At 39.7% G+C, this 72,089-nt stretch overlaps 1 protein-coding gene across 4 annotated transcripts; it reads left to right on the forward strand.

Moving 5' to 3' along the window:
• Positions 1-2,254: 2,254 nt before the first annotated feature.
• Positions 2,255-40,690, forward strand: tbx15 (T-box transcription factor 15). Of its 4 annotated transcripts, XM_044217157.1 has the most exons (9): positions 2,255-2,445; positions 2,577-2,981; positions 10,345-10,552; positions 14,320-14,421; positions 23,075-23,246; positions 29,791-29,958; positions 30,513-30,577; positions 35,876-35,973; positions 38,701-40,690. In XM_044217157.1, the coding sequence occupies exons 3-9, from the start codon at positions 10,461-10,463 to the stop codon at positions 39,531-39,533; spliced, it is 1,530 nt and encodes a 509-aa protein (XP_044073092.1). In that variant the 5' UTR covers positions 2,255-2,445; positions 2,577-2,981; positions 10,345-10,460; the 3' UTR covers positions 39,534-40,690. The 4 variants fall into 4 exon arrangements, with proteins under 4 accessions (XP_044073092.1, XP_044073094.1, XP_044073093.1 ...); XM_044217159.1 differs by lacking the exon at positions 2,577-2,981; XM_044217158.1 differs by lacking the exon at positions 2,255-2,445 and having other exon boundaries at positions 2,551-2,981.
• The last annotated feature ends 31,399 nt before the right edge of the window (positions 40,691-72,089 follow it).

Consider the following 72,089-nt stretch of genomic DNA (forward strand, 5'->3'; position numbering starts at 1 on the left):
ACGTGGAGCTGGTCTGGAGTGCCTAAACTTAGTCTTAATAAAAATCCCTTTCATGTTCCAAGAAAATCCAGACGGCGATTTAACCATAAGATAATTTCTTCTTGTCATTACACACAAGGATCAATAATCAGACTATTTATTTCCGGCCCTGATGTGTGTTTTTTGTCTTGGTAAAACAACGCAGCTTCTTTGTGTGTCACGCATCGTTTGAATAGTCCCATGTGATGCTTACAAGCGTTGAACTTGAACTTGTGATCATCACAGAAACACATTGTTCGTGATCTAAGATCAACCAGACTGCTGAATTTGTATTCTACTCCTGAAACTGAGCGTCAGGTATGTAAGGATCTCTGCACAGAGGCCCACCACTGCCCGGTCTCACTCCTCACATGTTCAACCTCGCGGTGTCTGCGGCTCCTGCAGTTGCTCTCCACACTATATTTAGTCCTGCGTGGGGAATCGCAGTCCTTAGCCCTGGGCGGAAGGTGCTGAAACAACCCGGGAGCTGCTGTCAGTTTGGATGCTTTACTGCTTGCTGCATGCTTCATCCCCGGGGTCACGCGGGGTCAAACGCTTTCTTTTACTAATTGAATATTAACATGACGTTTGACCGTTTCCGCCCACCTTCCACGTGTCTGTCCGGTAGGATGAGATCAGAAAACAAAGGTTTCCTCAGAGAGCGTAAAGAGCCACAGTTTGGTAAAAACGGAAAACCAAACAAAACTGGCCAGAAGCGCGTTTAGTGCGCATAATGTAAAAATGACTGCTAGATGAATTCAGAAAGTCTTTGAAAGCATTGAACCTTATGAAAATGGTTAATGAGATGCCATCGGGGCTAAAATTGGGATCTAAACAGCAAAGTTTGTTTTAGTTTTTACTGCTTGCGATGAACGAACTTTACGCACAAGCATTTACTCACACAAAACCACCCAACATTTAATAAAAGATAAATATCCACTGCTTGTATTTGTGTAAATTCGTATCAAAATGATATTAATATAATTTCAGTTGCACATTCTTTTCATTAAAGCGTCAGAAATGAACATAACAGGCGATTCTCCGTGCAGAATAATCAGTCAGTTCAGTTAAACCTGTAGAAGCTGATGAAAAGTCACTTCAGTGCTTGTGTAATGTTTCCGTAGTGCTGTAAAGTGTGTCAGTACGAAACTGAATGTATGTGATTTTTTTATACTTAATTATAGCTTTGTTAGCTATCTCTTAATTTATTGCGGGGTTCTTAACTTTATTTAACAGTTTCTACAGATTTTGTTGGATTATAATCCAGTTGCGCACTTGAATATTTATTTTACGAGGACAAACGCACGGCGTTGACCTTTGGAAAGCTTCATTTTCAGGAGCCGCAGGTTGACTTCAGGCCTGCTCGCTGCTAACCAGCAGCGATCATCCTCAGCTCTTTTTTTCCGGATCTTTTCGTTTCGCCGCGGACGGGAAACGTTTGAAACATTTTCCCCCGCGGTAGAAACCGATCAGCCTCTTCTCTCCGGTCTGTGCGCCTCTTCCTGAACATCAGGCCAGCAGACTGACCACATGCAGCCCAGAGCAAAGTCTCAGCAAAGTGCCTGATATTTGATTGGAAACCGATTATATTTGAAAAGTTTGAGTTTATTTGTATTGTAGTTATTAGCCTAATATTTATTTAATGATTATTAGCATTATTTTAGATCAATATTTAGTAGTAGTAGTCTTCTATATTGTGCTATAGCCTATATTTACTCTCATTGCTACTAGAAATAAATCTTTTTTTACTTTCCCAACACAATATTGAACGCAAGAATGTATTTTCCGATATTCAAAATAGTTTCATTGGTTATTAATTAATCGAATAATTGCCCTCGGGTTCAACGTGATAAATAATTTGAAGGTCATTTTGCTCCATTTTTGTTTTCATCAGTGGCGGTGATTTGGCTTCAATATGTCTGAGTAAAATGAACGACGTGAGTTTACAGTTAATTAATTAATAGACTAATAGACTAAATAGATGATGGAAGCCTACATTTTAAATATTTATATCCGCTCCTGAATTATCTCCCTTAAAACTCTCTAAACAAGCTATTTTCTTGTCCATAATTATTTATTTTTTTTCAGACCCGCAGATCCGCGGAAATAAGCGCCCAATCAGCCGAGCACATCCGAACCATTTCACTTGCTAATCTTGTAGTTCCTTTTTGTGTCCGAGCGTGCAGCCCTGAGATCAGCCCACCTGTCCTGCTGCAGCTCTGCTCTGGCTCTCCAGCTGTCGGGTGACACAATGAAGCTGTAATGTGACTTTTCCTACAATCCCCGCTAATGATGGAATCAGCGGCTCAAACACGCTTGGTGAACAGACAGATATTAAAGTGACTTTGGGATGTTCGCCATGAGGTGAGGGCCTCGTGAAGTGAAGCTGCAGGATCTGGGTGTCAAAGAGAGGAGCCATCAGAACTGGTGAGGTCAACAAATACATCATTTAACTCAAACTGACACTATTTTATTATTATGTTTGCAGGGAAATCTGCTGTTCGGCAGTTATGGGTATAATGAGAAAAAAAGATAATAAGCTAATGCATTTTCCATAGGCTACATTATGGAGTCAGTTCATTTGGCTGCTGCAGTCCGGATGACGGTTCCTCTTCCAGGACGCGCGTCTCCCTCCGCTGCCATTGGACGAAACACTTTGTCTCGGTGTCTTTCCTAACTTCTCATTGGATGCGCGGGTTTGACAGGGAGCAGGAAGGCCGCCCCTCTGCGCCTGGAAAAAAACTCCTCCAGAAGTGAGTATCAATCAGCGAGAAGTTAGGGGGACAGAAAGAGAAAAAGAGAGACGCGGAGTGGAAGGACGGAGAGACGCGCAAAGCGGCAGACCGCATCAAAACTATCAATCCTCCCGGACTCGATCTCATGCACAGCCAGGATGGCACAGTCTGCCTTCAAAAGTTTGACGCGGCGTTTCTAGTCACAGTTGGGATTACTTTGGACATTTGGTGAGTTTGTGTCCCGCTGTAAACACTGACGTGTGCTTAATTTTTTTTTTTAATTTTTTTTTTTTTTTTTTTTTACTGTTTTGCTTCACTGCATTGGACTGACGGAGTGGGTTCTTCGCTGCGTCCCCCCGTCGGGTGGATTTGAGAGAAATGAGTGAGCGGAGGCGATCTGCCGCAGCTCTGAGCTCTAGAGCCCACGCTTTTTCCGTGGAAGCCCTGATCGGCTCCAACAAGAAGAGGAAGCTCCGGGGCTGGGAGGAGAAGGAGCTGGAGTTGTCCATGGAGAGCCTCGCCACGGACGGGGAGGACCCGGCGCACTGTCTGGATATGGACCCGGGTCAGTGCGCAGATATGCACCACACCGCTCAAATGTCCGGATCTCCGTTATATCACTGCAGCTCAATGCAAACCGACGAGTCCCGAATCAAAACATGGCTCCACTTTCAATGACCCAACCCACGACAGGGCATGTAGCGATAAGTTCCACGGTCTCTATGTGAATGTGGAGTCTTTTTTTCTTTAAACGAAGTGAAAGATTCTGCTCAGTGATTCCGCTCTGCTGCAGCGCTGTTACACAAAGAAGAGAAAGTCTTGCTGTTGTATACGCAGCTTCTAAACCTGATGCGTGCAGGCCTGTAGAGAAAGTCAGTCATGCTGGTCTCCTGTCAGGAATATGACACAGGATATGCATTTAAAAAAAAAAAAATCCTTAAAAGGAGCAAATTTGCATCCGTAACAAATCAAACTATCAAAACAACTTTAAAAAAAGACATTTTAGGACTAAACATAAGGTTAAGTGATTATGTGTCTTTGTCATGGCGGGTTGGCTTGTCCAGGTTTTGACTCCTTACTGGCGGACTCCACTGTAAGATATAAGTGACATAAAAATATGAGGCAAAGCGTAAAGTTGTGTTGCTGTTTGGACGCCTTTTGCTTCCAGTGTGAGTTTGGCTGCAGGCCTGCAGGGAGGCCTCGGCCTTAAACTGGCATGAAGTAAATGATCTAATGTAAGGCGTTTCATTCTCAAAGGGAAACAAATTTCACACATTATGAATTATATTGTCCGCTGCTAAAAAATAACCCCCGGTCCCTGCAGAATTGCAATTCACTTTGCAATAAAAGCGTCCGTCTGGTGCCACGCGCAGAACATCACAACATAATAATATTCCAGGTATGAGAGCCTCAGAGAAGTTTTAAGGTAAAATTAAAGATTTTGATCATTCGTGGAAAATGTGTAATCACTTTAAAGATTTATTGTAAAAAAAAAAAAAAAAAAAAAAAAAAAAACAACAACCAAAATATGAAGAAATGATATATTGCATAGTGGGAATGCGCGGCATTTGATTACATAAAATAAAAAAGTAACACAATAAAATGTACAAGAGAAACAACGAGCGATTAAGATGAATTTTATTGAGCTGTAGTAAAAGAAATGACGAATTGTCAAGATAAACACAGGTAATATTTTGTTGTTTAAAGAATTCTTTTTCATTTCTTTACAACCAGCATGCAATAAGGCAGTTTTGAAAACGGGCATTTTTTTTGCAACAAGTACAATTTTTATGTAAAGCAAAGCTTGATATATTATTTTTTTGCATAAACTTAAACGTTAATTAAATTTTTAGCACATGCGCTAGAGTATTATTCCATTTTTGTGAATTAATTAACTGCAGGTGTAATGGGATTCTGGCTACTGGCTCTTTCATTTTAAACTACTTAGATTTCAGTGTTTAGAGATGAACTGAGGTAAAACTGATAAACCTGCTGCTTCAGACCTGAAGTGACTTTTCACCGCGATGCTTCGCTTTGAGCTGAGACGGCGGCGCTTATCAGCTTCATTTTAAATTGACAGCTACAGGGCTGCGCGTCCTGTTTGAGCCATAGCTAAACATGTATTCTGTTTTAAAATTCAAGGTAATTCAGTTCAAACAATGTTAAGGTTCATCGTTTTCTTGCAAAATTTTAGATTTGCTGAAACTGATCTTCGTGAGGATTATGGATCCAAATGAGGCCCGTTCTTAATTACTGAATCTTTAATTTAGCTCGACATATACAAATCATATTATGGTATCACAGCTCATTAAATCTTTGTAGGATGATAGAGACAGGCAGAAATGAAACTCACCTCTACGGGCTGCTCAGACGGTGTCAGGCCGACGCAGAGCCCCGCTGCAGTCTGACCTCCGGGGCGCAGCGCCTTTACGCACGGCTCCTCTCTGCTCGGAAACTGCTAGTGATTGAAAAGCACAACTTTAAAAAAAAAAATGGGAAAAGAGAAGTAAATCACTAGGAGGAGAATTTGAGGAGGTGAATTCGTCCTATAAACTCTCATGGGAAGATTGTTGTTGTTGCTGATATTAAAGTGTAGAACTGTCTGCAGTGTAGTTAAACGAGCGGAGTGAAACTAAACGTTGATGCCAACGGCAAACAGCTTGTTTGTGTGTGTTTTTAAAAGGGCAAAAATAATTAACAAAAATGAAAGCTTAGACGTCATTAAACAACCCTGCAGTCATTCTTCTAACGTTCTTTGGTTCCGTGGGGCAGAGGAATCTTTCTGTTCACCTTCTCTCCAGGTTTTGTCCCTGGGAGTTGAAGGATTTGTGGCAGAATGAATTACCCAGTTCCCGGTTCCTCGACCCCCCTTCTCCCACTCATTAGCAGGCGGGTTCCTGGCAGGTTCAGCGGGTCCTGCTCGGGTCCTAAAGCCTCCGCTTTGGCGCGTCGGGCGGCGGTGACCGAGAACAGCGAGTCTCTGTGGTCAGATTATGTGGTCTAGAGGAATCCTTAACGGAGTGATTTTATTTTTACTCAACTCCAGGCGAGGATGGAAGCCGGTTGGTCGTATAACACGTTTATTAGCCTCAAAGACAAGGGCAGGACTGAGAGAACGCACAGGCTCTGAACCAGGCTCGCATTTAACAGTCTGCATGTAAGAGTCGTGCCGTTCAGTAGTGTTGTTAGACCTCACAAAACTCCTACAACCACATTTCCATAGTATTTACCCTTTAAGACAATAATTAACACGATGAACTACATCTAGTATAACTTAATATTTAATGCCATTTATCAAAGGCCTGACCCAAACCATGTGATTTACAAGGTGACACTATGCTTTTACGCACAGATTACGCACAGAGCTAACTCACTACAAACACCTGACGTCTCACTAGGCCTGTGTTAATTAAAATCGATCAAGGTTACTGTAATACTAATACTTAAATGATCGAAAATGCTGCTCCTTCCATTCAGTGTTTCTCTAAAGAGTTATTTCTTAGTCTAAGCATGCAGCCTGATAAAAGTGATGTGTAATGAGCCGGACTGAGGTTTTACTGCTTTCGTGCCTGAGTGAGGAAACAGGTGATCCCACTGTGTGGATTGGGTTACTTGGTGATTTCATGGTTGACACATTGCTACTGTCCACTTCAGAAACCTGCTGCAACTTCATTAAATACATCAACTTCATAAAGGACCATTTCACTATAAATGAAATAGCAGTAGTAGTAATATAAGTGTTCTAGCACAACTTCACTCTCTAATGTGTTAACCTCTTAAACATTTGATATCCCTCTTGAATTTCCCCTTTAGAATCTGTAAGTACGCAAAAAAGTACACTGTATAACAGCATCACTACAGTATGCTGCACATTCTGTCTGCTTGTAACACTTCATTAAAGCTCTGTGGTGCTTACACATATTCAAATATTCAAATCCAAGATGGGATACATTTTTATTTTTGCACCACAACATCAAAAGGCGACTTTGCAGACGCTATGAGATAATTTTATTCAAGTTTCCCAAATTTTCAGCCCGATATATTTGATATGTTTGGAAACTTTATGCATTAAAATAAAGTTCTGTAGGTTTTCCATAGAACAACAGTGCCTGGCTGTACAAAATGTTTGGAAAGATGGAAACACTACCAGGCTTAAGAGTTTGAACCTTTTTGTTAAAGACATCTTAAAAGAAAATTAAATATTCTACAACCCTAACCCTTCTAAATCAGGTGTAGAATTTATACCTGCTACGGCAGTAAAAACAATTACAAAACTTTGCGTCAACATCATTTAACACAATCTCCATCAGAGGTGTTCCACCACAGCAGCAAACATTTCTATCTACTGTCTGATTAAAAGCCTCCTAATAACTTAATTAAAATCACTTCCTCTTTCTGTAATAGTTTCATTTAATGTATATGTTATGTTATATGTATGACGTGCATTCTTTAAGCAGACATCAGCAAACTTCAGCCCTTCTCCAGCTATCTGAAGCTGATGTGTGTGACTGCATGTGAACTGTGACACAGAGGACAGTTTGACGACTGACTTGATTAAATTCAGACGAATTAGTAGCCTACTATGGATGTTAGCTTCGTTTTAATGAGGCCTGGCATGAGCTGATTAGGAGCCCCTTAACCGCAAGATACAGGCCATGAGTCTGTGTGTGTGTGTGTGTGTGTGTGTGTGTGTGTGGGTGTGAGTGAGTGAAGCTAACCACAGCAGATGTCAGGGCAGCATTCAGCTGAATGGGCAAATTTTTGTTCATCAATAAATGTCAGTTTTTATTCATTCAGCTTAAAAAATAAATAAAGTAAAACTTCAACAAGAAAACCTTCACATAAACTCAATGCAGAGTGATACCGGACTCGAATTATTGTCCTGCGTTTCATGCTTTGCTGTTTGTTGACTATTTTATTCTCAGTCTTTGAAATTTGGAAATTAACTGACAGGCCTGATGTTTGACTGTGCACATGAACATGTACAAAAACACATGTATATAGCAGCTACCTGGTGGTGTGTTTGTCTGTCTGCCTACATCCGGCTCTTGGTTTAGACCCGTGTGTGTGTGTGTGTGTGTGTGTGTGTGTGTGTGTGTGTGTGTGTGTGTGTGTGTGCGTGCGCCTGTGTGGCTGTTGAGCGTCGACGGACAGGTCCTTTAGCCTGAGAGGCTGACAGAGCGTACAGGCGGAGTCAACAGGCTCCTGCTTTACCGCCGTTTCTCTGCATCTCAGAGGCGTTCCTGCCAAATTATCTCATTTAGTCGGGCCGCTTTTTCTCTCTGGAATGCATCTGTTTCCTCTGAACGCCTCCGTTCACACACATCCAGTTTTAGATGCCTATAGTAGATATAGAGTTGCTCAATGTGGCTTTTCAAGCTGTGTTTGTTGGACACATTCAAGCAGATTTCAGTTTTGATACCTGAAATTTCACTTTTTTTCTATAGTGCACAAAACTGTAGTTATAAGACTTAAACTCTCCAGACTTTGACATTCTTTTAGATTTATCGCCTTATTCAGGTAGAGGAGACTAATTTCAAATGATAAATTATTCACAATTACTGAACATTAAATGAGGAAAATTGATGTACTAGCACTAAGACTTTGGGAGTCAGTTTGTGCAAAGTAGCTTGAAGCTGAGATAATCTGAGCCTTGTTGCCTTGTCAGACAGCATTATTCAGACTGCCATTACAGCAATTTATATAAACACGTTTTCTGTAAAACTCGGGAATATAGAAACAAATGACCAAAACAGAGGTGTAATAATTAGTGTTGCAATAATTAGTCCAACTCTGTTTAATATATTCTGAATATACACAGTATGCATTGTCTGCATGCAGTATTTAAATGAATTGGCAAAATCCCCTGAACAATCAGACACCTTGTTCCCCCTCTAATAGAAACTCAAATTAAATGCCTTCTGTTTGTAAGCTCTAATCTTATCGGCCCCGTCTGAAGAGTGCAGGCCTGTAGTTGTTTGTTTTGTTGGGATTTGAGCCATCCGTCCTCTTCCTTTAACACTAGCAGTGTGTAATAAGTGTTTTTATAGAGAGTGAGGGGGCAGCTGAGTGGCTGATTGACTGGCCCACTGTGTTTCTGCATGTGTGTGAACAGTTAAAAGGAGAAGAAGGGGAGAGTAATCTTGTGCGACAGTCCTCACTGGCTGCAATGACACTGGAAGGATCTCCCAAGAAGATGATGGAAAGTCTGTCTCTGTCTCTCTGTGGTCATTACAGCCCTCCACCCCTTCTCTCCTCCTCCCCTCCCCCCTCTGCTCTTCCTATCTCCATCTCTCCTCTCCGTGCTCTTGTTTCCAGCGGGGTTGGCTCGGCCTGCGCTGTGGCGGTTTCGCCTGGGACGCTGTCCAGTCTCTCAGCAGCTCTGCATTTGCATAACCATATTTGTGTGCCCTCAGTCTGCCAAGTCAACCTCCTCATGTCAGGGCCCCCAATAAATAATACATTATTAGATTCTTTTTTTATTTTTTGGTTGGTGTTGGAGGGGGTGGGTGAAGAATATTCAGCTATAAACTATTTCAGAGAAAAGTGAAATATGAGATAGCATGTGGTGATCTTATGAGAGTTTTAGCCGGGTAAAGTGCAGTTTTGAGGTGTTGAACATTGAAGATTTGACATCCAAGCTGATAAAACTATTTTTAACCCCTAAAGGTTTCCATTTTATTTTTAAATAACGTCACACATGTTAAGTAACATTTAACGTAGGAGTCAGGTAAAATAACTTTGTTGAGAAATTCTGCATTTCTCTTTAGGTGGAAGTGGATTTTGATGTTTAAAAATGTTATTAATTGGCAAAAAACGGCTTGGATTTCTGGTGTAATTAGTAATTTCCTGTTTCACTTGAAAGAAATAGGCCAGTTTAGGGTTTTTGAGATTCAATAATACAATGAAGATGTATGTAGTGGACAAAATAAAAGAAAAAGCTTCTGATGCATCTTGACACTGCAAACTGAACATTATAACTCTTTCATGCAGGGTTTTGGGATTGTCAGGTGCTCCTGTTATTTTGTCCACCCTAATGTAGCCTGGGCAGTTGAACTGTTTAAAATGAAGTGAATAAGGCAAATGTTAAGGAGGCTGAGGTCATCCTTATTGGTGTCTGGGAGTTAGAGGCTCAGACTGATGGAAACCTTTCTTGTAGGTCTGGATTTGTTTCAGGATGGAGGGAACGTTTTTATCTGCTCTAACATTGAGACGGTGTTGATGACTCTGAATGGTCAGTCTGTTAAACTTGGTCCAGAAGGAGCACTTGAGGGGAAACTTCATTTGCTGAACGCTTCCCATCGGAATTTTTCATTGTGTGGCCCAATTTAAAATTTAATATTTTCTACATCACATTTCAAAGACTTTACGCAGCATTTATTCTGCTTTTGACATGAACCCAGAACTCCATGACGGGTTGAGCCAGTGAGCCAAACTCGGCCGCTTCTCTCCAAACTGCAGACGGCAGGTGATTTGGAGTCAGCGGAGAGAACTGCTGTACTTTCTCATCGAGCCAAGTTTCCTGCGCAAAGCCTATTAATTCCACTGTTTCAGAGCTGCCTTCTCATCATTTTCCTCATTTCCCCCTCAGACTCGGAGGCGAGTCCCGGCTCGGACGGAGAGGGTCTGGCCGAAAGGACGTCGTGCTCCTTCGGCTCACCTGACGACCTGGCTCCCGGCCCCTGTGAACCGTCGCCCCCGGCCTCCATGGAAGAGATCCAGGTGGAGCTGCAATGCGCAGACTTGTGGAAGCGCTTCCATGACATCGGCACGGAGATGATCATCACCAAGGCGGGCAGGTAGGCTGGACACACACACACACACACACACACACACACACACACACACACACACACACACACACACACACACACACACACACACACACACAGCTGCTGGAAGTAGCCCAGAAGGTCTACGTGCAGCTGTGCGGTGGACTCATGGCGCAGACTGTGCGCCAACTGTGCGTAAAAGGCGATTTGCAACTTTTACGCGCAAACAAAGTATTTTTTTAAATTATTTGGCGAGGACAAAAAACAAATGGAGTTCTTTATCATTTCCATTATGAGTTATTTTTTGAAAATCATTTCTTATGAGGTCAGATTATGATAACTCAGACTCAAGTCACACACAGATTTATCAAATGCGCAGACCTAAAACCTGCAGACGCACGTACCCACAAACACGCAGTAATGCGCCACTTTTAAAGAAACACACAATTCAGTTAGAGCTCAACACACACACACACACACACACACACACACACACACACACACACCTCTGAGCTCTGTTTGGAGGGTGTTAATGTGTTGCACATGCAGGCCACTCTGTTGTGTTCAGGCCTTCATAACGCGGCAGGTTATCCCCTGTGTCGGAGAATAAGGAGAGCTGGTTCTAATTAATCTCTCTAACATGTTCCTGGTTTTTCTCGCTCTCTCGGGCCAGCAGTCCAAACCCAGAGCAAGCGCGGAGGTTGACCTGCGGATCCTGCGGGAAGGACCTTTCCCCGCAGTCTGCTCCGCTCCCTGCGCCGGGAGCGCTGTACATTTCCACTAACAATCGGCATGACAGACATTAGACTTAATATTGCTTCAGCTACACTGCAAATGGCCCCCCTTAACAAGATCTTTACTATCGTGTTGAGGCTTTAAAGCTTTTGGTTCTTAAACTTTTGTTGGAAAAGGAAAGAATTATCTCACCTCACTAACAGCGTTTATTCATTTGCTTACGAAAAATGTTTATTGGATCAAAAGTTTATTGATTAAAATTCAGTTTAGGCATTTAATAAGATTTATTTTGTGTTTTGTTTCCAGTTGATTTTTCCCTCAAAATGGTTCAGTGCTACTTTGTACAGGCTACTAACGCAATTTATGCGTGGAATATTTTGTTCTTGCAAAATGGCAAAAATATGTGATCTTTATATGTGATAAAAAATGTGATCTAGTATATCAGCAAGTCGGTTTTACCAAGGAAGGGTTTTTTCATCCAAGACCATTTTCAGACTAGTGGAAAAACTCGTCTGTCAGAATAATTTATTTGTATATTCTATTTAACAGGAGAGTTGTATTTGTTTGTATTGTATAAAATAACTGTGCTAGATCTATATTTTACTCCATCTTATTAATCCTGTTATTTTGTTCTGTTGCTAAACTTTTTAAACCAGAGTTTTACTTTTCTTTTTTTCTGCGCACCATCAAAAGTTGTTTTTCACCTCTTTTTTCACCGTTTTTCACCTCTTCCACTTCAGATTGAAATAAGCTCCGCTGTCGCTCTCCTCTACTCGTTATAGACCACAGTTGGCTGTTTTTATGAATTGGGTTTAAATTGGTAATCAGCTCATAAATAGAGCAACAATCATTTTGCGCTGAAGCGGATTGAAAGCTGACACGACCGTCGCCGTGTGTATTTCACGGCCTGCTCATAATAAGCCTATAAATCCAGAAGAGAAGGGAAGCAAGAAAACAGCCCTCTTTTCTCATTAGGCAGGCCCGGATTTACGACCTTTAAATGAAATGTGGAAAATGCCGCGTTTGAAGTGCAACACGAGGAATTAAGTTGAAATGTCTCCCGCTCCACATACAGACCTTTAATATAGGTGCCGTTTAGTCTTTGATTAGACTATAATTGTCATGATGTGTGCAGTCTCAAGCTTTAGGCCACAGCTTCAAAATGGGAGGAGCTGATTGCTAAAATATTTCAAGGATAAAAATCCATTTATTTATTTATAAATAACATTTCCATTTCCCCAAATTCCTGTAGTGCAAAGGTCAGAGGTCACAGTGGCATGACACTATGGAACAAAGTATTTCCCTCCACTAACATGATGAAAATTAAAGAAACGTTCAGGGGACAAAAATGAGCTGGGTAGAGAGACTGGAAAGATTTTTCACGCTATGAAAAGAGCAAATTAACATATTATTCTATTTTTTATAAATCCAAGGAGTAATCCGAGTAATGACAGAGATCTGATAAAGGCTCGGATTCAGGATAATGATGTTCTAGAAGCTTTTGAAATAAATGTGATTTATTTGATTTTATTAAATAAATCTGAAGATATGTCCTTAAAATACTGAACTGTGATTGGCCAAAAGCAACATCTCCTCTAATTCAAAGGTGGTAAACATGCTGAGAGGAAACTTTCCACTTTATAAGCTGCAAATTGGCATGACTGAATGGATTTCAGTAAGTCTTCAGTTAAAGGTGCCAATCAGGACCAGTTAGCGTGAAACCTCCTGCAAAACAAATGTAGGAATCTTGCACCTAAAAAATAACCACTGACACAGAAGAAAATTTCCACAATCTTTTAAATATTTCTACATTATATTTTTAAATTTCCATAGTAGGGCCCCTTTTAATGAACTGTCTAAAAGTGTGTCTGCTTGCTGTTGGATGGGTTCACTCAGCGCTGCACAAACATCACTGTGTTGACATCAGCTGGGAGGTTGTTCAAATGAATGATGAGGACACCTCCTCATTTCAACGATTGAAGACTGGCAGAGCAAAGACAGATTTCTGCTGAAGTAGAATAAACTACTTTGTGCGAATGCAACTGATATTTCAAAATGTTTATAAGCTGACTGTAAAATCACACCAGATTGTCACTACTTAATAGTGTATATCCTATCTAGTGTATTCAGTGACGAAGACACAGCTACAATTTTGTCATTTACCAGTTAATTCAGTAGCTATGATGATGAAACGGTCTATTGTGTAGCTTGCATGCTCGAATTTGAAAGGAGGCGTGCTTAGTGCTTTACTGCACAAACATTTATGATAATCAATAGTATTAAATCTTAATAAAAATCAGGATCGCTCAGAGTGACGGATCTGCATGGCAGCATTTTTTATGTTGACGGTGCTCCTGCTTTTTATAAAGCTGTAACACTTTGCTCTTTGTTAGTTTGGAACTTATTTTGGGATTTCGTGCCTTTTTATAAAAAGACCTATATAGAAGTGTTAATCCTTTGCAATGTTGAATTAGTTTATATTTATCTACATTGGAATACATTGGAGTCCCGTCTTCTTTTTTCCCCTCTCAGAACAGTGAGTTGGAGAAATGATTCTTTTTGCCTCTGTGAACTGTTTGTTTTCATTGTGTTTTCCTTTATCAGGGTATTTCTCAGCATTTTTGTGGTTGTTGTTATCAAAAACCTTATTGTGACAAGAAGGGAAACGCTTGCTTAAATAAAATAATAATAATTTCAGCAAATGTCTACCTTGGTTTCCTCCTTGACCACAGCTGCAGAAAACTGACCTGAAATCAGAATTTTTACGTGATTTGAGTTGTCTGTACATGTTTTTAATTCTCCTAAATTAATCAAACGCAGTTATGTATCAGAGTTTCTTTACTTCCAACTTCCACGAAACAGCTTCTGACACTAAAGTTCATCAGTCCGGTTTCAGTGTCCTCTGATGGTCTGAATGCAGTTCTTTGGCGTTGTTGTTTCACCTGTAATGGTGATTTTTTAGCACTCTAGTTATTTTCAGAGGCCGTTTTAAAATGTTATTCATCCCTTTTCATTATTCTATCCCATTTATCAGTATGCGCTGCTTTTTCCCCCTTCAGGAGGATGTTTCCTGCCATGCGAGTAAAGATAGCAGGTCTGGACCCTCATCAGCAGTATTACATCGCCATGGACATCGTGCCTGTGGACAACAAGAGATACAGGTACCTTCCTCACGCACAAATGCATGAATAGGAGTGAATGCCTGTGCTGACATATTAGACATCAGCTAGTCAGAGTCATCCAGGACAAAGGTTCCTCTCTGAACTCAAACCAGTGTAAAATCTGACATTAAATTTAATTGTCTTTGCACATTTTATTTATGCTCCTTGCCATTTTACTCCCCTTCCAAATGCAGAAATTTATCCCAGAGTTTCTCTACCAAACTGCTGCTAAATCAAAATGATTTCATTCTTTTGGGTTTCAGTGGGAAGTCGAATGTCCCATGATGGTCAAAATGCTGTTTCAGATACTTTTCAGCCATGACAAGAATGAAACTGCGGAGCAAATGCTGAGTAATTGTATTTTTGAAGAATGTCAAATGCACAGATGCTGCACACCAGCACAAAAGTTCAGCTTTTGGCGACTTCAGTCTGTAAACAGCAGTCTTCAGAACTCATTTTAATAAATGCACAGCTGTACATAATATTCACATGCACAGTCAAATCTGCATGTGCATATGCATGAGCAAGCCCCCATTTCTGCTGCTGCTACAGCTGGACACAAAGCTGTATTTTCCTGGATGATTCTCAAATGTCGGACCAAGCATAAACATTTTGACCTAGTTGGATTGTTCTCATCTTCATGCCATTTCTCATGTGAGAGTCATACGTAACAGGATTTGGACTAAACAAAAATATTCCAGCCTTTTTCAGATTTCTCATAACTGCTAAGCGAGGTGTTCCTGTCTTCTTCTTGGCAACACAGAAAAAGTAGTTACTCCCATCATTTGCATCAGTGAAGTGAAGTGAAAGTGATTAAAGTGTGCATGTGCTGGAGGAAGGCTTGTATATGATGGATCTCTCTGGATATGCAATAAGACTGATATCCTGGCCCATAGCACTAGTCCCCGTAGTCCGAGCCAGAGAGAGGAGATTGAAATGTATTCATCATCCCACTGGCCGAGCTGCAGAGCCAGAGGCTGCCTGCAAATAGGATAACTCTCAACATTCAGGTCTAATGACGGAAATGGGGAAAAACGAGGTCGAGATGGAAAGAAAATCTACGATGCTGCATGTATACTTGCTGCTGTAGTGGGTGACTGTGGAAGTTTTATAGTTTACTTTTATGGCTCAATATAATCTTTTCAGCTATCATGACAGAAATGAGGGAGTGAGATAAAGATGATGAGAAAAATGTGTGAAGTTTACCTGCGTATTCAGTGGTTGCATCTGGTTTTATAGATGCTGATGCAGATACGGGCTGTTACTGTGTGTGATGAAGTGATAATGTGGCAAATAACCGGGAGCCTGCCTCATTACATACAGAGTTCGACAAGTGAGGGCTTCTTAAAGCTGATGCTGCTGCTTTTGTATCAAAGCTGCCAGTAGACAGCTTTTTGTGCTGAAATTTAGAATTGATGGTTGTAATTCCAATTACCCTTTTTTCTTTTTTTTCATTTTTAGCAAAGATTTAGCAAAAATAGCCTCCGAAACAGCATTTAGACAATCATGGAAGAGTGAAGCAGACAGATGAACATTATTTAGCAAAGGTAGGAAGATGAAAGATAATGCTGGCAATATATTACATTTTTGTTATTGTCAATAAATCCCATGAAAAGACCAAAACCAACAAGGAGATGTCGCCAGTTCCTGATTTCCACTGCCGTGTGGCCATGTGACGTACATTTCGTCATTTGCCCAAGTCTGCAAGGGTCCAGGCATCCCCTGTGCAGTTTTTAACAAACGTTACTCAAATAGGGATAAATAGTGCATTTGTTGGGGACTAGTTGTGGAATAATACATATTTGGTGCTCTACTGAGTATTTAAGGCACCAAGACAGCGTGGGTTTGATTCAAATATGTCACCCAGTGTGACGGTGTGGCTCATTGATGTGAATTTAATCATTTTTGGACAACAATGGAGCTCTATGGTACAGAGGAATAAGATATGGGATTCTGTGTCAATAAGAAAAACATAGAATATCACTGGACTTATCATGTAAGATACTCATACTTTCCTTCATGCAAATGCAAACAAGTTTCATCTCATAATCAAAAATACAGAAATGAAAGCTGCCATCATTACTACATTTGGTTGACAACTGTTTTAGTACATTGAAAATGTTTTTCTGATATTTATCTGTGATGTAGATAAATACCAGCCTATATTTTATATCATGAATTAATTGAAATACACCCCAAACATTTGTTTTTAATCTATAAGTCAAAATATTTCAATTATTTTTGTGAAAACGCTTCTATTTTATGACTCAAAAATGATTGATCGCACCTTGAGGTAAACCTTGAATGCAGGTCTTTTATTTGCAGGGTAGCATTTATTTCATTGTGGTAATTTCAAGGATTTTTCTACCATTGTTTTTTATTTCTGAGAATTTTAACAGCTCTTTTAGGCTATTCCAACTCCAGCACACATAAAACCTTTGAATGGAAAATGAACATTCACTAAAATCCAAAATTTCAAATAAATATCAGTATCCAACAATGAAGCTGAGTAACACCTGAGCTATCAAACTATCCCTAAAAAACACATATAAATCCAGAAAATAATTCACTTTATGAGCAGTAACATAGAGACGTGTCCTTGAACACAGCTGTGGAACAAGTTCAGTTGAGTTGTGTGTGTGTGTGTGTGTGTGTGTGCTCAGTAGTGTATCAAGTGTATCAGCAGTGTTTTAAAGGCCTACATGGTCTTTCTTGGCAGCTGGTGAGCATATTTTAAAGCAGAAGGTTCAGTGACATAAAACATGTTTACAGGGAGTTAGTTTTGTTTTCATGCATTGCTATGCGAGAGAAAATATTTGATTAAAGGGTGAGCATGCCACAGATGCATCCCCTCTCCCTTGACAATCAAAACCCTGTCATCTCAGAAGGAAACAGAGAAAAGGCTCTTCCCCCCTCGTGTCAAGTCAAGTCAGTTTATTTATGACAAAAAACAGGTTTGTCAGAAAGAAATTAAAGTCTGCATGAAAACACACGATGAGTATAAATAAAGTGACTTGTGTGTATTTGAGTTGAGCTTCCTGCATACTTCATTTCATATCGTTGCTTATTAATGTAAAGCTTTCCACCAGAGCGTAGCAGACGTTCTGCCCTGCCGCCTCTTCCCGCTCTCCCACCAGCGAACCAAGACACCATGGAGGATTTTTAGAGGCCAGAAGATCTTGTAAAATTAAATAGGATTTTCTTCCTGGCTGGGGAATTTACCACAAGCCTTTGCAAACTGAGCTGGGAGCTGTCACTGGTGTGCCTCACAGTCCTGGGGAGTTTGGGGTCTGGAAATACAGTCTTTATTGGAATCGACTTACTTTACTTGGGCTCCCTGCCCCTCTTTAGGAACGTCTCATTGGTACTGCGCTCATTAAATCTCCATATATTACAGTTCTTTTATGTGGACAGTCGTTCAGTTTGCTCCGAGCTACTCAAACATACCTCATTCCTTCAACTGTGTGTCAGAGCATGTTGCAGTTCTGTTTTAACACACACACACACACACACACACACATACACTTCAAGGTGTCCACACACATTCAAAAGAGATAAAACACACAAACACAAGCCTTTATGCTGGCAAGCTATATTATGTACTTTTAACCTCAAACCAATGAACTCAAGTTCTAAACTTGAACTGACCTTATGTAGAAGTGAGGACTGGAAAAAATTACATCAAATTGAATTTTCTTTTTTATCTGTCTTTGTGAGGACATTTGGTCCAGAAATAGAAGAACATTGTACATTGTAACACGCACAAACACATACACAGGCATGTGTGTTACCATACATGTGAGGACAGTCACTGAATACAATACAGTCATTCCCCAAACCCCTATTTCTAACCTAACCTTAACACTAGTAACCCTGATCTTAAACCCATCTTGTTAACCCTAAAACAACTTTGTCCTAATCCAAAAGCTAAACTTAATCTAATTTGAAACTGATCCTGTGTAGATGAGGACTGACAAAATGTCAATGCCCTAATGTAAACCTAATCTTAATTCTAACCTTAATCCAATGAACTCAAGTTCTAATTTTAAAACAGACCATATGTAGACATGAGAACTGGCAAAATACTGTACTACTTACTTTGAAATATGTCATTTTCCTCATAAGTATAGAAAAAGAAGTCACATACAATTAATAACACGAAGAAAGAGGACAAAACACCATCAGGCCATATATATTTGTGAGGACAGTCAGTCATTCCCCAACCCTTCTAACCCACGTCCTTCACATAAATTTACCCTGACCTAAACCTAATCCTTATTCCAACCATCATCTAATAAACTCAGAGATGCTCAAGTGAGCATTGGGGGAAACAAATCCATCTTTGAAAGACTTTTCTCATTTAACTATCTTTTTGAGGACATTTGGTCTTTGTAAGTATAGAAATAGAAGAGCATACACACACATAGGTACCGACTTACAATAAGAAAATACATTCTTAAAGGGTTAAAAGACATAGAAACACAGCCGTGGGTGTTTATGTTACTGTACTTATGAGGACAATCACTGAATACAATAGCTACCCTAACCCCTAACCCTGATCTTAACCCTAAACCTAAACCAACTTTATCCTAACCTTATTCTAACCATCATCCTATAAACACGAATCCTAGTCTGAAAAACTGGCTCTGTGTAGAAGTGGGGACTGGCAAAACCTCATCATTCATCTATCTTTGTGTGTAGTATAAGAATTCAAGAACACACACACATGCTCACACAAAGCTGTTGGTCTTCTCTTACAAACTCAGAACACACACACCAGTCAACCCTGAATGGTAATTCAATAGCAATATTTACTCTGTCAGTACAGTAACCCAATATACAGCCTGGGTTTGGCAAGTTTGTAAATGTGTGTGTGTGCGTGTGTGTGTTTATGTGCATGCCTGACTGTGTTAGACTATATGTGCGATGAGCTGAGAACGCACACACATACATTGACAACCTGTTGGTGTGTGTCTTTCTATGTGTGTGTTTTAAGTCTTTACATGCATGTGTGTTTATCCCAGTGGGTGTAATTGTGTGTATGTGAGAGAAAGAAAGAAAGAATTAGAGTATTCATTGCAGTTCGGTTTTGTCAGCTGTGTGGTTTGGTGTTGTGCTGAGAAGGAAAGGACCCCCCCCCCATCTGTCCAGTAAGAGTGTCACATAAAGTCCAGTCTTTATTGATTGTGCCGGTGCCAGATGGCAGATTTATGGAAGATGAAAGCGGAGGGACTAATCAGATTTCCAGTCCTGTTTGGGGCTAAAGTTTCCTTGTTCCTTAACACTTTCCCTGCTACGCTGAGCGTAACCCTAAACAGCACTCCAAACAGGAAATTACAGAAACGCCTGGCACCCTTTGTGAGTGTATACGTATGTGTGTGTGTGTGTGTGTGTGTGTGTGTGTGAGTGTTAAGGTCAAAAGTCAGAGCTGTGTGTGGAGGTGTGTGCTTGGTATTATTATATAGTAAAAATGTGGAACAGGTAGTTAAGTGTCCTTTTTTGTCGTTCATTGCCCCATATTTCACCATTTAACAGTAAGTAAAGACATTTTCATATTAATAAATTACTATTATTATATACCACTTTAGTAACAGGGCTTTTTTTGTTTCCACATTAAAGTTTTTTTTGGGAGAGGTTTTCCTTACCCAACTCGAGGGTCTAAGGACAGAGGGTGTTGTATGCTGTGCAGATTGTAATAATTATAAAATATTGGGCTATATAAATAAAATTGACTCGACTTGACTTAGCTAGCCAGTTCCTAGAACTTAACACTTGCTGTGTGTTAACTCTTTCCTGAAACACAGGAAGTGTGTGTTTCTCATTTCCAGGTTATTTGAAATACACTCAGCATGAGCAGCAACAGCCACCATGTCTTACTAGACAAATAAAAGAGCACACCGACAGAAAGTTAAGTTATTCAAGGAATAAGACATCTATTAGTAATGCCCACACCATGGCTTGTGGGAAATGCAGAAAGACCAATATATGTGTGTATATAGGAATATGTATTTGTCGCTGTGTATGACCTAATATATATACTTTATATTTTTAAAATGTCAAATAAATCAAATCATATCAAATTAAAACACGCCAATGAGGGCTTTGTTGAGACAGCAGAAAATGACTGAATATTTATGTACTTGCAATAATTGTGTTGTGTCACAAAATTGAGTTTAATTTAAGTTGTTATTTGAACGAAGAACAAAACAATAAGACACAATACATTAACAGACAAAATGACTGTGCTGGTGAGATTAAAAACCCAAATGGGCTTTTTAAGGCATCTCACCATGTGGTTGCTGGCAGAAACATCCAGCTCAATCATGGAGGTCTGGTGAAAAGTGGATTCCTGTGATGACTACATTGTATATTGTATAACAAAAACAGGACAGCGAAAGAGAAATACCAGTAAAAGCTTTTGGTTGTGTGGTTGCATTAGACATTAGGTTAACACAGACCATTTGCAGATGCAGTCTACAATTTGTTTCTGTTGTGTGCCTCTTACACTCCCTCAATTCAAACCACTTAAGAGAACCTCTGATAAATAAATCAGTTGGGTTTTTAACTAGTCCGACACTCAAAACCTCTTTAGGAGTGTAATATTTTTTTTAATAAGAGTTGTTTCTTGTTTCTGTGGCAACAAAACACATAAAGAGGACACAAATATAAACAAAGAGGTGAATAGTGAAATTGGACGACACATTGCAAGTCCCACAATGCAATGTGTTGCATTTTTATAGATGCAGAAATTACAGTCGTGCGACACTACACCTGTCAGTCACGATGCAAAATGATGATGATTCATAAGTTTCAATGTACTGTCTATTATAAACTACTGAGTGTTGTTGTTGTTTAGGGAGTAGTGAATGAGAGCGAGGGACTGATTTTGGACAAACTTCAACGCTCTTAAAATCACAGGCACCATCTCCAACACAACAAAGCCGAATTTGGTTTGGTAATTAGTTTCATTTCCCCTGATTAATGGAGCATGTGTATCTCATGTTTCTGTATCAGGTCCTATTGTGTTCTGTCAGGCTAAATCTAATATTTATACCGACCCATAGCAATTTAAATCAGATGGGGCAAATAGCTTGAAGACCTCTTAATAGGGTCGATTTGTTTACAAATGCAATGTTAGAAACATACTAAGCTGTTCACAGTCACATAGAGCTTCTTTTACCTCTAATATGGCCGCCAGAGGGTGTGTTAGCCAACATCCCTAGAAACGCCCCTGTTGCTTTTTAAATTTGTGTATGCCGTGTTTTTTGTGGCAGAGAGAGGCTGAGTATGTATTTTTTGAATTTAATTTGAATGTAATTATACATAGAGTGTGTGTGTGTGTGTGTGTGTGTGTGTGTGTGTGTGTGTGTGTGTGTGTGTGTATGACGGGGTGGTGCAGCCCTTTGAGGCAATAACAAAAGGACCAAATGAGAGTTTTGTCCATGTTTCTGGAGTGAGTGATGACTTTGGCAGAGACGCTGCAGATAAAACACTTTAAACTGAGCGCTGGACCAGAACTAAAGGCAAACAGCTGTGCTTCACACTCGCTCTCCTCCACTTATTCTCAACCTCGCTCTCCCATTGTGTGCTTCTTCTTCTCCAATTCTACCTACCTTTCTTTTATCTTTCTGTCCAATCTCATTAATTTTCACTTTCCTTATGTCTCTTAATGACTCGGGCTGACTTTCTTCATTTTGCTTCACTTTCTCTGTCCATGCATTTCTTTCTTCTCTTCTTTGTTCCTTCCTTTCTTGCAGTTTCATTCCCTCCTTTTCCCTCCATCCTTTCCTTTCTTTTCTTTTTCCTTAATTTGATTTGATTTTTTAAACAGTGCATACAGTGTTGACTGGTGGTTTGTGGAGTTTTAAAAAATGAGGGTAAAAGTAAACTTCTTTCTCTCTCTCTCTTTCTTCTCTCTCCCTGCTGTTTAATGGGTGGGACGCCCCGATGTACCCAAACTCACACACAACATCATCAAATATTATGGCTGGGCTTAATTGAAACTATGCAGCTGAGCGTGTGACTGCATATGGAATATTTTATGTTGCTCTTGTTAGAAATTTCAAGCGCAATGAAGAAACAACAGATGAGTTTTAAAAGCCGGTGTTGTGGCAACGTGGCCGAGTTGTTGGAGTTTGTTTTCCAGCAGAGTGAAAAAAGCAGAGGCGCTCCAGCCTTTTTCACATCCAAACAGCCTTTTACAATAACCCATTCAACCCTGAAGTAACCTCAGAGATTCAAATGAGTTTTCAAAACAGTGAAGTGATGAGGGAATATTAGTCCCTTGAGCCTGATCTTCCTGCAAACTGTTCGAGAAGGAACGTCCAGTAATCATATGATATTTGCAACTCAAACACATTCTGTATAGACTCAAGCAAGCAGGTTTTTAACATGAAATTAAGCAAAATCAAAAAAAGAAATGAAAGAAATTCACCCCAATATTAACCAATACAATTTACACACTCTAAAAAACAGCTGAAAACATTTTCAAAGTTTTGTTATTTTACAATTATACAAATTTGTATTTGAAGTATGAAATAGTCCCATTCTTTCTCCTTCTTCATTCATTTATGGCGCATCTATCCTTCATTAATAAAGCTGACAGTACTTTAACTGTAAAACTATATGCAACAAAATGTGCCTTGTGTTCCAGGTATGTGTACCACAGCTCCAAGTGGATGGTGGCAGGAAACGCTGATTCCCCGGTGCCTCCGCGGGCTTACATCCACCCGGACTCTCTGGCCTCAGGAGACACCTGGATGAGGCAGGTAGTCAGTTTCGACAAGCTCAAACTCACCAACAACGAGCTGGACGACCAGGGACACGTAAGGGACCGTTTCTCTTTATCTTCACAACTTTGCTGCTGAACGCTTGTACATGCTGCAAACATGAGCATTTTGTTAAGAAACATTTTGTGAAATTATGTGTCTGTATATGACTCAACACCATATTTAGATATTCAGATGATCCTAAAATGCCTCCATATTAATGAGAAATATGCTAATACCTCCCATTGCAGGGGAATAAAAGTGATAAATGACACATTGCTTCATAAATTTATTAACTTTTAGTTACACTATACGTTATGTTACTTTTGCACGTTGCACCCTAAATTATTGTGCAAGGCTTATTTGCTCAAACATTGCCGACCAACATATTAACACATAAACAGCAAAAGATAACTACTGAATAACTAAATCTTTCTGTTAGGGTTTATATCATATTTAATGCTTACATTTCCCCATCCTGTGTCCATGCACTCTTAATTATTGTTATTATTATTATTATTATTATTATTATTATTTTCCACATGACCTGAAGGAAACATGAGAGAAGGGGAATCTTTCCACAGACATTACACCAACTAAGAGGTTATATGATGACCTCATCAGATAATGTAGTTTAGTATTTATTTCTTTTTTTTAATTGTGATTGTGGGGTTTTATGCATCACGTTAAAAGCCCTGGACCGACAGGCCAATCAGATGTCAGTATTTTACGCATGTATACTATGCTTGGAATCCTTTAACAAAGATGATAGCTATTTCAGCTGAAACACGTTGGGTTTAAATGTTCAAGCTGTGATTCAGTAGTTTAATTTTTGTGCTTTATACTTCATGTCATTCCATGGTGCTATAGAAATGAATGCACTTTTGCAGCTGTGAGGCAGTTTTTGAATAGAAATGTTTTTGATGCGTTTGCTGGAAAGGAAAGCTGACACAGTATTTCATGGACTTCATGACTCACGGAGCCATGAGACTTGTTCAGAATTGATTTTCTGCAATACATGACAGTCTGCTCTGCCGCATACTGCCCTCCCACACTCAGATTTCTTTTTGAAGATGGTCCACCCTGACTGAATATTATTAGGTTTGAGGATTAGCGTCGGGAGATATTGGAGGTCTGGGATTTGAACCCGTGCTCTTGTTTTAATGTATAATTTTAATTTCCTTCATGGCTCTGTAAGGTATTTTGTAATGAAATGGTTTTGTTAAAGTCACTTAATGATTGAATATGATTTGTAGTACGCTCCAGCAGACACACCACTGAGCTAAAATTTGAGTCTGACCACAATCTGCCTGATTTACTGCCTTGCTTGTAGCCAGTCAGTAACAGAGGTGGTGAGCTAAAGTAAGTCTCTTATTGGTTCTTGGCTGCTCTAAATGTGTAATGTGGGTTTCATAGGTGAAATATTTAACTGTAATGCAACGAGTTAGACCACAATTTGTTTGATTTACTGCCTTCCTTATGTATGATCAGCAAGTGGGCAGCAAGCTAAAGTGAGTCCCGTATTTGCACTTTAAACTTCTCTATAGTTAGAAATGGGTTTCATGGGAAAGGGGCAATATTAGGTGGTGTTAGCTTTTGATTATTAGCTTTGACTGGCCCATTATTTTAAACCCGCAAGGAAAGTTAAGACAATACTCGGCTAAATATAAAAATTTTATAAAGATGACAAAAATGTACAATAACAGTCATTTGTGCAGCAGCACTGCAACCCCCGCAGTTAAACGCTTCCAGCATAAACGCTCTGATAAACCCACTGTAAAGTTACTGAGTGGCTGTTAAACGCAGTCGGAAAACTAGCATTAGCAAGCTAAAGACCAAGTTATTTTTGTCAGGAGTTGGTGGAGACCACATCAGAGTAAAAAATGAAAGCGCATATTGGACTTAAATTCATTAGGGGGGAAGAAACACAACTCCAAATAAACACAAATGTTGCTTAATGTCTGATAGATGTGTAAGTAGGCAATTGTTTTCTAACACGTTAGCCATCCAAGCCCTTGTGCAAAGTATAGCATTTAAAGATCATAAAAATCTGAAAAATGGCAACTTTGGGTGAAATCGAGCCTCATAACTCAGCTCCCTTTATATAATCTTTTCCCCGAAATGTGTAAAGCTACTCAGAGCATTTCAGTTTCATTCAGTCTTTTGTGGAAATTAAAGCAGATTGAATTAATAGCAAATCCAGGAGTGTCTCCAGTTTATATGAACTCCATCTGCTTTTAGCTGATGGAGACTTGGTGCAAACAATAGATGATCTGCTCTCTTTTTTTTTTAATCACATAATCTGAATGTCGAAACAGTGGAAGATGGAAAAATGCCTCCTGTCAAGGAGGCTACTGTCAAGCTATTTTAGAGGAGACTGCTTTGATTGCTGTGGTCTTTTACTGTTGAAAAGAGCCCGAGGAGCTGCTACAAATCAATTTCTTCAGAGCTCGCTATTACTGCGCAGATGCCAGGTGATGTGATGATTAGAAAAGCGGGGTGGAGATGTTTCCAGTGCTTTGACAAAATGGCGGCGTCCAGTTTAGCGTAACGAACTGCGTGGGGCTGGCAGGTTCCTGCTCTGTCACAGCTCTACAGATGATAACATCAGCTCAGTGGTGACAAATGTAATAACATATGGGTGTTAGTGGTAAGAGGATTCACATGCAGTGCTCTCTCTCAGAGTGAGGGGAGGTTGTCTTTCCTCTCCCGCTGCTCAGTTTAAGCGCTTTGTTTCCCTGGAGGGGGTTTAGAGGCCAAAGGAAATTAATTTTGGAGCTTCCTGTGTGGGAAACCTCACCACTTCTCGCTCGTCCTCCTGACTTGTGGTGTCGTGAAATGTCTGCCTCATCAGAAACAGACACCATACATGTCATGAATCTTCAGACGTCACAGCGCACAACAGAAGCAGAGACTGTGAGAAAAAACAATATTTATTATGTCTCAGAAGGCACATTGTCATCCTGACTGATAAACAGGGCCTCCACTAGTTTATAATTTTGTGATGAGATTTGCAGGTTTAACTGGTGACTGTACTTGTACAATATAAAACCCTGGTCATAAAACAAAAAAAAAAAGACAAGCGTGACTATTTTACTAGTTTTACTAGTTAAAAAAATGTTCAATTATTAAAGCATTTGTCAGTAAGAAATTTGCAAAAAGCAGAGAAAAGTGGTACTTGTACTCTACTTAAAGCCCCTAAAAAAATCAGGGACAGAAGTAGCATTTTTCTATAACAATCATGACTTAAAAAGCTAGAAAGCTAGAAGAGTTAGAAGATATTATAAAATCTTGATTGATGCATGAAAATATGTGACATCACATCTTTACATCTGAGCCCCGCCCACCTCAAACCAGAGTAGAGAGCACAGACAAAACACAAAAACAGAAATCTCAAGTACGTGAATCAAAACTGTTCCAACTTTGGCAGATAATTGTATGGTCATGTAGGACCACACCATTCTGATTGGAAAAAAAGATTTTTTTTAAGTATTTCTGTTTACCATCTACCTCATACTTCTCCACTCTCATTCAATCCAGAATGAAACATTTGCCTTTGCAAATTTTACACACAAATCGAATGATTTCAGTTTATAAAACATGATACATTGTTGATAATTGGTTGATTGATTAATTTTATATCATAATTATAAATGCACTTTATCTCCGCACTGCAGTAGTTAAAATCCTCAAGGATGAAAACATAATAAAGCTAAATGGCTTATTACTATTTTCTGTATATAAAAACAGTTAAATACTTGATACTGATGATAATTCTGTACTTAAATAAAGTTCAGGATATTTCTTTTAATGGACTCATTTTGCACTGTGGTATTGGATCTGAATACTCCTTTTACCATTGTGGCACTGACACCACAAACTGGTTTGGAATTTAAAGTCGAAAAGCAGCTGACTTTTTTTTTTTTTTGCTTTAGGCAACATTTGCTTCATGACTTTGTTCTCTTTCATACATCAGCTGAAAAACAATCAAGCAGCTTGATGTCATCATGCTGTAAGCTAACAACACTTTAAAAGTTTTTGTCTTTGGGACGCCTCGTTGCCTGGCTGGACTCATTAGCCTCAGGCTTCATCCTCGTAGGTTCAGATCTGCCTCATGCTGTCACTTTCGCCTGTCGTCTATTTCCTGTCTGTCCTCGCTGGTCTATGGGAAAACCTAATAAAATGCTGAAGCAGGCCGGACTGGCCAAAAGTTTTTTTTTTTGTTGCTTCTCTTATGTTTCATAGTTGCTTTGTTGTTAATGATCCATTGCAATGTATCAATGCTGTTGTGTGAGATCGTTCAAAACTCCACTGAAGAATTTTCTACATAGTCTGCTTTAAACATCTGCCTGTTTTTCTTTTAATCTACTGAATCTGGCCTTTCAGAGATGCAAGTTTTTCCACAGCAGCATTGCGTTGCGTTGTAGCCCTGCTCATATACAGTGAACACTGTCAGTACTGGCGACCTAAAGTGAGAGTCCTCACATGGCTGTAACAGGATGTAATTTCACAGGTGAAATATTATTACACTAATTTAACGAGTTTAAACACAGTCTAGTCTGTGTGATGTATTACTTTAATGACCATAAAAATTGAGTGATCAAAGTGTTTTTATGTTTCACAATCAATTTAGACCACACTGTCGTGTAAAATGTGCTTTATAAACAAAATTTGATTTGATTTGACTTTATGGAGATACACACAACATCTGTTACATGCGGGATGTGTTGGTGTCTCTTGGGTGTGAATGTCGACATGATTTTCAAGGGGGATTAAAAGAACGTCATGAAAATGAAAACATCACTTATATAGCCTAATTGTATTTGAGCGTGAACAACTGTCAGCTGATATCCTCTGGCTGCCCTCTGAGTCGTTGTTGAGTTCAGCGTGTCAATGTGTGATCCGCTTTGACTTTACATCACCTCAGGCCGACTGGGGACTAGAAGCATGAGTCCTCTGGGCCATAAGGCAGCTGTGTGTGTGTGTGTTTGTGTCTATTTTAAAATCTATATTGTTAAAACATGACTGCGATTCAGCCTGTATCCACTTCCTGAAAGCTTTTCTATTTGCTGTTAATGCTTGCTGTCTTGTAGCTTTTTTCTGGCAAAAATCATCTGATACACAGGAAGTGAGGCGTTTCTTTTCCTCCCGTAGCAGCAAAATATTTAATTAAATTGAAAAAGAACTGGATTTTGCTTGAGCACTTACGGCTACAATGAACAGACAATGAAAAAACGTGTCCTCTAAGAATTGTGTATCCCCTCACTTGCACAGTAAAATATCATGGTGGAAAGGACATAAAGAGACAAAAAAATAAATAAATCACAAAAAAGCCTGATCTGCAGTCACATTGATACTTTCACATCTGATACTTATTTCGGTAATTTCCCTCTTTAAAAGGCTGTTTTACTAATTGAAAGACCAGCGGCAGGAAAGCAACCCACAAGATTTGAAAGTATTTTTTCCCTGGTGTAAAACTGAAGCAGAAACATGCAGCCAGGAGACATTTGTTTCTGTGGGAAAACACAATTTTGCGCAACATCTACTGAGCACCTGAGGAAAAAGACACCACAGCACCGCCCATGAAGTTTGATCGACAGATGATCTCTGAGCAGAGTGTGCTGAAACACTAGCAACAAAGATGGAAATGTCTGGAACGTTAAATGTAGTGTTTCTGATACTCAGAGCTGTTCCCCCACAGCCTTGATTTGAACCCCTCTGTTGTAGCAGGGTTTGGTGGGGGTGGGTTGGGGGGTGTTTGGCTCTGGGTAGGTTTTCTCACTCTCAGATTAATCAAGAGCAGACCGAGGGCCTGAGGCGAGGCTGGGGCCAACACCATCTGACGCCTCCTCTCCGCTGTGAAATAATCCTCGGCCCTCCTGCAAGCGTCATCGTAGTGTGAACTTGGTTTCCGCTTAATGTCACATAGACCTGATAGAGAATCAGCCAAGCTAACTGATGTTGCAAAGGACTTACATGTATTGTGTTTCCAGAGAGGAAAACTGAAGGCTGAGATTCAAGTTTTGTGTTTTGTCTTGAACTGGAAAGTTTAGAGGGACACATCACACATGCACATACAGATTTGTGATATATCACTAAACATATGAGGGCCTTCATTCATCATATTCACTTCCTAACCCCTAATCCTTCACAACTACATGCCGAACCCTCACCAAAACCTGATGCAACTGTCAGAAGTTTGAGATCTTTTTGCTAAGGAACTTGTCACTGTGGCATTAAAGAAAATGTAGCACTTTCCATGTTTTCTCTGGTTATTTCTATGTCTTACAAGCAAAAACAGATTAATAAATAATGAGAAGGGGATGTTTTATTTTGCCTGCAAAATGTTCTCAATTTGGAAGATGTCCGGCATCAGTTTTGCTTATTTTCCAAATGTCCTCACAAATATATTTAGGAAACCCAATTACTCACACACACACACTTGTAGATTCACACATGCAAATTTCTGGATCTTTTTGTTTGTTTGTCTTTCTTCAGACATCATACCACCTAGGTGATTGAGATGACTCTTCACAGACTACGCCACCACTGGTGTACAATATTAGCTGCACTTCACCTTCTTTCCTTTTTATATTTTCAGGTCATCCTCCACTCCATGCACAAGTATCAGCCTCGTGTTCATGTCATTAGGAAGGACTTCAGCAGCGAACTGTCTCCCAACAAACCAGTGCCGAGCGGTGAAGGAGTAAAGACCTTCAGCTTCCCTGAGACCGTCTTCACCACCGTCACCGCCTACCAGAACCAACAGGTATGCAGCTCTCATTTTCTTTCCTTGGGATCCTACAATCTCAACAATGAATGCAAAATCAAACAATCCCTGCAAAATGTGCGTCATCTTGCAATTTTTTGAAATCCCTGCAACTTTTCCTGCAAAAAATGGTTGAATTAGAAGAATGCTTGCCAATTTTACCAATCACCATAGATTTCTGTGTAAATCAAATTCAGAAGTACTTTTATAAGCTAAAGTTAAATAAATATAGAGCCTCAGTCTCAAGAAAGTTTTCTTGAGTTTCTTGAGTTTTCTTAATTACATTGGGGAAGGCATTGTCTCCCTAGAACTTGTCCTCTCACTTGAACTTACCAAAATGCAACCATTTCTATTTAAATTCCTAATACTAACCATTTGGATTATGGAGCTAATTGGCAGTACTACTTGGCGTGGTAGAACAGCTTTTAATATTACCACAATTTTTTGCAAAATAGCACAGAAATATTGGCATATTTAAGTGTTTTGGAAAAGGGTTAAATTCATTTTAAGCTGCAATAATCACAGAAATCTCCTTTCCGTGTTCTTGTTTGCAGATCACCAGACTAAAGATCGACCGCAACCCGTTTGCCAAAGGATTCCGGGACTCTGGCAGAAACAGGTACGTTATCACAGTATCTGTTTATCGACTGAGCCGGCGCACAATACAGCCTGTTACTGTGTTTTTCATGTTGCCCCACAGTGTGACTCTGTGTGACCTTTAATATGGAATGATCCTCTGAAGATAGCACTTAGTACCATATGCTGCTGCTTTGTCTGTTGCCAAGAGGAACCCTTCAGATCTGCAGCACAGACAGGCAGAGAGCTATGGGTAGATGGGTTCACTTGTCCACCTTACCTCTCTTTATTTCTATCATTGTCTCATTCATCTCATGAAATGTGCTCAAAATGCAAATAAACTGTTCATGCATGAAAATGTAGAAACCAGAATAAGGAATGAATTAATCAGATCAGCGTCAGATTTAACCTGTTTTACCACCACATCACAAAGGCAGATGTATTGTACACTATCAGGCCATGTCATTCTCTAATTATATGCCCCAAAATAACCCTATACATTGTTTTATTTACGATGTGCAGGTCAGCTCTGATATGATGTAGCTACGTACCATTGCTACGCCCCTAACATACAAGTATACGTCCACCTTTAATCTTAAATGTAAATTATTAGACAACTTCTTCACACGATGATAACGTTCTGTTGAATTTGTACTATTGACACATATCCTTTCATGGTTGAAGAATATAATCTTTACATTTTCTGTGTCCGCAACATCTACAGTGAGCTGTTCATGGAGCTTAAAGTTTGCGCTCATTTGGTGAATGTTATGGAGTTTGCATAGTGGCTCCATTATCCCTCCCTTCTAGGTTAAAAGTGGTGAATTTTTTTTTTTTTTTTAGACGTCTAGGTTACAATCATTGTTTCAACACATTAAAGGACCTGCTCCAGACTGAAATATAGCCATTAAATGCTGTTGAAATAATGATTACATGTAACCTAGACGTCTAGACATCTTTTGACCTGCAAATCACCAAACCAATGCCCACAGGGTTATAACACTGGCATGGATTTTTTATTCCACATTCTCACACACCATACGACTCAGTGAAGCCAGGGAGTCATACAGAATCAATCATTATAAGACTCAAACAGGATTAATTAAGATATGTTCAATTTTAGGCCTCCTATCCCTGTCATAAACTCAAACAAAGACAGGAAGCAACATAAACATGGGCCAGACAACACACACCATGCAGACAGAGACAGTACTGCACTGTTTTCTGTGACCATCAAAATGTGTGACAGCAAACAGCACACACACACCCTGACTGGTCAGACCCTTTCACCGTTCTGTCAGCTGTTGCATCCGCTGTGTTGTCACTACCGGTGTGCTGATGTCAGCCAGACAGAGCACTCCTATTGGCCATGTTACTGATCATCATAGACCTTTTGAGCAAGCTAATGATATCATTACATATGTTTGATTTTGTCAGTAAAGACGAGCCCTCGCTGTCTCTTCCTTACTCGTCTTGTCGCTTTCATAAAGTTTCCTCCTCATTCTCTTCCTTTCCCTCTGCCGTCTTTCCTTCCTCTCTCCTTCTGTCTCTCCTTTCTCTTGTTTCGTCTCTCTTTCTCTCAGTCTCTGAATTATCATATATAACATTTGTGGAGGAGAGGAAGAAGGAGAGGGGGTGTACTGAACCACCAGACCCCTCCGCACATGAAAGCAGTTCCCTCATCTGGTCTGCATTATTGGCACACAGATATTTGAGACATCTTTTTTTGTTTTTCAAACAATAGAATGTTTGATTTATGAACTGGCATTAGAATTTCATTGCAGAAAAGCTACAGATGAAAAGATAACGGAGAATGAGATATTTGTCCGGTGAGAGAGAGAAAAAATGAATTTACCCTCATGTACTGCTCGTGATTCCTTCCCTTCAGCCCTGTTTTGGATTTGTTTTGTTCAGATTCAAATAGGAGCCTCACAGAATTCAGAGTGAGAACTCTGCTTCTGTCACCTTAAAAACCCTTTCTCTGTCATTTTGAGTTTCAAGCTTTGTGTCTAGAGCTGCTTTTTATCTTTGATCATTCATGAATATTGATAGAGAGCTGAGGCTCTGACCCATGACCTTCATACTGCTGCTTTTGCATAATTATGGTGATTTAGAATTTGAATTGGTCACATACTGTAAGTCACTCTGGATATGGTTGCCTGCTAAACATAAAATATAACTGTAGATACTGTATTTCTTAATTCAGTGCATTGTTGTATTGGATTTCACACAACAGCTGGAAGTTTAGATTTTCTTTCCTTTAATGTGGCTCAGATTTGATTTTTAGTCAACAAAAACCTGTATATTTTCAGTTCAATCAGAGGACCGTTTCTCTTGGTATATACAGTCTATGGTATAAAGCATTGTTGATGACAATTACATTTTTGCATCTTGAAATATGGGGATGAGCCCCATATTTTTGCATTAATAATAATAATGATAATAATAATAAAGTCTTCACATTAGATGAAAACTACACCAAGAAAAAACTGGTACAAAAAGTAAGAGCATTATAAACAAAGTAGAAAAAGATCAAAAGAAACATTTAAAACAATTAAAATGTACAAGAAATAAATGCAACATAACCCCTTATGAATAACATCATCATTGATTTGGATGGAGTCTCAGTGGTGGTGGTTGGATGTTGGCATCGGCATTAGATGCAGCTCATTGGGTTAATAAAGGGTAATCTGATTTGTGATTGGCTCCTGTGTGCAGTCAGTGAATGTTGTCTGAAGCAAATTGTGGTGCGTGCAGTCACACCAACATTTGTCTTTTCATTTTATTTAGGAAGGGGGCGAGTTGCATATGTTTCCTGTATTAAATTGATCTTGCTTCCTCCAACTCACACACAATACTTCAATCTGTCATATATCTGACATATATAAAAAGACAAAAAGCTTAATCAAATTTTGGAAACATAAATCCTCACCAACGTGTTTTAATGGGAGAGAACAGAGATGAGAGAGTGATGTGTCTTTCTCTAATCTTTGCCCTGTCTGTCAATTTCTGCTGCACTCCTGCTTTGTTTTTATCTGTCGTTGCCTGTTGCAGCTGCCATGTCACATAGGATCATATAGTCATTTTTATGTCACGTGTACACCACTTAATATTACGAGTCAACCAGTTAGATCAGATGGGGTATGGTTGTGTGCATCATTTTCTACACATTTCATTGTAACAACATATCCGGCATGTTTGGAAATCTTTATCTTGACTCAGATTTAAAGTGCAGTTTGGTGGGTTTGAACAATTTTTGTTGTGCAACATCAGTTGTGATCATGGACATGCTGACTGGGATCAGAAAGGTCGTAGTTAAAATTACAATCATCAGAAAGAAACAGAGAGGATACATATTACGTAACAAAAAGAGAACCAGATTGAAATTCCAATAGAGTACAAATGTCTTGTTGCCATGGCAACAAATACATCTAGTCAAATATTTTGTAATCTACATTAATACTGTACTCGTACTGTAATCTGCCTTAATGGCAACCATCCTATCTAGATATAGTTTCTGCAGTGAAGACTGTGCCTTTAACCAATTCAACAAAATAAAAAATACATTTGCATATTGAGAGAAAAGATTTATCATCCTATAATAAAATAGTATGACTTTCTTGAACTCTCCCTTTTGCAGTCAATTCAGCCAAAATGCAAAAGTGGAGGACAACAGCTGCAAACATTAAAGCAGGTGTGACATCTTTTGTTTTTGTTGCTCTGCCACATGTGTCTTTTAAACATTTCTCAGTTTATGTTAGTATCGGATATGAGTGACATTAACAGTAACAAAAACTAACATACTTTTCTTTGGATTTTAGCAGTAAAGTGGCCACAGTGTGAATGCGGCCTGTTTGCTATGGAACATTACCAACTAATTCCATATTGAAGGAAAATTCAGAATTAATAGAAAGGGCAAACCTGCACTGCTAATTCTCAAATTAATCACCGACTTTCTTAATAGTGTCTTAATATAGAACCCTCCCAAGCTCTAAGTTATGGTGGTGTCGTCAGCTGTGTCTGGTGACAGGGCTTTATGGCCTAGTGGTGGGATACAGCTCATTTGTTGGGTTTTGGTCCCGCAGCAGTGTGACTGTATGAATGAGTGCAGTGATGGCGAGGGCCCGGCCGATTAGCGTGGCGCACTAACGAGCTGCCACAGCCAGGGAGTTAGTGGCCCTAAAATAACATGGTGAGCAGTGACGGGCGCTGGTTTGCCTGAGACGGGGCCAAGCAGTGCACAGGGAAGTAAATCAAGCAGGAAGGAGAACCGCGTACAGATTCAAGATGAAACGTCACCCAGATTTATGTGTACAGTAAAAACCTGCTCCTTTTTAATGGCTCCAGTTTCCTCCGAGCAGGACTCCAGTTTCTGCCTCCCTCTCTCTCTCTCTCCTTCTGATACTCTCTCATTCATTCTGGCTCATTTACCACCAACCTCTCTCATTCACACACAAATATGAACCAATATCACTTCCCCTTCTCTGTTCAATTGTTTTCAATATTTTTGCTCTTACTCACTAAAATTCTTTCCATCTCACCCATATCCATCTCTCTCCCTTTCCACTCATGTATTAGACACACACACTAGTCATATATTTTATGACTATTAATATAAAAATAGCTTTTATTTACAAAGCACGTTTTCAAAAAACAATGTTATAAAGTATATTAAAGTAAAACAAGGATAACAGAAAAGGCGAAATTTGACATTATACAAGACTTAAAACAGCGACATCAGTATATACAGTAAATGACATCTACATCTACAGGACTGTCTGAATGATGGAAGAAAAATGTGAATGCATTTCCCAAACTTTTTGTTTTGTTACCATTATTATGTAGTGTTTCAGTTTTCGTGTCAATTTAAGTGGAAAAATAAAACAAGGATAACGGAAGCTTAATCAATAAATAAGACCCGGATTGTGCAAGATACAAATGATCAAAACAAATCAAAACAAATGCAACAAATCAGATCAGACAATGCTGGCATTGCCTGTTAAAGATCTTTGGACAAGGCTGCAGAGGGATCAGGCTCAAAAGGAATTTAGCAGATAATAGACATAAGCCAGAGCCTGACCATGTAAGGCTTAAAAAACAAACAATAAAACATTCAAATCTGTCAAAATCCATTCTAAGACCCATAATATTAAACTCTTCCCTCTCCATCTCACTCTCCATCAAACTCTCTCTCTCTCTGTCTCTCTCTCTGTGTTCATGTCATCTGGTCAACACACACATGCAGAGGCCATTACTGTCCCGTTTTCCCTTTCTTTTTCTCTACTGCTTTTTCTATTCTTTCTATTGTGTACTGAAATATCTCTCTCTGTCTGTTTGTCAGGACTGGCCTGGAGGCGATCATGGAGACCTATGCTTTCTGGAGACCTCCTGTGAGGACCCTCACCTTTGAAGACTTCACCCATATGCAGAAACAGCAAGGTGTGTATATATTCTTGACACTGTAGAGGACTCTCTCTGTACAGGAGCAAACAACACGTCGATCTCCACAGAAAAATGTTCTTTCTTATAATCCCCCCTCAGTCTGTCTTGTCTACTTCTAATTCAATTTCCTTGGTTTTCCTATAGGATTTTTTTGTACACTAGATATAAATATAGATTTAGTACAAAATAATAAAAGACAAAAAATATTTTTACAAGCTTAAAAAGTCTTGGTATTACTGGCTCTAGAAAGAATCCCTTGTTTTATTCTGAAGGATTGACAGTCAAAGCTGATTGATTTCCACCTGATAACACCCATTTACGGCAGCAAACAAAAAAAAAGATCCCAGATATGCAAGGAGCATTGCTAACAGCAATTGTTGAGTGTTAAAATGCTTTTTATGGCCTTGCTTACTGTCAGACACCCGGCAGAACACGACTTTTCTGACCTTTTCTCCTCAGACAGACACATTAGAGCTCACTGACCCCATTAGAACAGCTTTGTTCCCCCATAAACTTCAGATAAGAGATTCTTCATTCTCGCGTTGTTGCATCGTCTGCTCTTGACAAGAAGAAATTAATGTCAACTGAAAGTCATGATTAGAATAGTCACTGATTGGGATCTTTTCCAATGTGCTGCATAATAGTGAAATCAAACTATTCCTCATTTTGCATGTGATCTGAATCCTTAGCAGCCACTTTGAGAACCACTGTGGTATCACATAATACTCACTGTTGGCATTAATGTACTTTTTTGTTTTATTTTATAGCACTCACTTTGACGTGAATTTGTCAACTTGTTGGCACAAAACAATTGATAGTTATTCTTGTGATTCATTATTACAACAACAGTTGTTAAGAATGAACATAAATATGGTACAATTTGGAGCTAATTAAGCAACATAGTGTTTTTTAAGATTAGTACCAAGGTAAAGAAATCAATTACTGTATAGTTAACTATCTCCAAAACGGAGAGTATTGTACGATGGTAATTAGCATGACCTTGGTGCATGTGCTGTCCCAACCTGAACCCTCTGCATATTTTCCCTGCATATATCACCACACACTGCATCAGCTATGGTTGTCCTTCATTTGAGCTTGGCCATGCGCTTCTCCTCTGGCAGGTCGGCCGGCGTCTGCTGAACTTTTCACATCAGGCAGCACTTGAAAATGAAATTGTTTAACAAATCCTGTGGCTTTTGGACAGCTCCATGACACGAGTCAGCGTAAGCGTCAGCCACCTCCCTTTGTCTCGGCTCCAGCAACGAGACATAGTCTTGGTCATGGCTCATATCAAGGGCCACGCTGCTTTAAAGCAACTCTGTTACCTCACCGACCCTATCTCGGTTATCTCTGGAGGTGACCATGATGTGGTGCTCCGTATTTTGTCTGAGCAGGCGGACATGTGTTTGTTATCATTAAACTCCTCCAAAGTGATTAGGATTTAATCAAAGTCCTTGCGTCTGCAGTGAACCCTGTGTCACCCTGAAAGGACACTGGTGTACGTGTACAGTGTGTGTGTGTGTGTGTGTGCGCGCGCCTTTGCCCTTATGGCACAAGACACCCTTTTCCCTTCAAATAATCAACTATTCTCCCTCGGCACTGAAGCACCTCGAGCCCTTCTAACCAGAGGAAAACATGACATCACCGAACTATCGTCCACTCTTCCTTTTCCTCATATATGTCTACCTTGCTTTCCCTCTCTCTCTCTCCCTTTTCTTTATTTCTCTCCCTCCTTGCAACCCCCCCAAATCTCCTCAAGCAGAGCAGAGTGCTGCAATGATATTATCGAAGTCATATGGTGCAAAACAGAACCCCAGCCAAGAGAGTCCTGGATTATTTAGTTATGCCTCCTCCTCATTCTGGGTTCAAACTGAATTTCTCCAACAGCAAGATGAACCCTGGCCAAATTCTCATTAATAGAGAAATATGCAATTGATATCCCACAGCTATCATTTCACTCTGAAAGGCTTGACTTAGTGGATACATTTTGTGCCAACAATGTTTTTTTTCCTTTTTGATATATATATATATATATATATATATATATGTATATGTGAGAGAGAGAAAGAGGGAGAGAGTCAGGGGCTTTTTATTGAGGAAAGGACTGGGGATGTGGGGCGGCTCTGTTGACCAGACATGGTCAAAACTGAATCCATATTTATCTCCACATACCAGTGATATATTTTACAATACTGTTCATGACCTTGTATCCAGCAGTTTCAAAGAGTAAGGCCCTGCAATTAGTCTGTGGGGTAGGAGTTTGGAAAAGTCCACGTGGATCAACAAGGTTATATATTAAATTGGCGACAGGTGAATTCATAATGTAGCTAATTGCTTATTAGTCTGACTCAGTGCATGTGGACCACTGGGGAAAATGCTCCCATTAGCTATTACTACTGCATTCTGCTTCTGTCTATGTTTTTATGAAGAAAGAGACATGGGTGACTTAGAAGATACATTCTGATGATGAAGAATTTGGAAAAAAAATTGTAATCCATTACAATGTATTACATCCATGTTTGAACAATACATAGTTTGACGTTAAAGCTTTTAGTTCAGAGGTCTGCTTCTCCCTTCATCTTTATGAAAGTCTTTGAGTATTATGCGTATTTTTGCACAGACTCAACCTCGACTGAATCTGAATCTGAACTGATTTTTTAAAATATATTTAAGTGCATGTCAAATGGCACTCTGTTTCACTATCTGTATTTGTGTGTTTTCCAGGTGGAAGCACAGGCACTTCTCCTACCACCTCCAGCACGGGAACCCCCTCCCCTTCTGGTGCGGCACACCTCCTGTCTCCCTCCTGTTCCCCTCCAACCTTCCACCTTTCCCCCAACACCTTTAATGTGGGCTGCAGGGAAAGTCAGCTCTGCAACCTGGGCCTATCCGAGTACCCGGCCTGCGCTCGCAGCAACATGGCAGCCCTGCAGGGCTATGGCGGTCTGGCCGACAGTTCTTACGGACGCCTCCAGGCTGCAGGGGGCTCTGTGGCCTCTGCTCAGCCCTCTGAATCCTTCCTGCCACAGAGGACTTCCTCCTTGATTGCTGCTGGCATGCAGGGCAGCGCTCATGCCTCCCTGACCGGCGGCGGTAGTGGCAGCGGCACTGGAGGCAAGATGGATGCCTACAGCGGTCAACTCGGATCCTTCCCAGCCTCGCAGCTTCAGTACGTGATGCAGGCCGGAGGTAGCTCCAGCTCTGCCTCATCTTCTTCATCCGGATCCTCCCCTTCCTCCGCCCACATGTTCAGCGGGAGCCACCACCACGTGCAGCAGGGCTCCTACAACGCTTTCTCCCTGCACAACCCTTACAACCTGTACGGATACAACTTCCCCACCTCTCCTCGCTTGGCCGCCAGCCCTGAGAAGCCCCAGGGAGGTTTGCTTTGCTCCTCGTCTCCTGCCGGGGCCTTCGCTGAACGCCAGTACCTGTCCAATGGAAGCATGGACACTATGCACATGATCGGCAACACCACCAGTGGCCAGCAGGGCAGCAGCTCCTGTGATGGACGTCAATATGGCTCCTCCTCTCAGATGTCCATGCACATGGTGTAGAAACTGGGATCACAGTCCTACATGTTTCTAAAGTTTTTCAGCTGAAAAGCAAATTTCTAATTTCTGAACCCGGTTTGGTGTTGATGTTGAACCGGTGTTTTTACATGAAGCGTTAATGTACTGAGGTACAAAACAAACCTTTCAGAAAAGGATATCATCTCATGTTTTTGTTTTTGAAGACACTCCACCACTTACAAAGCATTATAGAGGGAGTAAAAACTATTATTTAATTATCTTTGTATTAATAAAGTGAAAATTGGGACAGCAACCTAACTCTCTTACTGTTTCTGACAGGAAAGAAACAACAAACTCACATTGTAATAAGAAGGAGAGGTAGGAGGCCACATGCTCTGGTTCAGAAGGGATTATCAGTTGTGAAGCTGTTATGGTGCAATAGTAGCAACACTCTTTTCAAGTGACTCATTCTTGATTTTTTTGGGACTCAAAGGCCATCCTGTCATGACATCAAGTAACCAAAGAATCTTCACTGTGATCCAGAAGTTTTTACTTCACGCAGCACTTGTGCCATATCGTTTTAGAAATGTCAAGGGGTCAGTGGTTCGCCGTCATGGTCTGGAATGAAAGAGACAACTGGACAAGATTACTGAATGACTCACTGCTCCACATACATGCAGGAGATGAGGTATCTGGACGCTGTGGTGGCCAGATGATGTGCCAAACAGGGTGAACACGCGGACGTAGTTAAGTCAAAGAACTGTACGTTGGGTTAACTGAGGAAATCAGTCTTCATCCTAAAAACTCCCAGCAGGTGTACATGAGAGTTCAGGACTCCACCACACAACTTCATCAACCTGTTATCCTCATAGACTGGAATGGCTTCACTATTTTTGAGTGGATTATGTTTTTAAGCATACATATAAGATGGCGAATGCAATCAATAACATAAGCTTAAAAGTTGTTGTGTGAAAAGTTATAAAAGAAGAAATAGCAAAACAGATTAATTAAAGTATGTTTTGGTGTGTTGTAGAGATGTGTATTTAAGTGCTGAGCAATATAGCAATTTTACAGGCCAATCTGTTATAAAAATGTGTGAAAAAAGGGAAATAGCAAAGTAATTCTTTTTTGAGGCATTTTTAAAAAATGTAAATACAGGTGCCAAGCACGTAAAAAGCTCAATAAACGTTTTAATTCATGTACATGGTTTTGATTTTTTCTCTTTGTTAGCAGTAGGTTTTTAAAATAAACTTGATATTTAAGACAATTATTCTGCAAAAATTAAGAACATACTGTGTTTTCCAACTCAACAGAAGGGAAAATGTTTTTATTAATGATACGCTATGAAGAAATTTCCCTTAAAACTCAGCGGAAACAGGAGTTGCTCATGAAAAAAATTATTTGGAGTACATAAGCAAAACAAATTATAGTGTTTACTGTAGGTAATCAACAAAATAATGATACTTTTACACGCTAGATGTTCTATATTTCACAGCTATTTAGCCCACTGATTAACTATTGGAAATGACTGATAAATTATTATTTTAAACACATGCCCTTTTGAATAGAGTTTGAAATTGTAACTATGGGAGTTGACTTATCAGTCAGTCACAGCCTCTAGGCTACAATAACAATGAATGACATGATTATTAATCACACAAGAGAGTGTTCTCTGCTTATAAAACACACATCTGCTCTGCACCACATCACAGGCATGAGCTTCAAACGCTGACGCAATGCATCGATCATAAACCAAACTGGAAGAAAAAGACCCGAAAAAGACAAATTTTCTCCCTGCTGGTTCTGTTTATTATGAAAAATATGAAGAATAAAGCTTTTGTGCCAACTGCACTCAGCTGCACTGCTGTTGTGCTTGATACACACAAATATGGCACCTGTTTAAAGAGACAGAGAAATCCCCTTGTAATCATTTGAACCTACAAAAGAGGGAAAACATGCAGCATTCAGGATCATTACTAGTCTAGCTTTGTGGTTCCCCTCTCGTTACACAGACACAGACTCTAGGGATTTAGCCAGGGCCAATCAGCGTCCATTACACGGATGTCTTCTGAACAGCTCTCCCCAATCACTTCCTATCATGCGTCCGGCTCCAGCCATGAAATATCATATCTGAACCATCATCAGAAAATGAAGGGGTTGCGGGACCGTGGAGACAGCGACCCAGTATTGGAAACACCTGTTTTTCCAAGCATGACTTAAAATAATGAGCAGGGTGATGTACCAGAGAGAAGCGCATGATTTCATAATTTGGCTCCACTCCATCTATCTGGACATTATTTCCAATAATTATTCACGTTATTTGTCTGATATACACCCCCTCTCTTGTTCCAGCAGCATTCAAAATCACCCTGTCCCCCCCCCCCATCGCCTCCACCCCGTCTTCACCGCAAATTTACCTCAGGGCCTGTTAAATTAGGAGATGTATTTGTAAAGAGGAGCAGTGCACATGGGTCTACAGAGCAGCAGTATGACATAATGCACAGCAGGTCTGTTTTTATACCATAAACTATCCATCAGGTCCTTAAGTGGAAAAGAATGGCCGAGCTTGAGTAACAGCCGCTCTCTGCCTTTCATCGTGGCGTCTTTCATTAGAAACAAAATATGCAAACTATCCCATTGATTGATTAATGGCAGAGTACGGCTGGATCGCCGTAAAACATGAAACTGGAACAACTGGAGGTATAGGACCGAGTATTTTAACGAGCTCCTCTGACAGAGATGAGAGGGATCTGGAGCCTAATCTGCTGCTTTGAGCCCATTTTGAGTGACAGCATGCTGACTGGAGGGTATCCCATAATCCTCCTGTCTCAGCCATTGATCTTTTCCTCCGAACACATTTCAGACATTTTAACAGACTCAGAATCACTCTCTGGGGAACTCTACTGGATGCAAGTCCAGCCGAGGGGGGTCAGTGACCATATGAAAAAGAAAAACTAGGTTTAATTTCTTGGATCTGAGGGTCTGGTTTTGATATGACAGTGTGAGTTTATAGCAGACAATCCAATCAGAAATTCCTGGTAAACTATTGCCCTCTTGTGTTTATTCCTCTCTCATGCTTGAGATTCCTTGGCTTGACTCATCTTCATTGTAAATTATTGCTGACAGGAGACGTAGACCCACTTTTCTGAGGTGTTACAGTGCGCCTGACATGTGTATTGAAACGCTAAATCACTGCTCTTTCACAAAGGGCTTTCACATACCTTCAGCTGCCTTGCGCCAGTTTTTTTTCTCCTTCAAGGAACATCTTGAAACTATTTTAGGATTGATAAAGTCATGATGATACAGATGTCAAGCTTAAAAAAAGAAACATACATACTCTGGTGATGTGGCCAATGGTTTTACAGTCACAGAACAGATCTCTGAAGGCAAGTTGTGTACTTTCTGAAGCACGATGACTCAGAAAGTAGAAAAGTACATGTACTGTAACAAAGTTAATGATCCATCTGATCATTTGCTGCATGTGCCACACATCCGTGCATATCATATTGTAACTCCAAATTTATGACTTAAATATTACTATCAAAAGCTGGTTAGGGAAGAGGAAACCTCAACATGTCACAAATCATCAGCCTGTGATCGTAGATAAAACCATTTAGATTTTGAGAGGGAGTATGTGGCAGTGATTGCCTTCTGTCTGCTGATTATAGACCAAATTACAATGTCAGAATCATGTTTTTATTAAATGATCACAAGAAGACAGTTTGGGTAATGGGTTTTGTTTAACATCTACATGCTACCACTGGCTCAGATTATGGAAAACAATAAAATATGCATAATATAATTATGCAGACGACAAACAAATTTACATAACAATGTCACCAGGGGACTATGGTCCAATACAAGTGCTGACTAAGTGTATTAAACAAATCAACAATTGGATGTGCCAAAATTTTCTTCAGTTAAACAAAGATAAAACTGAAGTTGTTGTTTTTGGAGCCAAGGAGGAACGATTAAAAGTCAGCACTCAGCTTCAATCAGTAATATTAAAAACCACAAACCAAGCCAGAAGTCTTGGTGTAGTCATGGACTCAGACCTGAATTTCAACAGCCACATTAAAACAATTACAAAGTCAGCCTACTACCACCTTAAGACTATATCCAGGATTAAAGGACTTAAGTCTCAGCAGGATTTGGAAAAATTTGTCCATGCATTTATCTTCAGTCGACTCGACTACTGTAATAGTGTCTTTACAGGTCTCTCTAAAAAATTAGACATCTGCAGCTGATTCAGAACGCTGCTGCTCGCGTCCTAACTAAGACCAAGAAAGTGGATCACATTACTCCAGTTCTGAGGTCTTTACACTGGCTTCCTGTCTGTCAAAGAATTCATTTCAAAATACTCCTGTTGGTTTATAAAGCACTGCATGGTTTAGGGCCAAAGTACATTTCTGATCTTCTGCTACGTTATGAACCATCCAGACCTCTCGGGTCGTCTGGGACAGGTCTGCTTTCTGTCCCCAGAGTCAAAACTAAACATGGAGAAGCAGCGTTCAGTTTTTATGCATCACATATCTGGAACAAACTCCCAGAAAACTGCAGGTCTGCTGCAACTCTTTTAAATCAAGGCTGAAGACTTTTCTGTTTGCCGCTGCTAACTTTTACTCTCCTGTTTTATCTTGTTTTTATTTTCTATTTCACTCTTTTGAAGTGTTTTTAAATGTCTTTTTATATTGCCCAAGGTTGCTTTTATGTTTTATGTAAAGCACTTTGAATTGCCTTGTTGCTGAAGTGTGCTATACAAATAAACTTGCCTTGCCTAATGTTGAGATCACAATAATGATAATAATTTCTTGGTCATGACACAATTATTGCATGAACAAGAGAAGACTCTGTAAAGGTAGAATGAGGGTTTCGGTTTGTGTTTGTTAACACATGATTCAATCCTCCTCCCAGCTCAAAAAGCTAGAGAGAGAGAGAGAGAGAGAGAGAGAGAGAGAGAGAGAGAGAGAGAGAGAGAGAGAGAATGACGAGAGGGAGCAGCATTATTGAGAACAAAGCAGTGAAATAGATAAATAAAACATTATTTTCTGATTAATTGAAACCTGCCCGAAGTTTGACACCCAGAAACGTCCCAAACACAGCAAAATACAGGCATATCTGCATCTCTGCAGATACAGAGATACAGACACCGCCACACACTTCTAGTGGTCATAAGTGATGACTGAGAGGGATTATTTTATATTTGTATTTTGTTTTGTAAGTCTATACATTGTTTTTTGGGAAAAATCCTACTCATTCTACCTTTAAATGGGACACTTCAACCCAAAATCAGACCTTGTTGTGTGCAGTAGGAACCGTCAGTAGAAAGATATAGTCCCTACATGAGAAATAGTCCCTACATGAAACTGCTCCCAGCAAATCTGTGGAGTAACCAGGTCATGATGTTTGGAAACAGACAATGCTGTTGAATTTTTCAAAAGTAAGCTGAGTTCCATATAGTCCTATTATATTCAAAAAAATGCAGACATCTCTACGGCCGATATCTCCAAAACTGGGCAACTCACACCAAAACAATCTAGATGGATGAATAGCACCACAGGTAAGAGGAAAAATATGTGGTTTTGATTTTGCGGTGAACTGTCCCTTTAAGGTCAAGATCACAAGCAAAACAGTCTGTAATAGCAAGAATGAAAATCACAAAAATAACACTTGTTCTGGACAAGATTCAGTTTTCTACCCGCCATAATGGTCGTCCTAGGCCCTGAAAAGAAAAATAAGCTGAAAGATGGTGGCATGGGGTAAATTAGTAACTCTGCAAATAATAACCAGTCTAACATCATTTATTGTCTGACAAATCTTGTCTTTAGCATTGTCTTTACTTAAGTGAACTTTGAGTTTTACAGAAGCAGAAACTGTATTGGTTTATTAGCTAGATTATCTTACAGCCTGTTTTGCACTGAAAATCTATTAATTGTGGCAAAAGGGCCAGAGATTTGGCACTTACCAAAATCTATACCAGAGGTAGACTCAATATACCAGAATCCAATACATTTTGTTACTTACTGAACTTTGCTGTGATGTCTGCCATCATCTTGTTGCTGCTAAGGGTGACTTTTTCATTTTGGACTGAAACATTTACAGTGCATCAGGAAGGATTCACAGCGCTTCACTTTTTCCACATTTTGTTATGTTACAGCCTTATTCCAAAATGGATTAAAATCATTATTATCATCAGAATTCTACAAACAATACCCCATAATGACGACGTGAAAGAAGTTTGTTTGAAATCTTTGCAAATGTATTAAAAATAAAAAACAAAAATCACATGTACATAAGTATTCCCAGCCTTTGCCATGACACTCAAAATTCAGCTCAGGTGCATCCTGTTTCCACTGATCATACTTGAGATGTTTCTACAACTTGATTGGAGACCACCTGTGGTAAACTCAGTTGATTGGACGTGATTTGGAAAGGCACACACCGGTCTATATAAGGTACCACAGTTAACAGTACCTGTCAGAGCACAAACCAAGCTATGAAGTCCAAGGACTTGTCTGTAGACCTCAGAGACAGGACTGTATCGAGGTACAGGAAAAATTTCTGCAGCATTGAAGGTCCCAATGAGCACAGCAGCCTCCATCATCTGTAAATGGAAGAAGTTTGGAACCACCAGGACTTTTCCTAGAGCTGGCTGCCTGGCCAAACTGAGCGATTGGGGGAGAAGTTAATTAAGTTAAAAATAATTCCACAGAGTTTGAAAATATCACACATACTGTATATCCTATATGATATTTCAGAATCAGAAATACTTTATTGATACTTTATTTCAAACTCTGATGAAGCAATTAAATGCTGATATTAAGTAAAATAATCAAACCCAAGGTACAAAGTGTTTCTCATGGCTGCAACATTACCTTAAATGTAAATATTCTGGATTTCTTTTACATCATGTTTTGCAAATTTTTTCCACAGTTTAGACAAAACAAAGTTGATTTGTCGATTTAGAAACATTGGTCCTTGACTTAGTAATAAGTAAGTAGTTATATGTGTTTAAACTGTGCTTGTCCTCATAACATGAGTTTGTAATGATGGAGCCACTAGTGTGTTTGGCAGAAGCTAATAAAGAGGTATTTTCAAGCTATAACCTAATGTATCACTAGTTACAAAGACCTTGTTTTGACTACATTTGTGCCCATACACAACCATAATTTTACCCCGAACATGCCAAACCTTATTCCGTATCTTCTATTAAAGACAACCCATAATCTAATCTTAATCCTAAACTCAAACTAACCTTAAACCTTGGTTTGACCAACACCAAACCAAAACAGATTCAAGAACAGAAGACTTGCTAAAATGCCTGCAGTTTTCATCTGTTTAGAGATATGTATGCACAGTCACCCACACTCATAGACACACACACGGAGAGGAGAAATAAAACACACATTCTCACACTCTCAGAAAAAGGCTTCAGCGATGGCATGCAGGTCAACAGGAAACAGTCTAAATTATTTTTCTTCTTCCTCAGGAGGGAGAAGAGATGTTTGAGATATGGTCGACCCGCACAGGCAGGTGGTTCTGATAAAACCCCTGGTCCAGGCTGTCCCATGGTCCCATGTCTGCTGAGTTCAAAGACGCCCCACTGGGAAGCCCCTGTGTCTAAATGAGAGAGGTCCGGTGCTGTGTGGCGGTTTGCAGTCAGGTCCTTAGAGATCCAGCGGATAGTGTGACTGACCAGGTAGGTGACCCGGATATTTAAACCCCCATTGAGGGTTGATTTTAGAGTGTGAGAACTGGAGTGGTGGAGTGCGAGAAGGGTGTGCAGTTGTGCTGATTAATCTATTAGTCGACTGGCAGAAAATTGATCGACAAAGATGTCATTTATCAAGCATGAAGTATTCTTCTCAAATGTGAGGATTGACTACTTTTCTTTATTTTACATAATTGGAAACTGAGTAATTTGAAAACCACACTTTGGGCTGTGGGAAACTGTGATGGGCATCCCAGGAAGAATTAATTTGTGATTTTCAGGTCAAAAGACATCTAGATGCCCTGCAATCACCAAATCAAATTACAGGAACTGGTGGCTATTTTTTTTTTTAATTGTACAGAAAAATGTTGAAAAAATATTGAACAGATTAATGGATAATGAAAAAAATTGCAACCCTAAAGTGGAGGCAACAATGGATTCTATGTGTTAGCGTGGGTAGAGCAAAAACTAATAATGTAGTAGTAAGGGCACGTCCACACGCTTCAGCCGCGTTTTTCAGTCGTCTGTCTCAAAGACGTATTACGGAGCAGATGCGATTACATCTTAATCAATCCAGTTGTCTACACAGGCCGTGCAATGGTTCCTGTTTTACTCACGCATAAACACGACCCAAAGCGTATTTTTACACTTCACTAATATTTTCTTCTATTGTATGCACATAAATACTGAGTGCTGCCAAAATGCAGTTGACCTACACTCAGTACTGTGCCTGAATGCATCTTGTGTAGACACAGAAGGAGGACTGAAGCTGCTGCTCACCTAACGTGCTGCTTCCGCTATACGTGTAGACAGTGTAAGACATTTTCATGATAAACATCCATTTTATCTTCCATAATATAACAAATGGAGGGTGTAAAGGGACAAAGAGAGCAGGTTGAGTTGTGGGTCCAGATACAGTGAAACAGGTGTCCTCAGACCTCAAGCAGGAGAAATGAAAATTAGGAATGGCATCTTGTTTTCATCCCTCTGACATTCTGACTCTGTTGACTGGTGGCAATAAAATATGAGAGCTCTGGATTTCCCACTTTTTCAGTATGACATCTTCTATTTTTAGGATATACTTTGTCACTTTGTGTTTTTAGGACTAGGGATGTAAATAATAGTCAAAGACATTTTAATGTAAATTCATGTCTTGTTTTCCTTATTTTATTTTCAACAACACACCAGTTCATCAAAGAAAAGCTTTGATGACATTTTGAGTGTTAAAGGCTCTGTGTTAAGTAACTTTTTGAAAAAAAATAATCTGCTGCACAGGAAGTTCTGTGTTTGTGTTACACCAAAGGAAAAACTGGCTAGTTAGCATGGGCCGATACAGCTGCTGAAAAAAGGGATATCAAAGGAAACTGGTTAAAGCAAAGGTGACACCACAAAACCATCTGGATTTACAGATTTAGCAATGGTCCTATGAGGTTTCATGGCTATTTTCTTATCCCTGAACCATGACACTTGATGGATGAATACTGCACTTAGAGTAAATTAAATAGACATTGTAAAGGAAGATACTGCATCTTCAGTATGCAACTAAATTCGGTACAAGCAACAATTTTAGTACCATGTTGCAATAAGACGTAGGTATAAACGGTTGTGGAAAAATATATGGTCTCTTAATAATGAAGGGTCTTGCCTTACAATAAGCCACTGATTTTAAACAGCTTTAAATATTAATATATTCTTAACAGTTTTTGGCCCAGAGGTTCAGCAGCCTTTACTTCCCAAAAATCGGGGTTCAGACAATCCATTACGTGTCCTTCCTAAAAAGAAACTAAAAAGCTGAACTTTTGCTATGGAAAGCTGATGTAATAGACTTGGAGTAAGTACCAGGAAGGTGTAGTTTATTCACAGGCGGACACAAGAAATGTCAGAAAGTTTAGACAAACATAACAGTTTTTGAAAGTCGATTGAGTGAACCACAGTGTTACTGACAACTGGAGCTGTCTGAACTATCTCCGCTAAGCTCCACTCGCTGGTTCTGCAGGCATTTTACATCAAAGCTATGAACCATTTGCAAGCACTGTTAGCACTATGGCCCAGGTCTGCTCTGAATGAAAGAGTACAAAGGAGAACAAGCCAGAGGTCAGTGCCATCCCATAAAAACAACAATGCTTATAAGTGTGTGCTTACAGCGTGCCGCCCTTGTCATTCTCAGGCCTTCTGAGAGGGCATTCAGAGTTTTCCATTCGCTACGCTCATTATTTTCACAGGAAGTTTGTTTATCGGTCAACGTCGGGACGATGCGAACAACCAGGCAGATTTGAAAATGCAGACCTAATACCCCTGGCTAAATATTCTGGAAAATATTCAGCCCAACACACATGCGTTCTATAAATCACCTTTATAATGCTTGTCACATAAAATGTTACTATGACTGTGGGCTTGAGAGCATGTCCGCTGTGTTAAAGCTGGCCTGATTTCAGGACAGCCACGCAGCTCTCGGTTCTCCCCTCCACCATCAATCTATCTATGGGGACCATACGTGCCTGCTGGTGCGTGTCTGAATGCAAGTTTGAGAGTGACAGCTGCGCTCTCTCATGGACCTCACCTGCACTGGCTGGGCAGAAGCCAGGGACAGATTCGCAGAAATTTCACGGTGACATTACTGAAGCCGTCAGTGAGCGAAGTGTCTGACTTATTACTCTGATAAAACAACATTCTATTGTGGTCCGGATAACACTATTAAACAGCGCTGGTGTAATCCCCGGTAACAGGCCTGTTGAAAGCTGAATCACACCCGCGCTCATTGTGCTGCCCAACAGTTTGGCTGGGGTTGCATTGCAACGTGCGCTGAGAGGGGAAAACAGGAAGCTGGAGTCCTCGCTCTTTCTCCTGGTGAAATTTGGAGTGGCTGCACATGTTCAGGGAGCTCCTGAAACCTGTGTGTCTAAAACACATACTGACCAATTGCTTGAACTTTGCCAAACCCTCTTTTAAATCCCCTCAAACACACAGCTGGAGGACAAAGGGTGGCTGTGGATGTGTGTGTGCTGTGTGTGTGATTGGCTTCAGAGTTTAATACACAAACATGAACACACAGAAGCAAAAACAGAACATGGAGTAAGAGTAGATCATTCACAGGAGGTGTGTGTGTGTGTGTGTGTGTGTGTGTGTGTGTGTGTGTGTGTGTGTGTCATTGTATAAATCAAGGACAACCTCGAACAGAATGCATTGCTTGTGGGCGTTTTATGGGTGTGTTCTGGAGTCAAGTTTATTTACAGATACGTGTTTATTTTCTTGAACTCATTTAGGCTAAATATTATCCAAACTCATATGTGTGTATGCTTACTGTTACAAGTTGGCATGCAAAATGGTTACATCTACGTTGCAGAGATCAGATAGGTAAACCATGTTCTCTGAAAAAACAGCGTCTTGTTCCTGAATAAAGTCATTTTAGAACAAAAAGGTGTTGTGACTTCTGTCTCGATATTGACATCTTCAACTGCCATTGCTGCCAAGTTTCTTCTTCATACAACTATCCAAATGATTCTCTATTTAATCTTTTATTCAAATACTAAAGTCGACAACCAAAAGTAATGTCATAAAAACCCGAGAGGATAAAGCTGGCATTATAAAGACACACACACAGTTCTGATCCCAGATTTTCAGGTGTTTAATATGTGGATCCTTAGACAGGCGGATACCCAGCATGCATCTGCAGCTTTTCCCTCTACAGTCAAAGAACTTTTAAAGGAAACTGTAAAGGTTTCAACAGGCAGAAGGTCTTCAGCAGGAGCACTTGTCTTCTCAGTAATGATGGCAGGTGTTGAGAGAGCAAAGAGTTGAGTGACTGAGTTTTGACACAGCTCTTTTGTCTCCCTGTATGCAAAACTATTGTCTCTCGGTCATACTCTTCTTAAGTGTAACCAACTCTTGTTGTCATTTTTCTGCCCAGTTGTCAATTTCTCTATAAATGTCTCAATGTACAGTGTATAATGTCATTTATGTACAGCCTCTTCTGCTGCTCACACAAATCAGTGTGTGAATCATTCTGTATGTGAAAGCGTTCAAGTTCAGATGTCTCACAACATGTACAGTTTGTGAGACATCTGAGCCTAATCCCTCACACCTGCTCCATAAAGGAATGCCAAGTTAAATTTACAACCACGAGTAAAGACCTAGTGGAAAGAAGATTTTAATTGAGGATGGCTCTGTGACGTTTGGACTGCATAACACAGTTGTATGTGCAGTTTATTGCAATTACTTGCCTGCCCATTTCAAATCAAGTCTTAATTGCAGGAGGTAGATTCAAAAGAGCTGTAAACTATTATAAAGTCTCAGAATACATGTCCTGCAGCTCTAACATTTCTACTTCTTTTTCTTTTTGTTGTATTTTCTATTATAGAAACTCAACAAGTCAAATGTGCAAATGTGCAATACTGCACTTGATTCTATGTTGGTGACTGCCTGATTAAACTGACCTAACCTCAAGTCAGTTAGAAAGATCAACAGAAACATTTATTACTTAACTAAGAAATCAGCAGGCTAATTTAAGCCAATTTAAAGGATCAGTTACCCCAAATTACAAGAAGAGATATTTTGCTACTTAGCCTTAGAGGTAAATAACCATGCAGATAGTTTTGGTTTTACACACTGAGGTTTAAGATATCTCAGAGTTTTCTGCAGCTACCCACAATGTTGGTTAAGGGAATTTGTATTGTGGTGTTTAAACCATTAAAAAATAATGGAAACATCTTGTTCCAGAAACATCCTGGTTGCTCAGCTCACTGTCAGCAGTTTTCACTGGAATTATATTCTGTTAAAGAAAACGTGCAACAATTTGCAACTTCTGCAAAAGGGAAAAACTGGAGATAACATAAAGGCCAAAATAGGGATACTCCTGCTGTATTACAATACAGCAAGTGTGTATGTAAGCATTAGATATTGTTGTTTGCTATTGAGGCAAGGTTCAGTGGCTTCGGTATTACTGTTGTACTCATTGACCTCTAATATTAAGAGTCAAAATCTAGTTAGTGTTTTTTTCCTGATAACTTGCATGTACCATTTTTGTTTAGCTCCATATGGTAAAAAGCACAAATTACGTCTGACAAAACTGAACCTGATTCCTTTAGCAGTCATTGTAGCTGCATTAAAATCACTGTATGGCGTGGCATCTTTTTATTTACTGCCAAACACTTAGAAAGTTCAATTTAATTTCTTTTTTTTTACTTTGTTGTTCTTCTGATACACATTGCATGTCCTAACCAGGATCCAAACAAAGTGGTTACTATGTGACACATCAGTACTGGTAAATGAATAGTTTTATGGTCACAGGTGTGTGCTTATTGGCTATTTTACAAAGTCTTCAAATATGACTGGGGAAATATGTTTTATAATGAACAGTTACTTGGACGCTGCTGTGAGCAGCCATATCTGTTGTCCAGATTGAGACCTCACGCTCAGCCGCGGCCTGGGCAACAAGCTGTGTTTGGACTGCACAGCTCTGGCCAGAGCTGCTCTGCCTGGCACTTAATCCATTTAAAGCCAATTACAAGACTATTACTGTGATCGCCTTCCCGAAAATGACAATGGATGTCCCTGTGGTGGAGGGAGCCAGAGAGCAGGACGAGCCCTCAGCTCTGGTGCTCGCTCTCTGTCTGTCTATAGCAGCTTTGTACTTAATTCTTTCTCTCTCGCATTGCTGTTATCTCAATTAGTTGCAGCAGCAGCAGCAGTTGATATAATCACTGTTTTGGCTACAGAGAGGCGAAAGGTGTTGACGGATGAGTTCCTACTTTGGCGAAATGAGATTTAGAAAGTGTTTTGTGGGGCTGCTTTAAGGTCAAAGGGCACATTGGCAGACACATCAACCCCTGCCACAATTTGACACTTTAATTAATTTTAAACATCAGAAAGTGTTGGGTTTGTTGTAAGCTGCTCTCACAGGACAACCTTGTGTTTTCACTCAGTCTATAAAGTAATAAACATCCTCGACTGTGCTTTGTTTCATGAAGTTGTGCTTTGCTAAACACTATTATAACGGACTACCATGGTAATGGACTGCATTTATTTTTTATCCAAAGTGCTTTAGTATTTGCCTTTAATTCACACATTCACAAACACAACAGAAAGCTACCATGCAAGGCATTGGCCTAACCATCGGGAGCAAAGCAATGAGCCACAGTGATTATGAGACCATCTTGTGTTCGGATAAAGGCTTTTTGAAGATGTAAAATATTTAAGACCTTTTAAATGTATTGTCACATCTTAACTAAAATATAGTAAAACAATACAAACAACACAAAATATGACAGTTACTGGTTTGCAACTTAAGGTCCACTTACAAGCTTTTTTCTGCACTTTCAACCGCATCTCACAGTCTTTATCAGTGGATGGAGTTTTCAAGGTCATGAGGGAACTTTCACACAACTCTTTCCGGTTAATGACTTAGGGCGGGTTCACACATAAAGGTCCAGTCCCTGAATCAAACCAATACGAGGATGAAACCTTGGTTCAATTTTCAAACTAGTCCTGTTTGCATTCACAAAGGCAAAAGGCAAAAAACGGTCCAGAAATTGTAAACAAAAGCCATGTGGTGGAAATGTTGTTTGATTATTGGTCATACAGTCTGCGGGTAAAAAGACCTGGAGGAAGCCCCATCAGGTTCTGTTCATATTCATGTTGATCCGGAGCACATGTCAGCAGATTGGAAGACGCTCTGCCATCAGACGGTCTTATCACAGAAGACGGCTGGTTCTGATGAGATCATACCATGACTTGTTTGAATTTGCCATGCAAAGTGGACCAGTGACTTGAGTCGGCCACAACTGCAAATGCGCCACTAGTTCACCAGTCACCAAAATAGAGAACCAATAAAATGACACATACAATGGTATGCTTCCTGTGATTGATTCGAATGGTGTTCACACCAGAAATGAACCGCTCCAGAGTTCACTTGAAAGGCAGTATCAACTATTATGGATACGCGAAGGTCATGTGATGTGATTACTGTTTTTATGGCCCTAGTTTTGTACTTAACTGAACAAAACTGTTTGTATCAACAACAGACTAAAATTAGAATCCAAGTCTGAACCTAAGACTGTCAGAAGCTTCAAAACAACAAACTACATAGTGACTGCAAATCTTTGAACTGACTTGACTTGTAATTTTGACCTTTACCTCAAATCATCGTGTGCTAGCTTATATAACTGAAACTACTGAAAACATTTTAGTGTCGACTCAGTAAAACTGGTCAGCTAGGTCCTACTGTTTAAAAGTAACAATATTCAACTATTATGTCTAACTTTGTCACTCTTGAAGAATGTCACTGTTTTTGTGTCTGTTTTTTTTCATCTGAAAGCCAACTGAAACCAACCACAGAGGCTCTTCCCAAAATTGCCGATGGTGGTTAATAAAACCTTCAGCAGTCTTTATTAAGAGATACGGAAACTGTTTTATGTTCACTAATACAACACATTCAAGTGTGTGTGTGCGAAGAACAGTAGACAGTGTTTGTGTGTCATCATATATGGTAAGCACACACACAGGCGTTCTCCAGCGGCACATACAGTACAACACGTTGATTTAATTACACAGGAAGTAGGCTCTGTGACATTGTTCTTCTTATTTACGATGTGTTGCGGCCATTTATGTCTTAACCAACCAAGAGGGGGAAACCCAGGGCAGCAGTTAGTCAGGAATTTAAACCACTTGTTTCGGAAAAACACTCTGTTACAGTAAATGCTAACTATCAAAACAAAAACAAATGCACAAGTTATTCTATGGCAAAAAAAAATTATATAAGAAAATAACTGACTTGACAAAGGAAATGCTTTTACCTTGTATGTTATTTTTGTAAATCAGGACACCTTGGGGTGCATTATTGTACCATGGCCACTTACCACAGACATAAAAGAAGCTGTGTTTAAATCATCATCCATTTCTTAAAGTTCTTTAGTTTTCACTTTTGTTGTTAGTTCAGTCAGTTAGTTTACAGTATTAGCAAGTAGCAGCTATAGCAAGTACTGTTGCTGTAGTTACCTACTGTTTACTGTAATATTGTTGTGCACTGATTTAGAGTGGTGATTAAAACAGCTATAACCGATATTTTACTCTAACAATGTATCCAATGACAATGTGAAAACAATATGAAAACATATGTGGTCGCGCATAGTGATGAACCTGTAAAGAATTATCACCTGAATCTGCAGCTCCCCCCACCTTTACAGAGCTTTATAAAGAGTTTCAGCTCGTTGTTTAGCTGTCCGGTCCATAAATGTACTGTTTTGGTTCACTGTCACTGCTCTCATACTGTCATTGTCAGCTGTTTTCAGCTAAAAAGCTCTAAATACCCACTGTACACTACCTGCTCAGCACCAAACAGCAGACAGACAGACAGTGACTAGCTGGTGAACATAGTGGAGCATTTAAGCAGCTAAAGAGCCAGATATTTAAGGAGTCGGTAGAGACCAAAAACAGAGCTAAAAGAAACTAAATATTCAACTATAGATATTGGATCCAGTTTTTCTGCTTCATCTCGCCAGTATATGGGTGGTCATAATAAGAGATCACTACGCAAACTGTTTGCCTGCTCCCCAACTGCCTGTTTTGTCACCCGCCCCTCTAAAATGTGGCCTGTTAAATGTCCGATCCCTTTCCAATAAGTCCTTTATTTGCAATGATTTTACAACTGCTTATTGGACTTTATGGCTACTGAGACCTGGCTCACTCGTAATGATACCATCCCCTTAACTTTTCTCATTTTCATCTCCCCCGGCGTTCAGGGTGGTGGCACTGCTGTCGTCCATCAATAATAGTGTTCTTTTCTGTCTTTTGGTTTTTATACTCTTTTGAAATTTTAAGTTTCTTAGGGTCCAGTTCCTCAACTTTGCATACTTTTATACAAATGGTTTTATTCAGGGACTGTCTGAGCTCCTCTCTCTTATTATACCCAAATATGATAGTACTCATCCTTGGTGATTTCAATATGCAGGTATGTTGTCCTTCTAACCCTCTTTTCTCTTGGTTTCCTGGTTCTTATTGAGTCTTTTAATTTAGACGAAATTGTTAAAGGTGCCACGCATTCAAAAGGCCATAGCTTAGATCTGGTCCTCCCTAGTGGTATTCTCCCCATAAATGTGAACCTTTCTGACTTTTATGTCTCAGATCATAAAGTTATTGTTTTTAATGTTTCTTTATCTCCTCCTACTGGTAAGCCTTGTGACACTGTCCTGTCACATGTTCTTAATGCTGATTCTGCCAGTAAATTCTGTGAAGCTTTCCTTAACCTCAAGCTCTTTTCTGCAGCAACAGTGCCCTGATGCCTTAGCGAATTCTTTCAACAACATCTACCTCTCTATCCTTGACCATATTACTCCTCTCAAAATTAGAAAAAAAAAGCATAATCCTTCTCCATGGCTCAATGAGCACACTCGAGAGACAATGCAGAAAAGCTGAACGTATGTGGAAGGCTAATAGGTTATGTCTCCCTTGACATCCTAAGAAGTCACATGGCCAACTATCCGACTGCTGTTAAAGAGGCAAGATCAGCCTATTTCTCCAGTTTGATTTCCAGAAATTCCCATAACTCCAAAATCTTATTTAAGGTTATTGATTGTGTTTTACTGAGCCTAGCCCTGAATTAGCGGAGGAATTTCTGAATTATTTTGTCAAAAAGGTGGAGAATGTTAGGACTCTGACTGTTTCAGACATGCTTGTCCTATCTGTCCACCCCTCAAACTGTGCAGTACTGACTCAATTTAAGCCTATTTCCCTCTCAGTCCTAGAAACCACTAGCCTGGCATCCCCAGACTAATTCGCAAATGTGTATTAGTCTAGAACTTCTCAGTTAATTTTCGATTTCCTAGTGGGTGTCATCAACGGGCGCAGACCAAAATGCTCTCAAAACGTGCAGATCGACACATGCAAGTCGGAGCGATGCTTGGTCCATTTTCAAGCAGGAAAAAAAATGGTGGCCTGGTCACAAACTTTCTCAAATTACAGCTCAACAGTCCACTAAAATGTGTTTCTGAAAAATAAATAGACAATGCAGTAACAGAATCTTGATTCATATTTGATCAGCACTGTCCAGTTGACAGTGTGATCTGAGTTTCGTGAACCTGGTGCCTTACACAGTATCAACCAATCAGAGCAGCGAAACATGTGACTTCAAATCTAAAAGGTCTAAAAGGGTCCATGCAAATTATTCATCAGTGAAGTGTATGTAAATATACTGCAGAATGGAGTTTCTGACAAAATTTTGGTGGTGTAATAAATTACAATTTGTAATCAATTTGAAGATTTCAAATATTAAAAAGCTATATTAGGAACGTTGTTATTTGTAATAGTTGTCTATACACTCATCAGTCAGGCACAGAGCAACATTAGCATCCCATTGGAGTCATTTCTGGCAATATTCACTCAGCTTGTAGTTCTGGGCAGGTACTGTACTGAACATTTGGCTTATCAGAGCACTTGTTTCCTGGAAACAGCTGCAAGTGGATATGAAGTACCAAAAATATTAGCCAACAGCTGTTAATATGCTGCCTAGAAATTCTGAATTGGGTGTTAATTCTTAAATGATTATATACTGAATGTATTATAAATATACCCATTGAGGTATGGGCTTTGTTTGGTTTGTGCCCAGAATGTTACATTCGGTCTTCACCAAACCATTGAGACTTTGGGGCCAAATATTTGAACGTACGTGAAAATCAACAGAAATTCAAAAGAATTGTGTGTCTATATATACACGTCAGCAGGACTTGGCAAAGACTTCACTGGTGCCAAAACATCCTGCATGCCCCTGTGCTATAAAGCAGTAAAGGGTCTCATCTTGCTCTAGGTTAAAGTTAATGCAACAGTTTTGGAACAGTGAGACGTGCTCCTCAGATTCCTGGATGTCCCAATGTAATTTTATATTTATTTTTTTTTATCTCTAGTGAGTGAGTTGCCAGCTTTAGTTGTATAGGTTACAAAGCAGGCACGCTGGGAGCTATTTAGTTACCACTGCTTGTGTGTGTGTGTGAGAGTGTGTGTGGGGTGGAAAGGGGCAGGCGGAGCGTTTGTTGAGTGGAAAATGGCCTCTAAAGCTCCTCTACTCACCTTTCGCAGTGACAACATTTAGCACGGTGTGCCGACCCCCGACTCCCCTCTCTCACCCGCTCACCACCCTCTGCGTCTTACCCAACCCTCCCCCCTCATTCAAATTTCTCTTTTTAAAGGCTTCACAACCTGTTTTTGGAGTGATAGAAGGATAAAGTGATTTTGCAGGAGTAAATGCCCTTCAACAGATGGTCAGACATGACAGTGGATAGTGGGTGAAGGTGGTGGTGGTGGTGTGGCGGGGGGGTTGGTTTACAGTTGGGGTCCTGGTCCATCCCCCACTGCGGCCGAATGTGACAAAATGCAAAGTGGAATTCGCCAGCCTCTCCAGTCCAGAATTGGCCCACGGAAAGAGCATGTGAGAGGCACGTTGGCATGTCCTTCGCAGTCCGGGCGAGCTTGGGTGACAGCTGCGATGTTTATAGGCCAGCTTCGATGACAGTCAGGGGGGGACGGCTCGGCTCTTTTCAGACAGGAATTAGGTTTGTCATCAGATTCTAAAATCCTTCTGATTTATGACATTTCCACTCCTGTTTTCCCTGCTACCCCTTTGACCCCTACCGACAAACACCCAGCAGGGAGACGATGACATTCAGCAAAATTGTTTGTTTGTTTACCTCTTACTTTCACCACAAAAGGATCGATTTCCCACCCACGCCAACATGCACCATGCTAAAACACCCCCACCACATCTTGCTGCTGTGTCTTGCTTTGTTGGGAAAGCATGGTAAAATGATCATCATTCTTTGATTTATTACACTTTAAAGAAACCATGTTAGTCTATTTGGGGCTTTTTGATTAAGTGTGTTGTTGCTCACATAGGTGTGAATGAAGTCTTTTCACCATTTTTAGATTCACCACCACCAGTTAGATTTCCAAACAACCAGCATAGTTTGCCCTGAGCAGCTGTTGCAAACTTCCTTGTGATTACAAGACAATATTAAACAGGTATTTTATAGCCTGTGAGGTTTCATGAAGTAAATTAAAAGTTACTCTCTTTTACTATTAAGTGTAAAGACATGAGATGGGTAAGTTACAGCAGAAACACTGAAAGAAAGACCAACCACTAGAAACCTCTCTCATATCCCATACAGCCTTTAGTCAGGTGTGGATCTTTGACAGGTCAAATTTTTGAAGCAGTTTCCACCCAAATCATCTGAATTACACTGAGTGAACAGGTAGAGCTTCTGTTTCTTATATATTAAAAATTTGTAAAATTGTGAAATAATAATTATAACATCGAATTTCAGCAACAAACATGACTAGGTTTGTTTTTTTGTGATGGATCACTGGCACACCTTACTGGACCTCTGGACATCAAGGAGGAAGGAGAAAAACATTTAGATTAATTCATCTACATTTAACTGTTCATCAGTTTGAGAATGACAGCAGCTGGCCTGACAGAGATACAGTGTGGGAGAAAGCTGAAACTATAATATTGTGGACTTAATTTATTTAATTATGAAAAGATTGTTACCCCTTAGGGATACATAATAGAAAATAGAGGAAAGAGGTATAGTAAAGTGAAATATAGGGCTACAGTATTACAGCCCCAATTACACATTGATGACTGATTGCGATTTTGATGACAGGTAGTCTAAAGAATATTGACTGGGCATTTCCTGAGGTGATCTACAAGATCAGTATTGGGCCAATCAGAGTTTTTTAGTCTCCAACAGCTCTGCTTCCCACCAATCTATGTATAACTAAAAATATGAAACTGGAAGGAGCTCTATGCAGAGAGGAGGAGAAGAATTTGTGACTAGATCATAGAATTTAACATTGTGTTAGTGTCAGAGAATCAGAGCGTGACCAGATGCAGAAGAACTTTATGAGGCAGGGTTTGGTCAATGGTGTGTGTAGACAAGTAAGCCAAAAATAAGAGTCTTTAGAGATCCAGTCCCCTTTCCCATGCCTTTGCTGAGATCAATTATCTGTGTAGATTTGGTAAAAAGTTTTAAAGTCACACTATGTATGTAATGTGATTATAAAACATGTAACAATGTAAACCTATATTTGAACTTTGCTGGAATTGTCCACAAAACACTTGGTTAGAGTTAGGAAAGAGTATGGTTACAGTTAATAAAAAGACAAACGTTAACTGCAGATCTGTGACGGGATGTAAAACTCTGGTCTCGTGCATGAAAGGCAGACCATCCACAATCCCAACCTCCACACTCTTACTCTCCACCTTGCAACATAAGGGCATTAGACGTAAATAATAAGGTGCAGCATCATCCCATATGGGCAATGTCCCTGGGATGCTGCCTACTGTGTGTGGAGCCCATTGCTGTGCAGATTACTGTGCATGTGTCAGTCCATTATGACTAGCTGTGATGACTTATCCTTGAGCAAGGTTTCCTTTTTAGTGGCCCCTAATCTCTCTGATCCACCCAACCAGCACCTACCAAAAGCAGCATTTACATAGAAACCTCCTCTGATGAACAAACTGATTTAGAGATTACATGCAGAGCAAAGTCTCAGTTGACTAGGGAATGAAATGATAAAATATCTCGCCTGACAACCAATTAATGAGGAGATTATGTGTTGAACATCTCTTTTAATAGGAGAGTGTCATCAATACCAGGAGGGCTGTGTGGCAGTGCAGTTATGTAGGGAGGCAGTTTTACAGGAGTCACCCAGACAGATCACCAGGGGGAGGGTGGGGGGTTATTTTAGGAAGCAGCATTTGGGAAATAACTGTGAAATTTTTGGTTTCACAATACAACGTCAATGCTGGGATTAGAGACTATACAGTTTCTTCCTGCCTAACATCATGTCAAATTAGTTAGATATTTTGTTTGGTCTTTGTGATATTGCAAGCGTGACAATATACATGTAGTCCAACTCTTTGTCATTACCTAAAATAGTCATGATTTTATATAGTCTTACATTTTCTATGGTTATTGGCTGGAAGGTACTTCAAGCAACAATTCCTTTTTTTTCCAGATCTGGTATTTTTTATGTCTAGACTATCATAGTTTTTTAAAGCCTATTAATTAAACTATGATTCTATTCTTGGTGCTTTGCTATTACCATTCATATAATTTTATTATTTCTAGGATTTAACACATCTAGCTAGCAAATGTTAGCTAGGTAGCATTAACAGAAAATAAGCAATAGTGATGAACCCACAGATAATTATCACCCAACTCTGCAGTTCCCCCTTAGGTCTGGAGAGCATTTTAGCCTATTTTGGATGATTGTTTTGTTTATCCGGCCCACAAATCCACTCTCATCATCAACTTAATTTCCACAAGCTCTGCTAAACCCACTGTAAGCTACTTGCCCAGCACCAAAGAGCAGACAAAGTTAGCGACTATCTGGTGAAGAAAGTGGGCCATTTAGCCAAGACCAAGACATTTTTGGTGGAGACCAAAACAGAGTTAATATTAAAGTGAGTATTAGAACCTACATTCATTGGGTGGACAGAAACACTACTCCAAATAAATACTAATGTTGCTCTGTGTCTGCTGGGTATGTGAATTGGCAATTGTTTGCTAACACATTGCTATAACAACTTAATGAGGTGATGGTACTCCAATGTACATTGCCCCCTAGTTGCCCCCATTTCCAACTTTTCTGCTACATCAATAAAAGTGTATGCAGCATGGGAAACTTACCACTATTTTCAGTTTTTCTGTATTTCAAAAGAAGATCAAGCTGGGCAGCATTTCCTTACATCTTAAAAAAATGACATCCAGCTATGTGACACTTCCCCTCCCCTGCTCAGACTGGGGAATGTACACACATACAAACACACACGGATGTACACTTACAGACACACGTCATTCACATGAATCCACACAGTTAAACGCATACTGAATGTACAGCTTCGGACATATCTACACATTAGACAGACAAATGCACACACATTTAAACATTAACCTCCTTGCGTTCATACACACACACACACACACACACATTTTGTGTACATAGTATGGAATTGATATAATTGTACACATGTACAACCTAAAATATTCCCTCTCAGTGTATATACAAATATTCATATACACACATCGGCACTAATCTGTGTCCCAGCGGACAGGCCCATTGTTCCTCCAGCTCCCACCACCCAGGTTCTCCATTCTCTCGCATCCTGCTGTTAACAGAGAGTATTTCACAAGCTGTAAATTCAGAGCAGATATATAAATCACAGAGGGCACATCTCGGGGGGGCTTTTGCCCCAGGGGTCACTGGTGCTATTTCAAACCCAGTCAAGCTGTTCAACTACTGATGGGAAGACAATGAGGGTGGGTATCACTGTACTTTGTGTCAGACAGTCATGTGCTAGTGTGTTATGTTTATTTCAGTCTGTTTCCAGTATAAATTTAGTTATTTGGATTTTAACTAATTATCTTGATTCCAGCACAGTATTTTTTCTTATCCTCTTTTGTTTTAAGAAACTGACACTAATTTCTAGAAAACATCACATTAAAAACATCATCAGAGATGCTGTTTCTGGCTACTTGAGGGCAGAGGAACTGAACATCAAGCTGACACATTACAATACATTAGTTGTTGTTGGCTAATGTGTTAGAAAATAGTAGTTGCCTACTTTCACATCCAGCAGACAGGAGTTGTGTTTGTAACAACCTGATGAATGAAAATGAAATGTATCCTCTCCTTTTAGCTCTGTTTTGGTCTCCACCAATCCTGAGAAAAAGATATGGCTGTTAATTGCTATATTTAACATTTTCTTCACCAACTAGTTACTAAGTTGTTAACTCTGTTTATTAAGAGGCAGGTCTTACAGTCGGTTTACCAGAACTAATGTTGAAAACAGCTTTCTGCTGCTGGAAATGGGGTTCATAAGAGACTGAACAATAAAATAAATGTGCCCTAAAACTAAACCAGTGAGCTAAAAGATGCTAAGAGGCTCAGAAGTTATGCAGAGTTAGATGATGATGATATTCTATGGGTCTGTAATTACAGTGACCCGTTTCGCCCTACATGATGTCATTTGCTAAAAAACAAAAGCTTAGTGGCACTTTTTAAGCTGATTATTACAAGCAAGAGTATTGGTGTGCATGTAAATGTATTCACAGCCCTAGAACCAATTACACTTTCTACAAGTAAGCTTCATGAGACTGTAAACGACACAAAACGGGTAAGATGAGGCTTGTGTGATTGTGTCTGTATGTGTGCATAACACCTGAACCCATGTTGTGTATCAGAACACTTGGCATCACAAGGGCATTGTGCAAGATATATAATACATATAATGGCAGACTGAAGCGAAGTAAACTTAAAATAGAAAGAATAGTTGATAAGGTTGGGCAGTCAAGATGAGTCACAGATTTTGTTAACAGATGGTTTTTAAGGTAAAACCTGAAACAATGCTGTTTTAAGTCCTGATATGGTATGAACACCAGAGAACCTTTGGAAAAGTGTGCAGAAAAGGTCATCACACATGGATAAAGTTACAGGTCTGGAGTCAGATTTGTTTTGAATCTGTAACCTGGCAAGATGACAGACTCTCTCCAATGAACAATCTGCTTGTGAGTCCATGTGGAACCAAATACACAAAGTAAGCCTTCCATCTATGGTTTAGACCAAAGAAAACAAACTGTAGCTGTGATCAGACCCCAGCAGAAGTTTGGGATTGTCCGAGGCTTGATGGCCGGGCACATGGCTTGGCGGCTGAGGTTTGTTTTCCTCAAAACCTCTGTGCTGCAACAAGTTGTCCTGTCCTCCCTTCCTCCCCATCTGATCTGCTCCTCTCGCACTGATCCATCATTGGATGACAGTCTACAGCTGAATTTCTGCTCCACAAATAGCCCAGCCAGACAAGCCTCACTTTTTTTGAGCCTCTGCAATCTCCTGCTATCTACAGTAAGTCATGCGTTATGTGTGCTGGTCTGTGAACGCACTCGGCCTGCAGGAGAGCACGGTGACCCCCATTGCTGCCCTTGCCGACCCCCCATGCCAGGATATTTTAGGCCCACAACCCCCTGCTCTTCCTGTCTGTCCTCTCTCTTTCTCCTATTTCTCCCTGTTCATGCTACCTCTCTCCCTCCTCTGTTGTCCCCCTCGTCATTAATCATGTGCCTGTTGGAGGTGCAAAAACAAAACCAAACAGTACCCCCTCTAGGACACAAGGGGCAATTTTTGAGGGGTGGCAACAACTTTGCGACTTTTCAAAAATATTCTTTCCCCAGCAGGAGGTTTCAGTCTGCAATGAATCTGCCAGCTGACAAAAGTTAGCACTCAGCAGAGTCTGTCAGTAACCTCAGCTCCTGTCTGACGGAGAGACATCCATACCAACAATTAGAACTTAATAAATCAGTTCCCCATTTTAACACCTTGATTCTCCACGGGGGTGTCTCTGCAGCGTGATGTCTTGGTTGGCGATGTCTTCTTTGCTAATTAACTGTTCAGGCGGGTGGGGCAAGAGCAGAGTGGACTTTGGCTGAGTGAAAGTTTTAGAGTTGTTGGAATGTTAACAGAAGTTCCCTTTCAAATTATATCAATGTTTATCATCACGAACTGCTAAGTGAATTGAAGTTAATACAAATACCTGCTCTGTAATAAGAAGCAAAGTAAAAAAAATATTTACATCCTGAGAAAAATTTGGCTCATTTGTAATAATAATGTGTAGTTCTGTATCCTCCCCCAAATCACCTCCTGCCTCTAGGAAATTTTAAAGTGATATGCCACTCAAAATCTATCATTTGAGTATTAAACACTTAAAGATCAAATATCCTTGAGCTTTAGGGAGGGTGCTATATGGCATGGAAGCTGTGTATTTAGCTGCATTTTGCTGCAGGCGCAGTTTCCATGGATGTTTTGATACTTTCTACAGCCAAACTGTTCTCTATAATCTATAATAACATACATAAATCTAAGCTGACCACAGCTACAGTTCTGTGACGAAGCAAACTAGAAAGCTGTTACAGTCACCTTTCATGAATATTACTTTAGTTTTACCAGATACGGTATGTTTCTCCTGCGCTGCAATTATGAATGCTCATCTGTAGCTGGGAGGGCAAAAGGACAGTTACGTATGTGATGGCATTTGTGTGTCGGTATGTATGTGTGTGTGTGCGCGCAGGGATTTGGTGGGAAGAACACCTGTGCAACAGGCAATCTGTCTCTGTCTAAAGAATGTGACAGTGACCCCAGTATGAAGGTGAGTGTGTTGCATGCATCAGTACTTTCTGTGTACAGAGGCAGGTTCTCAGTTATTGTTCACAATAATGACAGACAGTAAGTCCTATCTGTTTAGAGGCAGTTCTTCACTGTAGTGTTGAGACTGCACCATATTATGTGAATAGCAATGACAGAGGCCTGGTGACATTACATTATATTGCTAATGTCATTACTGTCTGTAGTTTGGAAGCTCATTGCAAGTTGCAGGGATGGGAAAAATGTAGAGGTAGATGACAAATGTGGCTGTAGATGACCGACATAACTACTGTTAAATCTAAAGGCTTTAAGAATAAAGAAGGCACAGCAAAATATCATTGATTTTGAAAGGACGTCTTGGATGATCAGCTGTCAAATATATACATCTTGGTTAGAAGTACAGATATCTCTGTTTTGTACTCTAACTTTTTAAAAAGATGAAAATTAAATATTTAAGAACATAAGAATGATTTATCAAAGTAAACTTGACATTATGTGAAATTCTCTGGGTTTAGTGTTCAGTAGATAGATTAACAGACATCTGTGTTGGGCTAAATTTGGACCAGAAATGACTGAACAAAGTATACACCTGTTAGAGATTTAAATATTATATGTTGGGTGGGAACAATCTGTATGCAATTAAAGTTTTTAAGGTTTTCTAAACACTGGTAGTTCCTTTTTTGATTAAGGTCCACTTGTGCACAAGAAGTAATGTGTTTTATGGTTCTGGCTCGTTTTTAATAAACTGGGGGGGCATGTATCATAAACCACATTCTGCTTTAAGCAAAAAGTAATTTTAAAAGAAGAACTGACCAAATGTGTCTGTTTCATCAAGTTTAGACTGAATGCTTGGTCAGATTCTTAGTCTTTTCTTATTCTTTGACCAGAAATTTCCGTTATCTAAATCAGGGACTCAAGAGAATTTTGCAATTTTAACAGCATTTTATTTCTGTTTTGTATGGCCACAAAACTCTGATGCACTGAGGTTTGATTGAAGTTTGATGATTCATATTTCCTGAATTGGTCGATGAAATTTTAATTCCGCAACAATGAGGTCAAACCACTACACACCGCCACACTACACGTTCCATCATCTTTGCTGTAGTTTGATATATGGAAAGTTTTGGACTGAAGCTTTAAATTACTGTTCTGTAGAGGAGGCAAAATAATCCAAAGTATGTTAAGTTAAAGTTGTTGTTATCATTGTCTGCAATTAAGCTATAATTTCTTGTTTTAGCCTTCCAGCTCTTGTTCAGGGATGCCAATCTAGGAAACTGGCATTAATATACAAGCCCGCTCTTTACATAACTAGTTCTATAATAAAAACAAATAAAGCAAATTTTAAAGTATTGCATGTTCATGCTTTAATGCCAGCAGGGTTCCATTAATATTACAATGACATTTCTTGGCCGATGCACCGCCTCAAATTTTTTTTTTTATTAGCTTAAATGTTTGGTTGACTGCTACAACATTAGAAGGTCTAGGGAAACTTAAACCTCCTCCCAAACACCACCTCTCCACCACCTCTCCTTCTCACTTGGTATGCTCTGGATGGTCAAGTGGAACATTCCTGCAGACTGCATTTCACTCTGTTGGCTCAGATCTGCTTTAATCACCTCAGCAATGGCTCAGCTGCAAATATAGAGTTACAGTACCAGGGAAAGAAAGAGAGGGAGAGCTAGAGAGGGTGGACCACAGAAGTACTTTTCCATCATTGGGCCAAGCAAGGTTTCACAGGGTCATGTTTGTTTCAACTGGCACTGACTGTACTTTTTAGAGATTCTGGTCAATTTTGTTCCCAGCTAGGTTTTGAAACAATATCTGCTATGAAACAAATCCACCAAACTAAACGACAAAATAGATTGTTTGTCATTGCTTTTCAAATCGACCCATGTGAGCTTTGATCTAGCACCCCGATCATCAGGACGACATTGTTTGTCATTGCCTTTCAAAACCATTCCAAAAAATATTCATATGACTTATTTTCTCTGCCACCTCTTTGGTTAAATCGGTATGAACTGATTATTTTGGTCACTTTGGGTGCTGCAGAACAAGCCCTAAGGCCACACAGACATTTTATCACCTTCTAAGTTGATATGTGTTAGCAATTACCTTTACACATCCGACAGACATAGAAACATTAGCATTCATATGGAGTAATTTTGTAACCACCTTACAAATATAAGTCCAACACCCTCTTTTTTGGCTCTGTTTTGGTGTCCACCAACTCCTGAGGGAAATATCTGGGTCTTTACCTGCTAAATGCTCCTGCTGGGCAGGTAGCGTGTAGTGGGTTTAACTGAGCTTTTTAGTTTAACAGTTTCCTGCTGAGGTTAGAAATGATAAGAGCGGTGAGAGTGAAACAAGTAGAGCTGCATACTGCAAAAAAAACCAAACCCAAAACAATGTGCTGAAAGATAATAAAATGGTCTGCAAAGTTGAGAAGAACTACAAAGTTAGATGATAATATTCCGTGGGTTCGTCACTACTAGCAACTCCTTTCAGTCACATTGTGGTTATGGTTGAACAAAAAAGGTGGTGGTTAAGGTTAGGGAAAGATTGCAGTCTTGGGTAAAAGAAACCAGCGTTAACAGTTGGTTGGAGATGGGTTGCGAAACGTAGCCACATGCTTTGTTGACCCAAACCAAAGAGATTTTGTTACAACGTTAAATCTACTTGTTTGTTCCTTGTCTTTTTCAGGAAAACATAAACATAGGTGTTTGAGCAAATGATCAAGAATCGAGTCGTTTTTCTGGTGACGACAGTTTTATAAATACTGAGACAATAAATTTATACCTCCATATATATACCATATAAACAGCTGATTAAGTCAGAGTGGGAACCTGTTTGTGTTTTCAGGGAAGAAGCTCAGGGATATGAATAGCATTTAAGCTAGCTCAGCCAATGCTCAATGTTCTTCTCAACCTAAAATCCAACTACAACAAGACCCCTCACATTTGAGGAAAAGATTTCATCCATCTCATCATGTGCCTGTTGGGGCTGTTAAACTAGTCATCTGTGCATATAATGTAATATTATACACTATTTCTCTCTCTCCACTACCCCCGTCCCTCAACCCTCTGTCATGGTGCCATGTGCCTGATCGTTTACACCACTCATTCTGTGTGTCACCAGGTCGTTACGTTTATATCAGACGACCACCAATTAGCTGGCTTCTAATTAATCAGCACTTTCCCTGATTCCTCATGTCACACAAGTTCAATCTATCACCACCGTGGAGCTGGACCAGTGGCTTTATGATTGTCAACTTAAGAGCATGTGATCCATCTTTGTTCATTTGGATAGCGTCCTAATGCTGTTGGCTGTACTGCAATGCTATTCTTTCTGTTCCCGCTGGTGTAAACATGCTATCTTTGATTGAGCTATCATTTTATTTTAGGTAACTTTTGATATTACAGAACACTTTTGTATTTACTACTTGTATATTGTTTATAGTTCATACATTTCTGTCTCATGCACCATTGTTTACAAACTATAGCCTACCATTCAGTTGTTAAATATACTTCTTTGCTGCTGTGACATTTAAGTGTCCTGTCCAGCATAAAAAAAAATCATCTTAAATGATGTTTAAGCTTATCTTTCATGTATGACTGGGTCACTCCAGTCACAAATGTTTCAGAATTAAGTATATTATTTCTATTTTGTAAATGATTTTGTTACTCTTGTGTTTGTTACTATCCTGCCTGTTTGATATTTTGTGCTAAATGCTTTTGTTTTAAAGCAGTAACTTTTATTTTGAAAAGAGCTATATAAACTAATCTTTAGTTAACAACTGCCATCACGAAATAATAGTTTTAATAGGCCATGTTTGTTGCTTTGCATGCAAATTGCTTTTGGGTTTAACACACCGTCTGGATGTCTGTAGCAGTGACTGTGAACAGCTGGTCTGATTCAGCAAACTATGCAAATTTTGTTTCTGTGCTCATTTAGAAAAAAAAATGAAATAAATTGAACTATTATATGTTCAGAAATAACGTAAAGGTTTTTAGCTAGCTATGTATTTGGTTAACTATTACTGTTTGATACAATGTTGACAGGCCAAAAACCAAATAATATAAAAATACTCTAGAAGTACTGTATGTTAGGCCAAATATCGTACATTCAATTTAACGACTGCAGCGTACAGAGAATTCAGTTTGCATCATATAAAAATCTGTGTGGAAGAATTGTGCTGCAGATCACAATACATCCATGGGTTCAAGAATTGACTGCAATGGGCTTCGACTATGGGCCGGAGTTTATTATGGAAGCTACAGGACATGCTATGCATCCTAGCATGTTAACAAACGGGTCACAGGTATAGCATTTTTGTACCACAATCCATAAACAAGACATGAGGGAAAACAGCACCACATAAAACACATAAAACATGTTTAACATTGTTAACGTACATTGAACAATCAGGCTGATTCTAAATCAGCTCCACACCATTTCACTATTGTGAAAATGTTCTATCTATGACATGTCACAATTAGTTTTTTTTTTTTTTTAGAATGATTGATTGTACAATGTACAAAGCACTAAATTAGTGTACAAATATCTTAATCATCATGTAGGCTACCTGGCAACACTGGTCTGACGTGTGTTCTAGCTAATGTAGCTTTTCAGCAGTATGTAGCACTTTTTCTTTTTAAATTATTGTTAACATGAACCCAAAAGTTACATTAAGTAAACACACACATTGACCTACACATTGCTATTCAAGGCTAAAAACAAGACAGGATGCTGTGTCAAGGTAAATCTGACATGATTTTGTTACAGTTTCATGACCAACATATTTGATAACAATTGTTGGACAGTTTTATCTATAAGGAATCTTGCAACTAATTAAAGGATTTATCTTAGCATTAGTGGCTCTAATTTCTAATCCTGCTAGTATCGGTATCTTACAAATGTCAGTACTTTGATGTACGCAACGAGCTATATGTATTAACACATAGTAACCTACCTAATAATAATTCTAAATGTGAATGAAAAGTTGCCTCAATGTAAATAAGTGTTTGAACCTAGATGAAAGAGAAGAAGACCAAAGTAGTTCATGATTTGATCACTCCATCAGTGAAAATAGCTTGCTATGCTAATCATTTCAGAAGACATGATATGAGCCCATGCTGACTGATGAATAGTGTTGTCTGTAATTATATCTAAATTGATTTATGGGGATACATTTCCAGAACGCTTTGGCTGCATGTAATGTTGCACCTGTTCAGCCAGATGGAGATATAGATAGACCACAAGGTACAGGACATATGTACAATACACAGTATAAAAATAGAAAGCCTGCATAGTAATACAGCTTGCAGTTGAAATGAAAAATCTATTTATTTATATGACCATTTTTTCCCCTGTGCATTCAATATACAATAAATAAACTTTGCAACACCATCAGGTATCAGCTTCATGATACTCTTACTCACTGGAAATTTTAATTTTACAGTAAATATTTTCAAAATGTGACTCATACACTCAATACAATGATAAATCTGATTTTAAATCAACTTTCTGCCTTTTTTTAGAAGTGGGCAGTCCATTGAAGTTCAGTAAGCTAAGCCATTTTTCCTTTTTACAATTTTCAGTGAAGCAACATGTAAGCAGATGACAGATTAACTGCCCTGACTTGGGGATGGGAATCCTTGCAGTTGCAATAAAGTTTATGTTACTACATTCCCGGTCAGTTGCATTTTAATACTGCGCTGTTGGGGCCGTTCACAGGGTCACTGCAACCTTTCCCGACATTGACTCACTTCTTAGTTTTACCGGAGCGCAAATTACAGCCGGGTGGGCTTTTCACATTAAAGGCCAGTGGAAATCTAAAAGCAGGACAGGGAGCAACCCCCGACATGTGGGTGGGCAGCCGCCTCATGTTCCAGATATCGTCACATCACATGAAGATTTCTCACCGCATGCATCAATCTCTCACCAGTCTACCAGTGTGTGCTCCTACATATGGCACAGTGTGTAAAGACATGAGGGTGTGTGTGAGTGTGCCTGATTGACGAACAAGCTGACACAGCACTGTGTTTTGTCATGTTCAAAAGGAGTTTTTTGAGCATTAATTGAGCATTATTTGATGCTTCAGACAGTGTTTTCTGAGGTGCAATGTTGAGATCTGCTGAGGTATGACACCACGTCAGGATATGACCTATCATGACTTTTCAGTGCTGTATTTTTTACTCTAACTTTAAAGCTGCACAAGACAAATATTTTAAGTAAAAAATACAGCTGTTGCATCGGCTTAAATTACAAATTAGTGCTGCAAGAAAGAGGAACTTCCCATCAGCACTAACTGAGACACTGTAGATTTGTCCAAATGAAGGTCAACTGACGTTAAATTTGCTACTCTCTTATTTATGCTTTTTCTTTCCTACTTCTATCTCAATCAACTGACTGTAGGCATTTTCCGTATCCACTTTAAGCAATCTGATTTCACCACAACTTCTGTTATCCAATTATCTTGTTATTGTAAAACTGTTCTTTTCTGGGCTGCTGTTTTAATCAGTGTTCAACTGACGTGAACCACCTCCAGTGTCCAGTGCCAGCCAAAATGTGATCCGGCTCCAGGTTCAGTCCAGCTCAGTCCTGCTTAAGTTCACATAGATGGGTGACAAATAAATTGAATAAATGAGCAGAGAAACCAAACAAGCGCAGTAGCTCAGTTATGGGAGATTTTGGAACAACGTGTTGTG

Source organism: Siniperca chuatsi, linkage group LG12, assembly GCF_020085105.1.
Source record: "Siniperca chuatsi isolate FFG_IHB_CAS linkage group LG12, ASM2008510v1, whole genome shotgun sequence".
Taxonomy (NCBI): Eukaryota; Metazoa; Chordata; class Actinopteri; order Centrarchiformes; family Sinipercidae; genus Siniperca; species Siniperca chuatsi.

What these genes read in the sequence shown, in the direction of transcription:
- tbx15 (XM_044217156.1), top strand. Translation starts at nt 3,132, where the DNA reads ATGAGTGAGCGGAGGCGATCTGCCGCAGCTCTGAGCTCTAGAGCCCAC. An exon ending in GTGGACAACAAGAGATACAG is followed by an intron (nt 14,422 to 23,074) that starts GTACCTTCCTCA and finishes CTTGTGTTCCAG; the next exon opens with GTATGTGTACCACAGCTCCA. An exon ending in AGCTGGACGACCAGGGACAC is followed by an intron (nt 23,247 to 29,790) that starts GTAAGGGACCGT and finishes TTATATTTTCAG; the next exon opens with GTCATCCTCCACTCCATGCA.